The 69,721-nt window shown below is 46.4% G+C and overlaps 1 protein-coding gene and 1 non-coding gene across 4 annotated transcripts; both read left to right on the forward strand.

Annotated features, from left to right (window-relative positions):
• The first annotated feature begins 9,733 nt into the window (after positions 1-9,733).
• On the forward strand, positions 9,734-60,650 carry LOC129338333 (uncharacterized). 3 transcript variants are annotated; one of them, XM_054992465.1, is made up of 22 exons: positions 9,734-9,959; positions 16,764-16,994; positions 19,762-19,945; positions 21,990-22,102; positions 26,711-26,820; positions 28,060-28,151; positions 33,240-33,488; positions 35,892-36,140; positions 38,526-38,663; positions 41,229-41,270; positions 42,826-43,071; positions 44,801-45,043; positions 46,755-46,982; positions 48,688-48,939; positions 49,327-49,400; positions 49,899-49,960; positions 51,209-51,432; positions 54,107-54,360; positions 56,106-56,234; positions 57,171-57,309; positions 58,783-58,881; positions 59,975-60,650. In XM_054992465.1, exons 2-22 carry the CDS (start codon positions 16,803-16,805, stop codon positions 60,241-60,243), a joined length of 3,588 nt encoding a protein of 1,195 aa, XP_054848440.1. In that variant the 5' UTR covers positions 9,734-9,959; positions 16,764-16,802; the 3' UTR covers positions 60,244-60,650. The 3 variants fall into 3 exon arrangements, with proteins under 3 accessions (XP_054848440.1, XP_054848441.1, XP_054848442.1); XM_054992466.1 differs by lacking the exon at positions 58,783-58,881; XM_054992467.1 differs by lacking the exons at positions 9,734-9,959; positions 16,764-16,994; positions 21,990-22,102 and having other exon boundaries at positions 19,865-19,945.
• A 3,436-nt stretch (positions 60,651-64,086) lies between these two features.
• Positions 64,087-64,227, forward strand: LOC129340744 (U4 spliceosomal RNA). Its single transcript, XR_008598050.1, has one exon. It is a non-coding gene; the product is annotated as a U4 spliceosomal RNA (small nuclear RNA).
• Positions 64,228-69,721: the final 5,494 nt, after the last annotated feature.

The raw sequence follows: 69,721 nt of genomic DNA on the forward strand, positions 1-69,721 counted from the left end.
AAGCTCAGAAGCCCAGCCGGAGGGAGAGGATGCAGGAGGCAGAGACAGACAGCCAGTGCCACCACAAGCAGCAGACCGAGGGCAGCACAGGCGGCACCACTCCACACTCCCACACAGAGGGAGGCAGGAGAAGTTCAGCAGCACAGCAAACCAGCAGGCAGGCCAGAGGGGGTGGGAAATAGCTAGGAGAGGCGGGCAGCAGAGCGACCACAGCTGTGACTACCTAAGGCAGCCAGGGCAATGACTAGGTTGTTGGGGGTGGGAAGAAGAGCTGGAGGCTGGGAATGGTGAAGGGAAAAAAGGGAAAGCAGAGGAGGAGAGGAAGGAGTTTGGAGGAAAGTACAGAAAGAGTTCAGAGCATAGCCAAGAGAGTAGTGTGGGGCATCTGGGCAGCACGCTCTTTTCCTGAGGCCCGGGTCACCCATCCAGGGCCTGCCTGGTCAACGATGCTACAGCTGAACCTGCCAAGGCAGGGCCAGAGCAGGGTGAAGCCTCACAGAAGCTGATGGGCAACAGGCTTAGGACAGACAAAAGGAAATGCTTCTCTACTGTGTAAGTCACTGCTAGTAGACATAGTAGTAGCCGCAAGCATAGATGGCTTTAAAAGGGGATTATACAGATTCATGGATTATTTATGTAAATGAAATCTACTTTAGAGGGGGGCGGGTATCATCAGTATCACTGCTCCTGGTTCAAGAGGAACATCAGGTGTCTAACAGAGAAATCAGAGAGGAAGAAAGAGGTACTCAGAAAATATTCTAAGGGTGCGGCCTCTGTGTACAAATCCAGGCAGTGGAGATAATATACCAGGGTCTTTGAGCACTTGAAATTAAGAATAACAAACTGACCTTCTTCCTCCAATAAAAATTAATACTGTACATTCCAAAATATCATGGCACAGTGGAGCAAATAATGAAGATGCCCGTTGGCACTTGTGCAAGGACAGTGCACACTGTGTTGATAAAAATTATGTTCTCTGTGGGAGAATACTGCATGTCATTTACAAGTTATTGTAGGCTCATTTATTTACAAAATTTGCAAGCCAATTTTTCAAGGATCTAATTGGGCAGTACAACACAAGGTCTAATTTAAAATGCCTCAAGCGCCTCAAACACAGCAACCCGTCATCCCCCCGACCATTGAGCAAGCCTGCCGTTTTGTACCCTAATTCATAAGACGCTTATTATTCTCACCCTCATTTTATGAATCTGTATACAACGCAGTATACAGTTTACATATATCACATCATAAGGAAATAACAGAACCGATGATTGGATCAGACTAGTTGAGCTGGGAGAAGTCCATTTTTTAAACAGATGCTGGAGTCTCCCCATCCCAAAGCTAAATGCAGCAAGAAGGCAAAGACATCAAGAGTGCTTGCAAAAGTAAAAGCGCATGTTAAGGGCATAAAGCCGTTTGAGGAAATGCTTGAATAATGGGGGACAGCAACAACGTAAACATTCCAGAAGGGATTTTAAAGAACAGTGAAGGCGTTATGAGTGGACTAAAAGCTCACCTTATAATGAAGCAGAATGAAACAATTAACAGCACCGAGTGGATCTTACAATAGGAACAGGATAATTTAAGAAGAGTGAGGGTTGGGGCTGGGAACCAAACTCTTGGATTCTGTCCTTAGAGAACATCTGACACAAGCATACAACACACAATTTGTGATCCAAGCTGGGTAGAATCCACAGCGTATGTGATGTGGCACTTGGGTCTGTTAGTTACACAGCATTTTTACAAACCAAGAGATTATTGAGGTTATCAAGCCCTTGTTCTGCCATACACGGTAGTTGGGTTGATGCTGTTCAACTGGAAAAGTTGTGCAGGTTGCAGCCAGAAACCAGAGATAGTGGCAAGTGGAAACTGAATAGTTCCTAATTCATTTAAGTATCAGTCTGGTAAACATAAGAGGAATGTAAAAGAGCATATATCTTTGCCAAGCATATATCTTTGCCAAGCAAACACTCTTAGCTGTTCAGATCTAGGAAGAGCAGTTGCATCTCTTCTAGTGGTATAACTACCTCTACTTCTGACTGCTAAATCTGGATTATGAATTAGCTTTACTTTGTTTTTCATATTTAGATACAAGAGATCAGGAGGAGGACAGTGGTGACAACCAGAGCTTTTTTCTGGGTGGTGGAACTCAGTGGGTTGCCCTCGGAGAAAATAGTCACATGGCTGGTGGCCCCGCCCCCTGATCTCCAGACAGAGGGGAGTTTAGATTGCCCTCCTCGTGGTGTGGAGGGCAATCTAAACTCTCCTCTGTCTGGAGATCAGGGGGCGGGGCCACCAGCCATGTGACCATTTTCAAGGCATTCCGGAACTCCGTTCCACCGCGTTCCCGTGTTCCAGCTTCTCAGAGACTGTCAAACTGCAAATGGTCAGGAAGCCAGCTAACTCACTGCTAACTAGCTGTTGTGTCTCACTTCAGCTATGGAGGGTCTTGTAGCTTACTCTCATTCAACTTTTTTGGTATGGAGACCCACTCGGAAAAAAGAAAAGAAAAAACACTGAGCAGATGCAAATCGATAAACCTGCAAAAGCTTGGGACGCACGTTCACAGATTTCACTACCTCCTTTTGGGTCAGGACTTACAGGTTGGGAAACACTGGTTTACACAATTCGCTTAGCTTAGCTACCACTTTAACTGTCATGGCTTCCCTCAATGAAATCTGGAACTGTAGGGCCGATTCCAGATGGGCATAAATAGAGCGAGTGCTTTCGCTTTTTCAGCAACCTCACTTGTAAAAACCCGCAATTTCCCGTCCCGGCTTACCTGTGGTCCATGGCGCTTGGTTGCGCTCTCTAAGCGGACGGTGTGAACGTGGTATTGCGGGTTTGCACACTTCTGGACGCTTCTTCGCCGCGGATAGGCCCTCCTCTTTCCCTCCTTCCTTTGCTGGCTGGCCGGCAACAATATTCCCTTAATTTTTTTTTTTAACCGGGCGCCATTTGCGCAGTCGCACGTTTGCGCACATCGAATTGTGCAAATGTGCACAAATGCACAAAAGCGCACAAACGTCGATGCTGCGTATTCGCATACCTGCACGTTTGCGCATTTGCGCAAAACACGTAAAAATTTTTTTTAAAAAAAACGAAATGCGAACCAATGAAGGCCCCCGACGTCAACTGTGACGGGGAGGAAACAACCAATCCCGGGTACCTCAGTTGGCCGTGCGAACATCCGGAAGCGGGACGGCACGGCATGCTGCGAGACAAAGCGGATGGAGACGAAAGTGAACGCATGGCTGGTAAGCGATTATTTCCGCAGAAAAACCGCAATTTCTGGCCATCTGGAATCGGCCTAGGTTGCTGAGTTGCTAAGAAATCTGTTAGATCCCTTGGAGAATTACACTCCCTAATGCTCAGGGGATAAAGACATACCTGAAAAAGCCGTTTAAGCCTGCCGTGGCATGGATGAGTTCTTAGACTTCAGTTCTTTCTCTGGCAGGGAGGCAGGCGGCCTTCACACCGGAGCCTCATTTCATTGAGCAGCACCGGCAGCAGCTGATCCAGAGGACGGCCACAGTGGAGGGAGTTCTGGATTTGTTGTATGGAGTTGTCCTGGATGAAGAGCAATACGAAAGAATCTCTTCAAGGGGATCCAACAAAGAAAAAATGCGGGAGCTGTACAGGCTGGTGCCGAGCTGGAATCTCTCTTGTAAGGATCAGCTGTACGAGGCACTGAAGAAGAACAATCCATTCCTCATAGCAGACCTTGAAGGGCGATGAAGCTAGAAAGAAGATGGGCACAGGAAGTCCAGAATCCCATGCCTCGGGACTCCCTCAGGACCATATAATACTCTCTCTGGAGAGTATATTATGCTCCGAGTGGAACATTATGGGAGATACATTATCTCTTTTGCACTATGAGAAAGGAATGGTAGGCACATGGGCATTATGGGAACAATGCAGTGGGAGCAATAGCCACTGACGGAGGGAGTATTTTTGATATCGTATTGTCTCTATCTCCTATATATCATTCTGAGTGATGCCCTTATCAGATTGAGCAAAAAACCAACGGTGGTTCTCTTTAGGGTTGCCAGATCCCTCAACTCCACCAGTGGGAGATTGGGAGCCTGGCACTTACCCTGTGAAGGCTTGAGAGTCTTCCCTTGTGCGCACGTGCTCCCTGCGTGCATGATGATGTCACTTCCAGGAGCGATGTCATCATGCAGGGTCAAACGGCGCAGGCAGAAGGGTGCTCCACATGCGGCACTGATTTGGCCTGAAACAGGTCCGCTGCAGGGTGCTGTGGGACACAGTTCAGGCTGCAGGAGCGTGCTGTACCACCTGGAGGCACCCTGGGGAGCGCCCCCCCCCCCCGCTGGCCAAGTAAGTGGGCACAGGGGAGGGAAGGGTGGGAGCAGGGGATCGCCTGCCCCAGGCAGGGGAATGGCACCCCTAGTTCTCTTAGATCTAGCCTTGCTAATTGAAGAACAAGTTGGAGTAGTTGCTACAACTGTCTTGTATCACCTACACTTAGCTCATGAACTGTCATCCTTCATAGATGCTGCTGATCTAGCTACACTGTCCCACACATCTGTAATTTGTAGATAGGGTTATTATAATTTGCTGTACATGAGGCTGCCCTTAAAGCTGCCACAGAATCTTCAGCTTGAATGAAGATTCCCTTCTTTTGATGGGTCTGATGCAATAAGAACTTGTACTGTCAATCTTAAAGCCACTGCACTTTTTACTGATTTGTTTCTAGCTGCAATTCAAGGTGTTGGTCCTTTCCTGGAAAGCCCGTTGTGACCTCATACCTGAAGGACTGCCTCTCCATATAGCAACCCACGTGGCATTTTCAGTCTTCCCTTTGAGCCACTGGCAGTGCTCCCCTTTCACCAACTACGGTCTTCCATAATTATCTATTTAGACAGCAGTCCTAAAGAGGTCTACTCAGAATTTAACTAAATCTTTTCACTAGGGCTTACTCTCCAGAAAGTGTTCTTAAGATGGCACTGTTAGAGTTGTAGAACTTACAGAGTGTAACAGCATTCTAGCAGAGGGTCACAGAGCGCCCTCTTTACTGGCCACCTGCGAACTCTGAAAGGAGGTCTTGTTTCGAGGGGCTTTCCCTGCTTAGGTGAGATCCTGGATGTGGTAGTGCTGTTAGCCAATGCTGTGTTGGGGGCGTTGGAATGGCTGTTATCGACTCCGTTTTGGTCTTGTTTTAATTTTTGTACCGTAAGTTACTTCAAAGGGGAAAATGTAATAGACATATTTTTAAAATAAATAAAATATTACCTCAATGCCTGAGTAGACAAAATGCTAAGAGATCCATGATTGGCTCTTCCTAGCGTTTTAAGAAGCTCAATAGACCGTTCAGAGCTGCGGCACAAGGCAAGAAAGCATCTAACCCTTCTACTTACTTATGCGAATTTATTGAATGTGGCCATAGGCCTTCACAATCTCAAATCATTCATTAAAAAACAGCAACAAGATACAAGAATACAGATTTAGAGCCTCGCTACAAGTGACATCTTCCACGCGAACAGCACTTGATCATTTTCGCAAGTCTTTCTGGGTACTGAAGTCCCTCTCCCACACCCCTTTTCCTTCTGTTCCTTCCCCTCTCCATTAGCACGGCTGCCTGAAGAGACGGAGAAAGCCTACGACAGCAGCTTTTGCAAATCGTCTTGCTGGGGGGTGGGGGATGCTCTGGAGAAAGCTGACATGTCGGTGAAGTCCTCCCCTCTCTGTTAGAACTGTTAGGATCGCTGCCTTAAGAGTCAGAGAAAGCCTGCGTTTGCAAATCATTTCTCTAGTCACAAGCCTGCTCTCAATGATCTTTGGGGGCGGGCAGCTGCAACTTTCTTAGCTTTCTCTAGAGTATTCCCCCCCTCCCCAAGCTGCCCGCTGCAATTTTGCTAATCGTCTTGCTCTGGGAGGGGGGGAAATACTCTAGAGAAAGCTAAGAAAGTTGCAGCTGCCCACCCCCAAAGATCATTGAGAGCAGGCTAGAGAAACGATTTGCAAACGCAGGCTTTCTCTGACTTTTAAGGCAGCGATCCTAACAGTTCTAACAGAGAGGGGAGGACTTCACTGACATGTCAGCTTTCTCTAGAGCATCCCCCACCCCCCAGCAAGACAATTTGCAAAAGCTGCTGTCGTAGGCTTTCTCCGTCTCTTCAGGCAGCCGTGCTAACGGAGAGGGGAAGGAACAGAAGGAAAAGGGGTGTGGGAGAGGGACTTCAGTACCCAGAAAGACTTGCGAAAATGATCAAGTGCCGTTCGCGTGTAAGATGTCACTTGTAGCGAGGCTCATAGTTACATAGATATAAATAAAATTACTATAAAATGCATTTTACCTAAAATATAAACATTAAACAACATTAAAACCAAACGGTTTCTCATCTATGCCCTCCTACTCTTGGATGGTTTCACCAATTGAAACGGACTCCTTACTAGGCCTAGAAGGAGAAATAAACAGGCAAAGAAGGGATGTCTGGTCCCCCGCCCTCCCGTTCCTGAGCTAATAACAGTATTGCGTGTGTGTGTTCTGATTTCAATCATTTTAACCTTTCGGGGATGGAACGCTTAGCTCTCCTGCTCTCCCTGCGTTATGTCCTGAACAGCTACTGTTGGACTTTTAAACATTCCGGGAAAAAACACTCCATAAACTCTCAGATGGAAATTGAGGGCTTCTCTGTTCCACAGTCTCTTTCCACAGTATCCTCCCTCATAACTAACGTTGCGAGGCTCCGCCAGGCTGCAGAGCACGAGAGCTGCCTCGTCTGAGCTGGGGCTTGGCTGGGACGCCTCTCGTGCTGTGCAACCTGGCTGCGGAGCAGGAGAGCGGTCGCCCCAGCCAAGCCTCGGCTCGGAGCGTCTCAGCTGAGCTGGGGTGGATAGGAGTCTACTGTGCCTTACCCCTGGGGAGGCAACTTCTGCCTTACCCCGGGAAGAGTGGGGTGGGGTGGGGTGGGGGGTTGAAGGAGCGGCATGGGGGGAGGCTTGTCTGTCAGAAGACATAGTAATGCAGGAACGTTACTACATATTCTCAGAGTTTTTTTAAAAAGGTGCTGTGCAAATTGAGGTCCTGCCTTACCCCTATGAAAGAGTGGAGTTGGGGTGGGTGGTTGAAGGGTGGGCATGGGGTGGCCTTGTCCGTCAGAAGATGTACAAATGTTACTATGCATGCTCAAAGTTTTAAAAAACCCAGCGATGACGTGCACTGCAATGCTCCAAAAGTTCAAAACTGAACAGAGGCAGGTCTGAAAGGAACCACAAGAGGCAAAATCGAAACTGTTGGGAAGTGTGAAAGGATCGGTGCTGAGCCGAAGCCACTTCAAATGCTTAAAAATGGCACTTTAAACCGTGAGTGCGAAAGGGGCCTGCGAAGCCAATCAATCGCACAAGATCGAGACTGGGGACAGTACAAAGCTTTTATTTCATGAAACAGAGGTGCAGAGCTTAGTTATCTGAAAAATCTCTGAACCTGCCCAAACGCAGGATCTTGCTACTTTTATACAGTTGGTGGTGGAGAGTGCTCTCAAGTCAGAGTTGACTTATGGTGACCTGTGAGCCTGATCTTGTCAGATCTCAGAAGCTAAGCAGGGTTAGCCTTGGTTAGTAATTGAATGGAAGACCTCCAACAAAGACCAGGGTTGCAGAGCCAGGCAATGGCAAACCACCTCTGATAGTCTCTTGCCATGAAAATCCTAGCAGAGGTTGCACTTTTATACAGTTAAGTAAACAATATTCTTGCGCATGTCTGTTTAGCATCCTGCCTAATGGAATTTTCTGTTATGCTTATACTTTTAAAGCTTTCTGCGCATGATCTAAGCAAGCAGTTAAACTTGGTGAAAAACAAGTTCTAAACCAGCTTGTTCTGCTCTTAAAGTGAGCTCATGTGGCTAAGTTATCTATAACGACTTCACACCTATCTTTGTAAGAAACAGGATGTCTCGTACGGTTTCTGCTCTCAAGCATCACTAGCTTCTGTGTTTCTGAGAACTTAGGAAGAGAACACAGGAAGCTTGCTAAACTTTAGCACTGCTGAATCTACAACAGTCCTTTTCTGCTACCTTACAGCAATTTTTCAGTCTGAAGGAACTTATTTAAGCCATGACTTACTGATTACTTATGAATCCAGTTTTCTGATGGATCTTTCCATCACTACTACGAGAGTGTGCCTCCAGGTGACTTCTGCAAAATGACTTTGCCATACTACTACATTCACCAGAAGTACAAGACATACCTTACCTTTCTTTGACTTTTGTTTTACTGGAAATGCTCCATGTCCATGTCATTGAAATGCATTGCAATAAGGTTTCCTCAACTAACTGGCGCCAACTGCTAGATCCTCTGGTTGGAGGCATGGGCTGTTTGTCCTTGTGATACACTGTGATGGTCCATGGCATGCACTTTTGTTTGCCCCTTTGCTGCCAGGAACCCCCGTCATTGGGGGATGCCCGTGCTCACCCACTGACAAACAAGGCTGACCCGGTACAGTAACGCTGTGAAAAAGCGGGAAACCCCACCCGGGTAATAACAAGATCCTTCCAATATCTCTTCAATTCATACTATAAACTTGTATTAAAGTGACCAGTGCTCAAATACACGGAAAACGTTTCATCAGTTTCATACAATTCATATAAGTGAAATCTCATCAATTTCATACAACTTATACAAAAGATATATACAGTAATGATCATGAGAACACTCCCCCTAAGGTTTCCAAAGGAACCAGGGTAGTTGACTCTGCCCTCCCAGTCAACTAAGAGCTAAGCTACAAGTGACGCCTGACACAGGTTGGACACTTGTCAGCTTCCCTCAAGTTTTGATGGGAAATGTAGGCATCCTATTCTTGCAGCTGTAATGGAGAGCCAAGCTGTAAAACCAGGACGCCTACATTTCCCATCAAAACTTGTGGTAAACTGACAAGTGTCCAACCTGTGTAAGGCATCACTTGTAGCTTGGCTCTAAGAATCACTGAGAGAAATTAACAAAGAATAGAAGTTACATGAACTTCAAGAACTTACAGGAACTGACTCGTACTCATTTTGTGTGGTCCAGGAGCAACAACCCAGCAAAGGCTCTAAAAGTTTTTATTAAAGCACGGCTGTAAATCACTATCAGTCTCTGACACCTGCCAAACATTAAGAAATCCTAGATCAATTCAAACGGAGTCTTCTAAATGATAACATTTGAGCTGACTGAGTCTCTCTTGGGACAGTGTTCCATAATCTTACTGCTGCCGCCAAGAAAGCTCTGCCTTGCTACCCACCATAACTCCAACCATGGGGGCATTTGGAACAAGAACTCTTATCAAAACAGCGGCTGGAAAACTGTCAACATGGAAGGATCAAAGTTTAGGCCCAATTTTTTCCATGTGAAACAACTGAACATTTGGGGCATCTTCTGAGTTCATAAGCCTAGAATTCATGGCTAGCAGACATTTGTGACGGCCGCTAGCATACATAGCTTTAAAGGAAGATCAGATGCACGGAGAAGAGGTCCTTCAGTAGCTATTAGCCATGGTGATGAATGGGACCTCACACTAAGAGGCAGTCAGTGGCTGAATAGCTGCACTAGAACAGAAGGCATGTGGGGGGGGGAGGAATTGGCCTCTATGCCCTGTGATTGGCCCTCCCGAGCAACTGATTCGTATGAAACAAGCCCATGTTGTGATCCAGCTGGGCTCTTCTTATTGAGTTGAATTTGAGGAGGGGAGCTCGGAACTGGCTTTTTCCAACCTGGAAATGGCAGGGACGGGACGGGCTTAACGTTTCCTTTTCTTCCCGCAGCTTTCTGCGTTTGGTCAAGTTGGTTAGCGAGGGCTGCAAAAGCCGCCCGTCCTCTCTTGCTTACGGGCGTGCCTGGGAGCTCGGCGCGAGTTCTGAAGCAGCAGATCTCTGCCCTCGGAGCCTCGGCATCCGCTGCCGACTTGTTGCGACGGGTGGGTAGGGAGGGACGGCGCTGCCGGAAGAGTTTCTCCCTTGGAGGTAAATCGGGGGAGGACGGGTTGGAAACTCCCCCCCCCCATCTTCGGGAATGTGGGTTAGGGGTCTTGACGCCCGTGGGGGGATAAAAGGACGTTGATCCGGGATAAAGGGGGGTGGGGGGAGCAAAGGCTCCGCCTGCCACGGTTGCGAGGAGGACGCCTCGGCTCGTCTTCGGGGACGGCAGTGAGAACATTCAGGGATCTGGCCCGCAGGATCTGAGAACGGTAACCGGGAGTCCCCGCGGGGGAAAGAGGACCGCAGTTTTGACTTCCGCCGAATGCTTTTTGCAGCGGCCGAATTTGGAAGAGGGGGTTCGAGGTCTCCCTTCATGCCCAGTCGCAGAGATGGAGGGGGGCTTTATTGGAGGGGGGTTTGTTGTGCAGTTGAAACAATTCAGATGCTAGTAAAGCTGCGCAACTGTCCCTGAGCACTACTCGAAAGTAAGGCCCGCTGAGCTTAAAGAGACGGGCTCCGCTCAGCAGGCGCTCAGCGGCATTGTAAGAGAGGAGCCGAGTTTCTTTGAGCACAAATCAAAGCTGCCTTTATCAAATGCATCCCCTGATTGCAAATTGGAGTGCCTCGGATGGCACCCTGTGTAAATAAGACGAGCTTCCCTCATCTAGTTTCTTTTGTGCGGGTTAAGGCAGGTTCAGGAAAGCGGAGAATGAATCACCACCGATATTTTGCATCTATCTCGTTTTCCCTTTCTGCAAAGGGTAGAGACTACAGAGGTTGGATCTGGAAGACCGAGAGGTGCGTGACCTCGGGCCATCACTCTCTCAACCTAACCTCAAAAAGAGCCCAGTAGCACCTTTAAGACTAACCAATTTTATTGTAGCATAAGCTTTCGAGAATCACAGTTCTCTTCGTCAGATGCATGGAGGGCAAAAAGAGAAACTGGTCAGATATAGAGGAGGAGGGGGGGCGGGGTAGATGCAAACATCTCCTTCTGATATGCAGATGCAAACAGCTCCTTCTGATGTGGAGATCAGTTTGCTTCTGTAAAAGTTCAGAGGACTTAGCCGTGTTAGTCTGTAGTAGCAAAATCAAAAAGAGTCCAGCAGCACCTCCAAGACCAACCAATTCCACTGCAGCACAAGCCTTCGAGAACCACAGCTCTCCCCGCCAGATGCATCTGACAAAGAGAACTGTGATCCCCTCTGAACCTTTACAGAAGCAAACTGATCTCCACATCAGAAGGAGCTGTTTGCATCTGCATATCAGAAGATGTTTGCATCTACCCCGTCTCCCCCTCTCCTCCTCTATATCTGACCAGTGTCTCTTTTTGCCCTCCATGCATCTGACGAAGAGAACTGTGATTCTCTACAATAAAATTGGTTAGTCTTAAAGGTGCTACTGGACTCTTTTTGATTTTGCTACTACAGACTAACACGGCTAACTCCTCTGGATCTCAACCTAACCTGTCCCCCCTGTGAGAATACAGTGGAAAAGAGGGTGATCCAGGTTGCCCTGAGTTCCTTGAAAGTGTGTGTGTGGGGTGTGTGTGTGTGTGAGTAAAATGTACAGAATAAATAATCCCCAAAAGAAGTAGTTGAGGGTGGCAGTTAAGTTGGCTAAGCAGCAGGAAGGGAACGGTCATCCTCGCCCTCCTCCAGTATAGTTGGGGCTTTCAGGAAACTTTCAAAACCAAACTCAACGCATATAACTCTGTTGCCAGGCCTAAGTGTCTCTGTCTTAATAAAACGTATCTATGGGCTGTTAGCATTAGGGGTGCATAAATTGGATTTTAAATCTACCTTTCAGTTCGGAAGCTTCTACCTGTTTATAAATAATATCCTTTGCAGAAATTGTTCACCCTTCTTAACTTACTTGTTTATCCTTTCCTGTGCTTTCCCCCACCTGCATCTTTCTCATATTAGCTACCAGGAGATCTTTTCCCCCCATAATGTCACTTGAGGACAATCAAGATAATGGTGATTTTGAAAAATCCACCCTGAGCCATAGAATCTTAGGAGGGCCAAGCAGTGGAGAGAGGCATGTTAGTGGATCTTGGAACAGTATTGTTTTGGGGAACACAAACCACCATTTTCAGCCATTTAACTTTTCTATTGTGAAAACAAGCTTTCATTATTTATTTAGAAAATTGTTTCAGAAATGTCAAACATAAAAAATTCCCCCTCCAAATTGAAGGTGGGCTGAACTGAGGTTCTCGGTGGGCATTGCACCCGCTGACCTCTTCCCCAATCTTTAAAGCAACCAAAGGGAGGGGTGATCATTCCTCAGTCTCTCTTGGCTCTGTGGCCTAAAGAGATAAGGGGGAAATAGAGTAGTGCACACCATCCGGTTTCCTGTTTTGCATGCGCTCTCATTTCACACTCTTGGAGAGGTAAAATCACAATGTGGCTTCATTCAGCTGGGCTTGGGTACACAAGCCTAAAATGGGTTGCCTCTTCTCTTTTTGCAGTTCCTGGTTCATCTTTCTCCAATCCGGCTACAAATTTTTTTTTTTGAAAAAATTTTTATTGGGTTAGAATCCGTTATTTTTTCATTTACATTCAATTTTCCCCAAATTTTTCATTTCTAACCCCCTCCCTTTCCCCCCCTTTTGTTGACTTCCAACAGTTTTCCAACCCTTTGTCCCTTTTCCCTTACTTCTATTAAATTCCTCTATCTAAAACAAATATATATTCTCCATTATACTAAGCAGTACATCCTTAACTATTTTTCTTATTATATACCCAAACTGTAAGTCTTTGTTCCATCTTAGATAAACAATTTATCCCATTTTCCAATTTTAAATATTTCTATATATCATAAACCATAAAAACCTTACACATTTAAATCAAACAATTTGACTTATTCTCTATATATTACTCATTCTGTCTTTTTATAGTAATTCTATATAACTCTCATCACATAGTCAATCAATTTGACTCGTCTATACCTTCAGACATTCAGTTTGGTGCATTATACAAATCTTATCAAAGAAAGAAAATATTGTTGGTTACTCAATCCTTATATTTAATCCTTATAGTTAATTATTTTCTATCAATATTCTATTTGTTAACCTATATATATCTATATATATGTCAATCTGTTAATCTAACTGCTCATAAATTCACATTTATCTCTTCTCCCCCCGGTAAAGTCACCCCCCTCTACATTTTACTATACTTCAGTAGTTCTCAAACTGCCACAGTTTTCCTCCCACCTCCCATTTCTTCTCCAGATATTGTTTCAGCTTCTCCCAATCTGTGTTAAACTGCCCTGAGTCCAGATTTCTCAGTTTTCTTGTCATCTTGTCCATTTCAGCCATGTACAGCAATTTGTAAATCCAATCTTCGATAGTTGGCACTTCTTGTACTTTCCATTTTTGCGCATACAAAAGTCTAGCTGCTGCCGTCATGTAAAATATCAGCGTCCTGTGATGGGCTGGAATTCCCTCCATTCCCAAGTTCAGTAGCAGGAGTTCTGGGTTCTTATTAATTTGAAATTGTAAAATTTCACTCATTTCTCTTATTATTACCCCCCAGTACTGCCTGGCTACCTCACACGACCACCACATATGATAGAGGGAGCCCTCATGCTTCCTACATTTCCAGCATTTATTAGAAATGTTCAAATTCCCTAGCGCAATCTTCTTTGGTGTCATGTACCAACGATAGATCATTTTGTAGATGTTCTCTTTGATATTTGTACATGTCGTTGTCTTCATTGTAGTCTTCCACAAGTATTCCCATGCCTCCATTGTTATTTCTTTGTTAAAATTTATAGCCCATTTCACCATTTGTGTTTTAACTGTCTCATCCTCAGTATACCATTTCAACAGTACTTGGTATACCTTGGATATTCTTTTCTTATCCTCTTTAAGAAGGGTCTGCTCTAGTTCCGAATTCTCTATTCGTATACCTCCTTTTACAGAGTCCGAGTTATACAAATCTCTGCAATCCGGCTACAAATTGATGACATCTAAATAGATTTGCATGCCAAAATAAGCTTTGGGCCCTCAAGCTCATACATCCATGCAATCATGACACAGACTTCGACAAGGTGTCATGTGGTTGTACCAGTCCAAAGCCTAGGGAGTCCCCAGGAGGCCCTTTGGATTCTGTTACTAAGCGTATGAAGAAGAAGGGCATGAGGAGACTGCACCCAAAAATGTTTTTGAGCCACCTAATTCATACATCCATGGAATAAGGAGACAGTGCCCTTGCAGTATCATAGGATGGCACCCAGTCCTGTGCCTGCTTCTGTGGGGAGATGTAAATACTATCCATCTTCAACACAGCTGTGTAATTATTTGTGGTGGACACTGGACAGACGGATGCAAATAAAGTATCTGTGCATTCTATGTAGGTAATTGCATTGCTTTCAAACTGCATCTTGATAAAATTTATGTTCTCTGTAGTATTGCAGCAGCAACCTGCATCTCTATTTCACCAGCATATGCTCTAAAAGTTTTTATTAAAGCATGGCTGTAAATCACTATCAATCCCTGACACCTGCCAAACATTAAGAAATCCTAGATCAATTCAAACTGTGTCTTCTAAATGACAACATTTGAGTCTCTCTTGGGACAGCGTTCCATAATCTTACTCCTGCCATCAAGAGAGCTCTGCCTTGCTACCCAACATAAGTCTAACCATGGGGGAATTTGGAACAAGAACTCAGAAGATGGCTCAAATGTTCAGTTGGTTCACATGGGGAAAATTGGGCCTAAACTTTGATCCTTCCATGTTGACGGTTTTCCAGCAGCTGTTTTGATACAGTCATAATTTGCTCCAAATAGTTTAGCCATTGCATTTTGGGCCAGCTGCAGTTCCCAGTCACTTCCAGTCAACCCATGGAGAGCTGTAGTCTAGTCTGGAGATCATTTGGGGTGTGTATAACTGTAGACCAATCCTTACTGTGCAGGAACAGACACAACTAGCAGGCCAATCATATCTGCAAGAAAACATTCCGGTCCAGCATTGGATCTCCCAGATTACAACCAAAGTGCAGATCTAAGTCTTGGGAGTGCTAAACCACATCAAACAGACAGCATACCTGGATTAAACACCTGTGACCAACAGTACACCTGTCTTTTTATGTCTCAGCTTGTTTTTTTCCCCAATCCAGTGCCATCACTGACCCCATGTGCTGATTCAGCTCCTTCACTAGCCCTCTATATATGTATCTATACCTAACAGAATTTTCCTTGTTAAAATCTTAATGCAATGCCATGGCTTCACAGACAGGCCACTTGCCAGCAGAGATGCTAAATGAATCTGAAGTCGTTCTTGCGGGTGCGGGGGTGCCAAGTGCCACCTGCCTGCTGCACCTGCAGTTTTCTTTGCCCCTGGTGGTGGCAAGAGTGGAACTCCCCAACAAAGGCAAAATTTTTCCTGCTGCTGCTGCTAAGCAGGTGACAAGAGCAACCTGCATCGGTATTTATGCATGCTGAAGTCAATGTGCATATAGAGGGAGTGGGCATCGGCATGTTGGCTCTATACCTCGCTTACATGTGATTGCTGACTCACAAACACAGAGTCTGTGTAGGTTCCCTCCACACAGTCAGGCATGTTGGAAAAAGCAGAGTTTCTGATCACCAGGACTGTGCCTACGTGCTTAGACTCTGTGCTTATAACCAGTGATCATAATAGATGGCTTTGGGTGGGTCTAGAGCTCATACCCTCTCCCTCTCTGTGTATTGATTTTAAGACAAATAATACTGTGTGTAGAGCACTACTCTGTTCTTACAGTCAGATGATCAAAAGGAGAAATCAGGTTGGCTGTTTGCTTACCTTGCCCCAGATCTCGGAGAATTCTATGGCCTCGGTCTTGCAGTTGTCATGCATGAAGGTGGAGTTGCCAACCTTCAGGTGGGACTTGGAGTTCTCCCAGAATTTCAGCTGATTTCCAGACTTCCTTCTATGGAGAAAATGGCAGCTTTGGCAGATAGACGCTTTGCCATCACTTCCCTGCTCAGCAACCTCTCTTCCCCAGACTTCACCCTCTGTGGCCTCCACCCTCAAATCTCCAGGAATTTCCCAAGCCAGAGTTGGCAACCCTAATGAAGGCTGCAATGGAATGTTTTAAGAACAATGATGGCATAGTTCTTGCCTTACTTCTGGTGTAGTGTTTTCTGAAAATAATTATTTTAAATCCATTGATTTAACAAATACATCAATAAATACGATTTATTTTTTTAAGCAAAAAAGAAGCATTTAGCATCATTCAAGGCAGGGAATCCTGTATATTATAGGTAGGAGACCACAATAAAGGTGTATGCATTGTGTATTTGGATAATGCGTACCCATAAAGAAAACTCAGTAAGAGGTCATAAGCAGGGCTTTTTTTCTGGGAAAAGAGATGGTGGAACTCAGTGGGTTGCCAGCACAGGGGCAATTCCTGGCAGGAGGCAGTGCCCCTGGTACCACATGCGCACACGCAAAACGTGCATACGGTCCCAGGACCGCGCAATGATGTCACTTTGGGTCAGCTGGAACTAGGGGAGGAGTTTTTAAAAGTTTAAATAGCCCTCGGTGAAAATGGTCACAGGGCTGGTGGCCCCGCCCTCTGATCTCCAGACAGAGGGGACTTTAGATCGCCCTCCACGCCATGGCGCGGAAGGCAATCTAAACTCCCCTCTATCTGGAGATCAGGGGGTGCAGCCACCTACCTCATTTTCAAGTGGTGCCAGAATGGAACGCCATTCCACTGCATTCTGGCTGAAAAAAAGCCCTGATCATAAGAGTGATGCCCTAACTAAGTGCGCAGGGGAGGAGGAAGGAGGAAGATTTAACAATATACATTTCTGGTTTCAGTGGGAAACTTCTCAAATTTTTGTTTCTTTTTCCTTAGGCCTTGGATCTGGTGGTTTGATTTAAAATTCCAATTTCCATGGCAGAGCAGCACTCCCCGGAAGAGAGGAACAGGCTGGGGCCACTGATAACTGGGATTTTGCGTGTCCTGTCTTCAATTCCCCGCCGCCCTGGATCCTTCACTGGGCTTTCCACTGAAAACTTTGCTGGCGAGTACGGTTTTGAGTTGGCACTCCAGGAGTTGCAGTTAATCAGGCCCGAGACCTGCAGGGTATGGATATGGTTTGTGTGGGATTGATGCAGAGAAGGGACTGGTGGAAAGATCTAGCTTCTGAGCCAGACCTTGCATTACAACATTGTGGGAGCACCCAAAGATCATGTTTCAACTTTATCTGTTACTCTTAAGGTGGCTTCTGAATGGACTTTGTCACTGTGGAATTGTACATTCGTGATGTATAGTTTTACTCCAGACGAAATCCTAGATCCTCCTGTCCATAAGGAGTTGCATGCCACCTGAAGGAGCCGTTTCATGGCTTGTGGAAGCTACTGGATCCTGACCTACAGAGGCACAGGTCTTTCCATGGCACATAGTACTTTTATCAGCTAGGGTTGCCAACTCTGGATTATTAATTTCCTGGATATTTGGGGGGGGGGAGTCTGAGGAGGGGGGGTTGAGGAAGGGAGGGACCTCAGCTGTGTATGCTATAGAGTCCATCCTCCAAAGCAGCCACTTCCTCCCAGGGAACTGATCTCTGTCATCTGGACACCAATTGTAATTCTGGGAATCACTAGGCTCTACCTGGAGGTTGGCAACCCTATCAGTTTCAGCTGACATGCTCGCTACAGCCATTCTTTCCAAAACATGATTTGTGCCAAAAGGATCTGTACTCTGACCATATCTGGGTTTGATTACTGTAATGCATTGTAGGTGGGGATGCCTTTGAAACTGCCCAGAAACTTCAGTTGGTCCAAAATGCAGCCACCAGGTTATGGTTGAAGGATGCACCAAGAGATTGTGTCAGCCCTGTGCTTGTGATCCAGGCACAATTCAAAGTGATCATTCTTATCTTGAAGGTCATAAATGGCTTGGAGCCAGGGACTCCCCCTTCCTGTACTACCCAGTCCTCAAGTTCTCAGGTGCCCACTGCCCACTGGTGGTGGGCAAACTCCAAGGGGGTTGCCTCCTTTCCTGACAATCCACCAGTGATCATTGGGAGGTGGGAAGGTCGCAGAGGCTGCCTGCCACTGGCAGGCATCCCAGGAACGTGCACTGTGTGCGCACTCCCAAGGAGCACGATGACATCACACCCGGAAGTGACATCGTCGCACCAACAGCAGGAGCATTCTGGTGGCCAGCGCGACATCATCATTTCCGGAAGCGATGTCATTGTGCAGGTCAATTTGACCCGATTTGGGCCCCGAACGGGCTGAATTGGGCCTGCACAGAGCTCAGGAGCACTCCAGTGGCCGGAGTGACATCATCACTTCCAGAGGTGATGTCATCGCACAGGTGTAAAGCGCATGTGCAAAGAAGAACTTGCTGCCAGCACAAGGTAAGTGCCAGGTGCCCCCCTCCCAGCTGGAGTGTGTAGGGACTGGCAACCGTACTGTCCACCTGTTAAGATCTATCTCTCAGTCCCTGCAGGACTTTTTCTTCTTGAGAAATTGTAGTTGTAATTCCATAAGCACACCATGCCTGAAGATTGAGTGTTTTATTAGAACAAAAGCAGGGCCTTTCCTGGTCTCTGCCGATAGAAACAACCAGCCAACAACCAGAAGAGGAAGTGAAACTGAAACTACAGCATAGTCTTTTGGCCCTAAGGGATCGGTGGGGGGGGGGGGAAACTAAACAGTCCAATAAGAGAGCATCACCAAATTCACAACTTGCCATGATAATACAATGGTGGTTTGATTTGTGTATGTTTATCCAAGTGGAGGGGAGGAAGGAAGAGGACATGAACAACTGTGTGTGTATATTTTCTTTTAGCTAGAGCTATAGTTTTACCCTAAACAGAGGACATTGATGGGTTAAAAAAAACTATTAAAAGAAACCCCCAAATTCCTTTCACTGCTGTAACTTAGCCATCTGTAGCAGGAATCTTGGGAGCCATCTTGGATGGAGGAACGAATGGTGTGAGTAGTTCACATTGCAGGTTGTAATTTGATGAAGGCAGGACAATTTTTGAATCAGCAGCAGCGCACACAAACTTAGGGTTACCAGTCCCCTCGTGGGGGCAAGAGTTCCCATCTCCCAGCCACTGCCCCCCTGTTACCACTCACCTAGGTGGCATGGTGGAGAACAGGGAACCAGCCAGACCACATGCACTTCACCCAGGAGACATGCAACCTAAACGGGCACGCAGTCTCCCATATCACCAGAAAATATTTCCTGGTGATGCAGGAGGGGGAGGGGGAAGTAGCTGCTGGCCAGCATAATAGTAGGTGATATGGGAGAGTTAGGTCCCCCGGTGGGAGGGGGGACCTGGAGCTTACCTCCTGCTGGCACTGTGTTTGTCTTTGCATGTGTGCTCCAGCGCATGTGCAATGACGTCACTCCCAGAAGCGATGTCGTCACACCAGCCACGGGAGTGCTTCCATGCTGTGTGGGGCTGATTTGATCCATTTGGGGCCCAAATCGGCCCCAAACAAAGCACAGGAGTGCTCCCTCAGCTGGTGCGATGATGTCACTTCCACAAGTGACATTGTTGCGCCTCTTGAGAGGTGAGACCTCCCGGGGGCTTGTCACCTTCTGCTGATTGCTGACAGATCGTCGGGCAAGGGTGCAAATTCCCAGGAGTTTGCCTGCCACCGGCAGGCACCTGGGAACCCTAAGGAGAGGGCATGGAGATTTGTGAGAAAGCTCAGGTGGAGGGAGGAAGAGTAAAGGTCTGTCTAATGGGGTTCCTGAGTTCACACAGATTGGCGTGAGCGTGAGAATTGGGTTCTCTGGGAAGTCGCTAGAATTCATCCGTGAGACATGCAACAGCAGTAATGACCTTTCTCTTCCTTTTTCTCTCATTCCCTGCTCCTGAACTCAGTACTCACAGATTCTTAACAAGCTGTTTTGTGAAAAAGGCATGCCTTGCCCTGTCCTCATGAAGGTGTCCGTCCCTCCACCTCACAACTCCATCGTCCGTGCCACGGCTGTGTACAAGCTGTCTGAGTATGCAGCTGAGGTGGTGAAATGCTGCTCCCAAGAGATACCACCACACAGAAAAAGCGGTGAGCATAACAGCCGGTCGGCCTTTTCTTGTGACCAGAACGGATCAGAGCAGGATAGAGTTCTGAGAACTGTGTTCTGAGGTGTGTGTCTAGACTTAATTTCTGAACAAAGAGCAGGGGCAAGTTTGAGCCTGGAAGCCCATCCCACTCCCAATGGAGACAGAAAGGCACCTGCGTAGTCTGCATTATATTTTATAAACTAAACTGAGGTTCCCCAATGTAGTGTCTTTGGGTGCTGTGGCACCTTCCAACACCTTTCCTGGTGCCTGCCAAGTGTTTTTAAAAAGTGGAAGAGGACAGACTGGGCTTTTGGCCAGGAGGGCTTCTCATTGTTAAGCAGGTTTAAAAAAAAATGCTTTAGCAGCAGCACAGCACAAGGATCTCCACCAAGTGACTGAAGATAACCTGTGTGTAAAGACGAGAAAATGTTTTTTAAAAATATGTTAATTTAAAAAGCCATCCTGTTAAACAGATCTTCTGCCTGAAATGCTGAAGAGCCTATTAGAGTTATGCTTAACTCACTCCCTGACATTCTGTGGATAGTTCCATGTCATACAGCAGCCATTTTGTGGTTGCACCCACCAGCCTATGTCAGAATTCTAATGGGACCTGCAGACTCACGGCCAGGCTACAAGTGACGAATGACACAGGTTGGACATATTGTCAGCTTCCCTCAAGTTTTGATGGGAAATGTAGGCAGCTTGGTGGAAGGTTGGACAAGTGCAGTTGAAAAGTTCATTGCAGAGCAGTCAGAGAGCCAAGCTGTAAAACCAGGACACCTACATTTCACATCAAAACTTGAGGGACGCTGACAAGTGTCCAACCTGTGTCATTTGTCACTTGTAGCCTGGCCCTCAGAGAGGTTGGGGACTCCTGGGCCCTGATATATTAGAAGAGGGTGGAAGTTTATTCAATTCATTCCTTCCCATCCCAACCACAAGACCACCCTCTCACACCAAGTGATCTGTAGGCTGCTTTAATGTGTGCCACAAAAAGGGAGGAGCAAATTTTGATGCCCATCCCCCACAACACACACTGTCATGCCTACAGAAGATGACTGTGCCAATGACCTTCAGAAAAAAACGTATTTTATAAAGGATGGGGGTGGGGAGGGAGAGGAAGGGAAAAGAGATTGAGAGAGATTATTGTGTTCTAACCTGATGTGTATGCTGGCTGGGTTAGTTGTGGTTACTGTTAGTGAAGGGAAGGCACTCTCTGTGATCTCTGGGTCTTCTCTCTTTTAGTGTTGTATAGTGGTTAGAGGCAGGGATCATTTCGTAGAAAAAGAGCTGGAGGAACTCATTAGCATGACTTATTAGCACAACTTATTAGCACAATTTATTAGCATATGCCACGCCCTTTGACATCACCAGAAGTGTGTCATTAGCATAACTGATTTGCAAATGCCACACCCCCTGACATCACCTATCCTGGCTGTTTTGGACCCAATCCTGGCCATTCAGGGCGAAATTTGGGCCCAAAATGGCCAAAAAGGGGCCCAAAATGGTCATGATCAGGCCGCTGCTGAGTGGGAGAGTGATTCACCACCCGTCAGAGGCCCTATCTGGGCCATTTCAGGCCCAATCCAGGCCAAAACGGGCCCCAAATGGCCGAGAGTCAGGTGGGCGGGGCTACCTGTCATGTGACCTCTTTGGGGAACTGCTGGAACTGCGTTCCTGTGCGTTTCCCCTCGAAATGAGCCCTGACTAGGAGACGCAGGCTCAGATCCCCATTCTGCCATGGAAGTTTGTTGGGGGAACATGGGCTAGTCATTCTCTCTCAGCCTAACCTACCTCTCAGAGTTGTTGTGATGATAAAATGGAGGGGAAGAGAATGATGTAAGTCACTTTGGGTTTCCATTGGAGAGAAAGGTGTGGTATAAATGAAGTAAATAAATAAAATATTCCAGTGCTCATCCATAAGCCCGAAATTTGGTCCTTAAGCTGCCATCTGACTGGTCCAAAGCCCTCCAAATACCAACTCACTTCTTTAAGCGGTCTTCCTTAAAAACTCTTCTCCCCTCCCCTGTTATGTCTTTTGGCAGATGTGGCTCCCTCTGAGCCCCTGATAAAGGTGGAAGGGAATCAAAATGCCCGATACTTCTCTGACCGGGAAACAGAGCACCACAGCGTCACCGTCCCTTATGAAAGGCCTGAGGTGGGGATGACGATAGCTCTCGTTGAGGGGATTGGCATGATGGGGAATAGGGAAATTGGGGGGAAGTTTGTTCACAGTTGTTGTGTATTGATTAATTATTCCCCATTCCGCCCTGTTTTTTAGCCACTCGTTATATCTAAATTGTCATTTGACACCAAACATTCCTTCTCTCCATCTTGGCTCAGAGGCTTCCTGCACTGGCATACAAAAACCTACAACATGTTTCCCTGTCCAACAACCCTCTCCTCCCTTGGCTCCTTTGCCTCTGCACATGGCCCTCTCCTATCCTCACTTTCAAGTTTTATTGCTCTCCTGCCAGTATTACCCTGAGAGTTTACACTATCATCTCTTGGAACTGAGTTGTCCCAAAACATAGGCTCGCCAGCTCCCGTTGGTTTCCCCCCTGGAATTAGTTTAAAAGCTGCTTTGCCACTTTTTAAAATACATCATGTAGCTGTCAGTTATATTGTATTCCACTTGCACGGTGTAATCTGCCTTGGATCTCAGTGAGGAAGGTGGACTATAAGTTCATACAATAACAACAATAATAACAACAATAAAATCTGGATTGGGAAATTCCTGGAGATTTGGGGTGGAATCAGGGAAGGGCAGGGTTTAGGGAGGGACCTCAGCGGGATATAATACCATAGAATCCACCACCCAAAGCAGTCACTTTTTCTATAGGAACTAATCTTTGTAGTCTGGAGATCAGTTGTAATTCTGGGAGATCTCCAGGCCAGACCTGTAGCTTGGTAACCAATCACCATGTTCTCTGATTCTTTACTACATTTCTTCTCATCCCACCGTTCCCAGCCTCCAAAGAACCATCGACTATCTGCCCTCCTTCGTACCAAGAATTTACAAGCTCATTGCTCTCCTTTGTCTCTACATGATATTTTTCTTCAGAGCTCATGTTTTTATTATTCATTACTAGGGATGTGCGTTTCGGCATTCAGAATGCCGAAAGAATGCCGAAACAAAAGTGTTTCGGCTTCTTTCGGGGAATGCCGAAACGTTTCGGGGAATGCCGAAACGTTTCGGGTAGCCGAAAGAAAAAAGCCGAAACGTTTCGGGATTCTTTCGGCTTTCTTTCAGCTTTTCTATGGGAAAATGCCTCCGTCTTCCAGGACGTCTGGAGGAGGCATTTTCCCACCGAATAAGCCCAAAATTGGTGGGGACCTTCCTCTAACCCTTCTCTAACAACCACCCAAGTTTCAGGCAGATTGGACTTTGGGGGGCCATGTTATGGCCCCCCAAAGCAGGTCCCCCCATCCTCCCATAAGAAAGCGAAGGAGCAGCATATTGTTAGCATGCTGCTGCTGATCTTTCTTCATTATTTCCTATGGGGAAAAAATGAAGAGGCAGGCTTCCTTTGCCAGGGGTGGCATTTTGCATGCAAAATGCCCCCCAGCCCTCAGGGGCCCTTCTCCCACCCCTCCTCCCACCCCCCACCAAGGCTCAGCCTGCTTCCACTTGGGGGGGGCCATTTCATGGCCTCCCCAAGTAGGTGCTCTAATCTCTACCACTGACAGCTGGGGGAGGCTTGTGTTGCCAGGGGTGGCATTTTGCATGCAAAATGCCCCCCAACCCTCTGGGGCCCTTCTCCCACCCCTCCTCCCACCCCCCACCAAGGCTCAGCCTGCTCCCACTTGGGGGGGCATTTCATGGCCTCCCCAAGTAGATGCTCTGCTCTCATCTCTACCACTGACAGCTGGGGGAGGCTTGTGTTGCCAGGGGTGGCATTTTGCATGCAAAATGCCCCCCAGCCCTCTGGGGCCCTTCTCCCACCCTTCCTCCCACCCCCCACCAAGGCTCAGACTGCTCCCACTTGGGGGGGCCATTTCATGGCCTCCCCAAGTAGGTCCTCTCAGCCCCTAAAGTCCACCCCTTACAGCCCCACACAAACCCAATTCCCCCCCAGCTGCCACACACAGACCCAAATCCCCACATTAGCCCCTCACAGACCCAAATCCACCCCCACCTGCCCCACACCCATAACCCCAGGAACAGGCTGGCAAAGGCCAGCCCTCTCCCTTTGTTCCCTATGCTGGGAACTTCTAAACTCTCTTTCCCTGGGCAATTCTGCACAGCCCAGGGGTGCCACAATGGTGGGCACACTTCTGAGTGCCAGCTGGTCCCTGTGAAAGAGCACCTGAACCACAGACACCCTCCCTCAAATTCCCCCACCACCTACAGAGATGGCTGGCCAGCCAGCCCCATTGTTCCCTATGATGGGAACCAACTGCACAACAAAGAATAAAACAAGAACAACACAAAATAAAGTTTTAAAAAAATTATTTTCTCCCTTCCAAAGTACAAGTAGGCAAAGCATTATGACACATTACACCAGCAGTCCCCCACACAGAAAAATTAAAACAAAACTCACTTAACATCAGAGAATCACAAAGCATGATTCCTGTCAAAAACACTTTATTTCTTGAACAGCTTTAGGTTACACAGCAGGGGGGAACACCAAAGGGCATGGCAGCACTATCTTACACAAAAATAACACAACTCACTTAACATCAGAGAATCACAAAGCACAATTCCTGTTAAAAACACTTTATTTCTTGAACAGCTTTAGGTTACACAGCAGGGGGGAACACCAAAGGGCATGGCAGCACTATCTTACACAAAAATAACACAACTCACTTAACATCAGAGAATCACAAAAACACAATTCCTGGCAAAAACACTTTATTTCTTGAACAGCTTTAGGTTACACAGTAGGAGGGCACAACAGGGCATGATAGCAATGTACTGCAAAAAATAATACAACCCACTTCATCGTTTTTGACAGCAATTGTGTTTGTGTGATTCTCTGATGTGAAGTGAGTTGTGTTATTTTTGTGTAGTACACTGCTTTCCTGCTCTGTGGTGCCTTCCTAAAGCAGTTACAGAAATAAAGTGCTTTTGACAGCAATTTTTTGGGGTGATTCTTTAATGTGAAGCGAGTTGTGTTATTTTTGTGTAAGATAGTGCTGCCATGCCCTTTGGTGTTCCCCCCTGCTGTGTAACCTAAAGCTGTTCAAGAAATAAAGTGTTTTTGACAGGAATCATGCTTTGTGATTCTCTGATGTTAAGTGAGTTTTGTTTTAATTTTTCTGTGTGGGGGACTGCTGGTGTAATGTGTCATAATGCTTTGCCTACTTGTACTTTGGAAGGGAGAATATAATTTTTTTAAAACTTTATTTTGTGTTGTTCTTGTTTTATTCTTTGTTGTGCAGTTGGTTCCCATCATAGGGAACAATGGGGCTGGCTGGCCAGCCATCTCTGTAGGTGGTGGGGGAATTTGAGGGAGGGTGTCTGTGGTTCAGGTGCTCTTTCACAGGGACCAGCTGGCACTCAGAAGTGTGTCCACCATTGTGGCACCCCTGGGCTGTGCAGAATTGCCCAGGGAAAGAGAGTTTAGAAGTTCCCAGCATAGGGAACAAAGGGAGAGGGCTGGCCTTTGCCAGCCTGTTCCTGGGGTTATGGGTGTAGGGCAGGTGGGGGTGGATTTGGGTCTGTGAGGGGCTAATGTGGGGATTTGGGTCTGTGTGTGGCAGCTGGGGGGGGAATTGGGTTTGTGTGGGGCTGTAAGGGGTGGACTTTAGGGGCTGAGAGGACCTACTTGGGGAAGCCATGAAATGGCCCCCCCAAGTGGGAGCAGTCTGAGCCTTGGTGGGGGGTGGGAGGAAGGGTGGGAGAAGGGCCCCAGAGGGCTGGGGGGCATTTTGCATGCAAAATGCCACCCCTGGCAACACAAGCCTCCCCCAGCTGTCAGTGGTAGAGATGAGAGCAGAGCATCTACTTGGGGAGGCCATGAAATGCCCCCCCAAGTGGGAGCAGGCTGAGCCTTGGTGGGGGGTGGGAGGAGGGGTGGGAGAAGGGCCCCAGAGGGTTGGGGGGCATTTTGCATGCAAAATGCCACCCCTGGCAACACAAGCCTCCCCCAGCTGTCAGTGGTAGAGATTAGAGCACCTACTTGGGGAGGCCATGAAATGGCCCCCCCCAAGTGGGAGCAGGCTGAGCCTTGGTGGGGGGTGGGAGGAGGGGTGGGAGAAGGGCCCCTGAGGGCTGGGGGGCATTTTGCATGCAAAATGCCACCCCTGGCAAAGGAAGCCTGCCTCTTCATTTTTTCCCCATAGGAAATAATGAAGAAAGATCAGCAGCAGCATGCTAACAATATGCTGCTCCTTCGCTTTCTTATGGGAGGATGGGGGGACCTGCTTTGGGGGGCCATAACATGGCCCCCCAAAGTCCAATCTGTCTGAAACTTGGGTGGTTGTTAGAGAAGGGTTAGAGGAAGGTCCCCACCAATTTTGGGCTTATTAGGGGGGAAAATGCCTCCTCCAGGCGTCCTGAAAGACGGAGGCATTTTCCCAAAAAAAAAACCCGAAAGAATGCCGAAATAATGCCGAAAGAATCCCGAATCCCGAATCCCGAAAGAGATTCTTGTTTCGGCTTTCGGCTTTAACGGTAGACAATCTTGTTTCGGGTAATCCCGAAACAAGAAAGCCGAAAGTTTTTTCCTTGCACACCCCTATTCATTACCTCTACCCCTGAAGCTTTCGTGAGGGAGGAGATTGCCTTGTTTCTCTGTGTCATTCTCTCTCTGCTCTGCAGGAAGGGTCAGCATACACCACCATCTTGTACAAATTCATGTGCACAAATGACTGTATTTGGTGCATGAAGCACCGTCCCGTTTTGACTGTCATCACTCTGGAATCTCAGGCGTGAGTTACCACCTCTGTTACACTTCTGGTGTCAATGTTCTTCGGCCCTAGAGGGTGGCACATAAGGAGCACTGGGAGCCAGGCAGGGCTTTTTTTCTGGGAAAAGAGGTGGTGGAACTCAGTAGGTTGCCAGCACAGGGATCAACTCCTGGCGGGAGGTGGTACCCCTGGTACCACATGTGCATGCGCGCTCCCAGGACCGCACAATGATGTCACTTTGGGTCAGCTGGAACAAGGGGAGGGGGTTAAAGTTTAAATCGCCCTTGGCAAAAATGGTCACATGGCTGATGGACCTGCCCCCTGATCTCCAGACAGAGAGTTTAGATTGCCCTCTACGCCGCTCCAGCACACGGGGCCACCAGCCATGTGAACATTTTCAAGAGGTGCTGGAACTCCATTCCACTGCGTTTCAGCTGAAAAAAAGCCCTGGAGCCAGGACTAGAGTTCTCAGTGATGAGGAATAGGGTGTCTGCATTTGAGATCAGACTAGCTTAGGAGCTAGAAGTCCTGGTGTCTCAAGGAAGGAAGTGGGGTGTCTAGGGAATTAGCATAGAGTCCTAGTGAAAATTAATAATAACAATAATATTCGACTTATATACTGCCCTTCAGGACAATTTAATGCCCACTCAGAGCAGTTTACAAAGTATGCCATTATTAATTGTGAGAACTTTGAATTCTATTTGTCAAAGGAGATCAGAGTTCACACCAAGAGTTGTGTTTGGTTTAATGTGTTTGGTACAGTAATGCCTCCATCATTTTTCCTGAGGGGTGTGTTAGAAGTCAAGTGGGCCCAGAAGTATGGACTCTTCTTTATAAAGGAGTATACCTTGCCTATTCTTGAACAGTTTGTTCTTGTGGAAGGTATCCATGCTGGGTTTATCTGCTCCATATGTTTTTCCATTGTAGAAAGGATGGCTTACTTCCTTTCTAGAAAATGGAAGAGAACCGGGGGTGGGAGGAGGGCTCTAAGTACTTCTGCAAAAAGTGGGAACCAACATGGTAGATGCGGCATTTTCTTTCCTTTGCGTAAAAAAAAAGAAAATGAGTAAAATAACTGTGAACTGTGCAAAAGTAAGCATTGCCCTCTTAAATGGCCTTCTACAGGGACTCCTTGTTCTGTTTTGCTTGTTATTGTTTAGCATGTTATAAATCATGTAATGCTGACATTCTATATTGAATTTAAGGTTATACTTTTTAATACTCTCCTTGTTTTGTTTTGTTTTGTTTTGTTTTACACAGGGGGCGTATTCTTGGACGCTGCTGCTTTGACGTCTGGGTTTCTTTCTCACCCAAATTAGACCGAAGAACAGAAGATGAAAAAATTTTGGAAGGTGCTAGCCATGTGGAAGATTCAAAGGGGGAGAGAGGGTTACTTGGGAAATGGCTCTATGGCAGTGAGGGTCCTGGGAAAGCGTAGACCCAGGGAAAGAGATGGAGGTGGACAAGGAGGGGCCGTGGATGGAAATAAGTAACCGAGGGCCAAGCTACACATGACGAATGACACTTCAATGGCAAGTGTATTTCTCCCTGTTCACTTGCCCTCCACTCAATCCACTTGCCGTTCAAGTGTCATTCGTCATGTGTAGCTTGGCCCCAAGTCTCACCTCGTGTATAGGGGTGTGCAAGCCAAAAAATTTCGGCTAAACCCGAAAGCCGAAAGAAGAATCTCTTTCGAATAAGCCGAAAGCCGAAACGGCCAGCCGTTTCGGCTTTCGGCTTTCGGCTTTCTTTCGGCTTTCTTTCGGCTTTCGGCTTTCGGCTTTTTCAATGGGAAAATGCCTCCGTCTTCCCGGACGTCTGGGGGAGGCATTTTCCCACCGAATCAGCCCAAAATTGGTGGGGACCTTCCTCTAACCCCTCTCTAAACCCCCCCCCAAGTTTCAGACCGATTGGACTTTGGGGGGCCATGTTATGGCCCCCCAAAGCAGGTCCCCCTATCCTCCCATAAGAAAGCGAAGGAGCAGCATATTGTTAGCATGCTGCTGCTCATCTTCTTCATTATTTCCTATGGGGAAAAAATGAAGAAGCAGGCTTCCTTTGCCAGGGGTGGCATTTTGCATGCAAAATGCCCCCTTACCCTCAGGGGCCCTTCTCCCACCCTTCCTCTCACCCCCCACCAAGGCTCAGCCTGCTCCCACTTGGGGGGGGGCATTTCATGGCCTCCCCAAGTAGGTGCTCTAATCTCTACCACTGACAGCCGGGGGAGGCTTGTCTTGCCAGGGGTGGCATTTTGCATGCAAAATGCCCCCCAGCCCTCAGGGGCCCTTCTCCCACCCTTCCTCACACCCCCCACCAAGGCTTAGACTGCTCCCACTTGGGGGGGGCATTTCATGGCCTCCCCAAGTAGGTGCTCTTTTCTCTACCACTGACAGCTGGGGGAGGCTTGTCTTGCCAGGGGAGGCATTTTGCATGCAAAATGCCCCCCAGCCCTCAGGGGCCCTTCTCCCACCCCTCCTCCCACCCCCCACCACTTTAAAACACTTTATTTCTTGAACAGCTTTAGGATACACAGCAGGGGGCCGCACCAAAGGGCATGGCAGCAGTATCTTACACAAAAATAACACAACTCACTTAACATCAGAGAATCACCCCACAATATTGCTGTCAAAAGCACTTTATTTCCTTAACTGCTTTAGGTTACACAGTAGGAAGGCACAACAGGGCATGAAAGCAGTGTACTACATAAAAATAACACAACTCACTTCACATCAGAGAATCACACAAATACAACTGCTGTCAAAAACGGTGAAGTGGGTTGTATTATTTTGTGTAGTACACTTCTATCATGCCCTTTGGTGTGCTCCCCTGCTGTGTATCCTAAAGCTGTTCAAGAAATAAAGTGTTTTTGACAGGAATTGTGCTTTTGTGATTCTCTGATGTTAAGTGAGTTGTGTTATTTTTGTGTAAGATACTGCTGCCATGCCCTTTGGTGTGCCCCCCTGCTGTGTAACCTAAAGCTGTTCAAGAAATAAAGTGTTTTTGACAGGAATCGTGTTTTGTGATTCTCTGATGTTAAGTGAGTTGTGTTAATTTTTCTGTGTGGGGGACTGCTGGTGTAATGTGTCATAATGCTTTGCCTACTTGTACTTTGAAAGGGAGAAAATAATTTTTTAAAAACTTTATTTTGTGTTGTTCGTGTTTTATTCTTTGTTGTGCAGTTGGTTCCCATCATAGGGAACAATGGGGCTGGCTGGCCAGCCATCTCTGTAGGTGGTAGGGGAATTTGAGGGAGGGTGTCTGTGGTTCAGGTGCTTTCACAGGGACCAGCTGGCACTCAGAAGTGTGCCCACCATTGTGGCACCCCTGGGCTGTGCAGAATTGCCCAGGGAAAGAGAGTTTAGAAGTTCCCAGCATAGGGAACAAAGGGAGAGGGCTGGCCTTTGCCAGCCTGTTCCTGGGGTTATGGGTGTGGGGCAGGTGGGGGTGGATTTGGGTCTGTGAGGGGCTAATGTGGGAATTTGGGTCTGTGTGTGGCAGCTGGGGGGGAATTGGGTTTGTGTGGGGCTGTAAGGGGTGGACTTTAGGGGCTGAGAGGACCTACTTGGGGAGGCCATGAAATGCCCCCCCCAAGTGGAAGCAGGCTGAGCCTTGGTGGGGGGTGGGAGGAGGAGTGGGAGAAGGGCCCCTGAGGGCTGGGGGGGCATTTTGCATGCAAAATGCCACCCCTGGCAAGACAAGACTCCCCCAGCTGTCAGTGGTAGAGAAAAGAGCACCTACTTGGGGAGGCCATGAAATGCCCCCCCCAAGTGGGAGCAGTCTGAGCCTTGGTGGGGGGTGGGAGGAAGGGTGGGAGAAGGGCCCCAGAGGGTTGGGGGGCATTTTGCATGCAAAATGCCACCCCTGGCAAGACAAGCCTCCTCCAGCTGTCAGTGGTAGAGAAAAGAGCACCTACTTGGGGAGGCCATGAAATGCCCCCCCCCAAGTGGGAGCAGTCTGAGCCTTGGTGGGGGGTGGGAGGAAGGGTGGGAGAAGGGCCCCAGAGGGTTGGGGGGCATTTTGCATGCAAAATGCCACCCCTGGCAAGACAAGCCTCCCCCAGCTGTCAGTGGTAGAGATGAGAGCAGAGCACCTACTTGGGGAGGCCATGAAATGCCCCCCCCAAGTGGGAGCAGGCTGAGCCTTGGTGGGGGGTGGGAGGAAGGGTGGGAGAAGGGCCCCTGAGGGTAAGGGGGCATTTTGCATGCAAAATGCCACCCCTGGTAAAGGAAGCCTGCTTCTTCATTTTTTCCCCATAGGAAATAATGAAGAAGATGAGCAGCAGCATGCTAACAATATGCTGCTCCTTCGCTTTCTTATGGGAGGATGGGGGACCTGCTTTGGGGGGCCATAACATGGCCCCCCAAAGTCCAATCGGTCTGAAACTTGGGGGGGGGGGGGTTTAGAGAGGGGTTAGAGGAAGGTCCCCACCAATTTTGGGCTGATTCAGTGCGAAAATGCCTCCCCCAGACGTCCGGGAAGACGGAGGCATTTTCCCATTGAAAAGCCGAAAGAAGCCGAAACGTTTCAGCTTTTTTTCTTTCGGCTAAGCCGAAACGTTTCGGCTTTCTCTGAAACGTTTCGGCTAACCCGAAAGAAGCCGAAACACTTTTGTTTCGGCTTTCTTTCGGCATTCAGAAAGCCGAAACGCACATCCCTACTCGTGTATTCATGAAGAGGCAGAATGGGAAAAGTGAGGCTGTGGGTTCTATGAGAGAAAAGGCAACAATACATCTCCTTTGTTGTTTAGAAAAAAAGATAATTAATGGAGGATATCTGACCTGGATGGCCCAGGCTAGCCTGTTTGTGTCAGATCTCAGCTGCTAATCTGGTCGGTACTTAGATGGGAGACCACTAAGCAGAGGCAGGCAATGGCAAGCCACCTTCGTTCATCTCTTGCCTTGGAAATCCTATGGGGTCACCTGAGACTTGATGGCACTTTCCACCACCACAAAGGGTTATGAGATTACAGCTGGTATGGAGAGAGTAAGATTTTATTTTTGTTCCCTCTGCTGTCACTAGAATATGGGGGCACTCCGTAAAATTGATTATTTTCATACACTTATTTATTTTTCATGGCCAATTTTAACTAGGAGATCAGTGTGACCTTAATTGTGTTCAGTCAGTGTGAGTGCTTGTGGTCTTCCATCTTGGGGCAAACGAAATCCTAACCCATTTTTGCCAACTCGAGACATTGTGCTGCCTGAGGTAGAGTGGTTAATTGGTTCAGCTGCAAATCAGCACTCTGTTGGTTCAGATCCCACTACTGCCATGAACTCAGTAGGTGGCCTTGGGTAAGCCACTCCTCTAAGCCCCAGCTCCCCAGCTGTATCATGGGGATAATGATAACACTAACTTGTTCACCGCTCTGGGTGAGACACTAATCTGTCTAGAAGAGTGGTATATAAGTGCAGTTATTATTATTATTATCCTCAGCCTAATCTTGATTCCCCACATGCACAGAATACTCCATGTGGAGCAGAAAATCAGGGGAGGAAAACCTTCCCCCCCCCATGTTATTGTGACAGGGGGAAATGGCTTGGGGGAGGAGCCCCTTCTCCCTCTGTGGAGGCATTTTGAGGCTGTTTGGGCTCTCCTTTATTTTTTAACAGCTATTCCCCAAAGCTGCTGTGTAGCTGCAGGGAACTTGAGTTGGGTCCGGGGAACACAGGCCAAACTCTTTAAAAACCTGCACATGTAGCTTGACTCTTGGTTTGGCAGAGGCAGAAGGCTCTAATATCTATACCAGACCTAGCCAATCCATCTTGGGAGTAATAGCCGGGAGAGTTAGTTGGGTGTGGTTAAGAGCAGCAGGACTGTAATCTGGAGAACCGGGTTGATTTCCGACTCCTCCATTTGAAGCCAGCTGGGTGACCTTGGGTCAATCACAGCGCTCTCGGAGCTCTCTCAGCCCCACCCACCTCACAGTGTGATTATCATGAGGATAATAACAACACTTTGTAAACCGCTCTGAGTGGGCACTAAGTTGTCCTGAAGGGCAGTATATAAATCAAATGTTGTTGTTGTTGGGTATAAATGTTTTAAATAATCCAAAGGCTTTATACTGCCTGCCAAACACTGATGCTGCTATTGCACAGAAGTGTCCATGAGTTTTGCAAAGGCACTGTTTGGCAATATCCCTCCAAAGTCGTGACACTGCCATTTCCCATTCCTGGCAGACTCTGGCCCTGGGATGCCATGTGGCAACTTACAGCAGAAGGCCTCTCACTGGTGGGGCCTTCTCTCTGGCTCTTGCTCCTCTGAGTGATGAGGAGAAAGGCCCAGGAACGTACATCAGGCAACGCGTGATGTCTCATCTCCCTAAAAGCCCAGATGTGACATAGGTGTGTAGGGTGACAATCTGGCCATCCTGCAAAAGTCTGGAGGACTGTCATCCCTACACTGGGAACAAAGGCGATTAATTCTAACTTCTGTCTTTGCAGAGAAAAATGTTGTCTGTGAAAACCAGGCAGAGCTGATACGCTGCGTCTCTAAAGTTCCTGAAGTCTTGAATGAATTGGTTGGTGTTGTGTTGAACAGAACTCAGTGCGAAGATATTATGTCTGAGCCCACCGATGCGTTAAGGATGCAGAAGTTGTTTGAGGAGGTGTTGGTAGGGAATGAGCTACATCAAGCCCATTTGTACCGGGTGCTACTGAGGACAAACTGGGCCCTTATTGACAAACTACTTGGTAAGTCAATGTGAGACTGAGAAAGAGTCATTTTTTTAAAATAGATGCCATAAAATAAAGGTTTCACGCTTAGTTCAATCATCTTCTCCCCCCAAATCAACTTTCCTGGTTTTGAGAAGTCCATGAATTGTGTTATCCACTAATGGAAATGTTCCAACTTCCACTATACACACATATAAGCCACTATCTTTGATGCAATTCCATGTGGTTGAGGAGCATGAATGAATATTACAGGCAATGGGAGGAAGGGTGACAAGTGAAAGGCCTGTGCTGTGGACTCAGCCACCCCACTCACTGATTCCCAGCAGCATAGAATCACTTAGCAGAGACTGTAAGAATGTTAAAGAGCGGCTGATATGAGTTGGGTGACACTTTTGCACTTTCTGTAGCAGTATAATAGGTGGCTCCAAAATAAATAATAATCTGTTTAGGTCTACAGGCTCAGAGGGCAACCTTACTACTTGACAGATTTTAGGGCAGTGATACTCACTCAGCGGCTCAGGAGATCCACAAATGGCTCTGACATGTCATCTGTGGTTCTTTTGAAAGCTGTTCCCCAATATGGCTCCTGAAACAAGGGGCAGGTAAGTGAGCAAGGCTCTTGGTAAGTGGGGTTTCCACCTTGAAACAGCCTTTGCCAGAAGAACAGGTAAGCTGTGAGCCTTCCTGAGTTACAGGCTTCATGCCCGGGATGGATGTAAATGTGGCTTTTCTGGTTGATGGCAAATGCGAATGTCTCTCTCTGCCAGCTGTGGAGTAAGTAGTACTGTGTTAGGGCATCATTAAAAAGCATCAAACCATCAATGATTTAGATTATTATATATCTGCTATTAGGTTGGGTGCCACTTTGAGTTTTTCTTTTTAACTTGGGCACTACACTCTCAGGTCAAGCTTGTATGGCCTTGTAAGCACAGAGTGCCATTCAAGCCTTAAAATTCTTAAAATTTCACAACTTTGGTTTAGGCTGTAAGCTTTTACAGGCCCAGTTTCAGCCTGCTTTGGGAAGAAATGTGCTGGCTTGTTCATTGAACATACCTGCAAGCCTCCACCGTTCTCAAGAGAATCAACCTTGGGAAGCCTGGCGGCTACAGCTCCTAATCAGTCCTCTCCAATTTTTATCTTAGCAACGCCAATTAAGTAACTGAGCCTGATTTGCTCCTGGTTCATAGGGTGATGTAGCCAGGCCTAAAAAGATGGCTGCCTACTACACTGTGAACCTCTCTATTCACTATTCTTCACCAGTATGTGAAAGAGGACTTTGCTTCCATGCCTGCTACCCTCACAATGCTTGGAGCTGTGTGGGAAGAAATTGGGACTCTTTTGAGGCCAAAAAGGGCAGAATCCTGTCCTAGGGGTTTTGGAATAGCTGTGGATCAGTGCCCAAAGACAGGAGTAGGGGCGGGGGTGTCTCCCGTCCTTATAGTGCCTCCATTTCTTATTCTTCGAGGTCTTAACATAAAGCTTGAGTGTTGACATTGGGGACTAGTAGAACAGATTCTAACTCAATTTGTCATGGGGAGGGGCAGGCCTTATATAGATCCCCAATTTCCGCTCACCTTTGTTCTGATGCGGAGCTGGTGGAGGATGTGGAGCTGGTGGAGGATGCTACCAACCCAAGAGACTTGTCAGATTAACTCTCTCTTTTGATGCTGAACAGAATGGCCACATAAGGAGCAAAGCATATTAGATGCGGCAGTGATCTTGATCTGATATCTGTAAATAATATGTTGTTATTGGTCCATTATGCAAAGTCTGCATATAGGTACTCATGTATTTCCTAAAATCTCAATTTATGTTAGTTTTACTTTATTTTATTAATATCCCTTTCCTTTTTAAACATTTTGGTTTAATTTTTATAGTGTTTACCAGTACAGGTTGATGATATATCCCATTAATTTTATAATATAAGATGTTACATTACACTATGAGATTAAGAATTTCAACAGAAGAAAAGTTTGAAGCAACTTGATAGCACATAACACACACACAGAACTGATTTTGAAAGGTACCTTTGATCTCCCTAGAGTTATTTTTAGGTGAACTTTTGAGTAGAATGGAGCTGCCACAAAAGGCAGATTTGAAAACTAAGAAGACAAGATATACAAGGGAAGGGGAGAGGAAAGGTAGAGGAATTTGGTGACCTTTATTTATTTGGAAATTATATATACATAAGCCATCCTTATCAATGACACAACATTTTTCAAAAGGCACAAGAAAAAGCAGAGTTACCAAGTCTCTGGGATGTGCGTTGATGGCGATCCTTATCTTTATGAACAAATCATGGCTGTGAGAACAGAAAGCCAGAAAATGAATAATTTGTATGAACTGGTGATAAGCTTCACTAATAATCTTCTTCTCTAATAAGCTTCTCTTGCTTAGCTTCTCTAATATTTTTCTTCCCAGGAGGGCATTTTGTGGAACGGCATCAAAAACAACTGACTGAAAATGTCTCTGGGATGGACATTATATTATTTCGGCTAAATGGTTCTGTTTTGAATCATGATGAATTTCACCTTATTATGACTGAAGAGACAGATGTGGGCAAGATGAAGAAGCTGCTTGAACTGATGCCGGGATGGGATGGAAGACAGAAGGATCTGCTTTACCAGGAGCTTATTCAGACAAATGGGCCTCTTATCGCTGCTCTTGAGGGTAAATTAATAGTACGGGGAAACTGCCTAGTGCCAATGGGTGGACAGATTTCCTTTAAGAAGTGGTAATTTACCATGGCATGCATGTGATCACTTGGTAAGCTGGCTGTGTGGGTGGATACCAATCACTCTTTAAAAAAATATTATCAATACAAACAAAAAGGGGAAAAATAATGTTAAGTTCTTCTTTCCCTATAGCACATTGAGACAATTCCTTAAAAAAATAAATTTTATCTTAATTACAGTCTCTCACAATTAAGTATTTTAGACAACTTCTGATGACTCTGTATTAGAGATGGGCATGAACCAAAATACGAACCAAAATTAAGCATGAACCAGGCCGGTTCGTGGTTCGTGAACCATGGTTTGTCAGATCCCATTTCTGACAAAGCGCCACAAACTTTTAGGCTGGTTCATTTGGTTTGTTTTTTGGTTCATCACTGCAGACAGCCTGGTGCCAATCAATCAGTTTCCTAGGCAACAGGGGATGGACTTCCTGCAGACCTTCTGCTGAACTGCTGGCCCAGAAGTGACCTTCTGCTGGCCCGGAAGTGATGGTTTTCTGACCTGGATGTGACGTTTTCATGAACCGAACAAACTGGTTCGCAAACCGGGGGCAGGTTCGTGAAAGTTCTTGGTTCGTGAAATTTGACAAACCACATTGTTCGGGTTTTTTTCAGTTCATGCCCATCCCTACTCTATACCTTAAGTTGAGTATAATGACTGTTCCAATATTCAGCAAATAAAGCCCAAGTCTCTATAAATGATTATAGTCCCACTTTTCCTGACCTCTTAAATGTATAATTTGAGATCTTATTCATACTCCAGACAAACCAGACCTTATTAACCAAAATGTCTTAGATGTGGTTCTTTCATTCCTATACTAACACCAGCCTCGCCCCAGTGTTCATTTTGCTCCAAAAGATTTTTTTGTGGTAGCTCCATTCTACTCAAAAGTTCACCTAAAAATAACTCTAGGGAGAGAGATCAAAGGTACCTTTCAAAATCAGTTCTGTTTCTTTTTGAATTGTGTGTGTGTTATGTGCCGACAAGTTGCTTCAAACTTTTCTTCTGAAAATCAACAAATCCCACAAGACTTGCTTGTAACCATAGATCAAAATTTCCCAATGTCAGCTCCTGAAGTTCTTTAGCATACATCCATGGCATTAAGAGCCATGGTTCAGGGCTAAAAGCATCCAGCAACTTTTGGCCTAATTCAGTCCTGAGAGATAATTTGAGACACATTGAGGAGTGCCTATTATCCTATGTATAAATTGATAAAGGGGGTGATCAAAATATTCTGTAATCACCAAGATCCAAATAGCAATGCCATAGAGTAGCTGTGGGGTTATTTCTGAATTAAACACCAGAATTGTACCTGGAATATATCTCCCTCGGCCCTTGTAAAACAGAAATGAGATAACGCTCCAGCCATAACCTTGATATTATTCAGTGCAAACTTAACGCTGCGGGAGCCAAGACAAGTTTGAGGAGAAAATGATTCCAAAATAACAAAACCTCTTAACTTGCTCGATATCAAAATTTGCTACAGTTCATGTAGAGAGACCTAAGTTGCTATTTTGGAGAAAACCACGGTTTTAGATTTGTTGTAATTTATTTGCAAATCCCCATCTAGGTAATAATTTGAAAAACATCTCAAATAGTCTCCTTAGGCGAATCTTAGTTTGGGATATAAGGACTGAATTGTCAAGCATAGAGCAACAAAGCCAGTCTGGGGGCATGAAACTCTGGAAATAAAAGGAGATAAATTTAGATATAAGGTTGAAAAGAAGTAAGGCAGGCAAACACCATGTCTAATCCTCCTGTCAACGCAAAAACTTTCTGAAAGTTGCCCTTCTCCACTGCCGTGAACCTGAACAGTGGTATTAGAATATAATTTCTTGTTTAACTAGATAATCTTTTATCAATTGTTGAGCCCTCCAGTTTCTCCAATAGATTCACCCCTTGAGGTCGATAAAGGCAACGTACAGCTTTCGCCCTGAGGAGGCTTTATATTTTCCTGCTAAATGAGCAAGAATTAAACAGTGATCAGTGGTGGAAAATCCTCTCCTAAAGCCACTTTGTTCCCAACCTATAATTTTGTTGGTCTTGTTCCATTCTAGTAATTTTCGATATTAAAGTGAGAGTATAATTTCCCAACTGATGACAGAAGGCTAATTGGGTGAGAATTGGCAGGATCAAGCCTGTCGCCCGCAGGGTTAATGAAGGTGAGGAAACTTTGCTGCCCTCAGTGCCTTAAGCTGACAGATCATGGGATCCAACCCATTATTTCCAGGGTTCACGTGGTGGATGGGGTGATGATAGCCTTCTGGTTAGATGACTGTGTATGTTATGGCTTTTAAAAAGGGGGAAATGTTTTTTTCAGCCCTAAAGGATAATGCACATCCAGTAAAAGTCTACCGGCGCCTTTCTAGTGACAACTCTACAGACAGTCTTTTCCAACCTGACGAACCCAAGATGGCTGCTTGTTCATCCAAAGTTTTGCGGACATTTGAGCCAGTGCGTGAGTAGTACACACAGCCTGGGGCAACTGATGTGGACCAACATCTGTGATATAAGGCAGGTGCTGCCCTTGTATGGAATACATCAAGGGAGGGAATACAGCTTCCACCCCTGGAAGGAGCATTTTTGGGGCATCCAGGAAAAGCCCTGGAGTGAAGGTCCTCCAAGGAGCTCTGCAGCAATAGGTTGGAGCAACTGATTGCAGCCAAGTTCCCATTTCCCAGGCAAGCGGAAGGCCAACCCTGGGGCAACAACACAGGAAACATAATGGCACCATCACAAAATTCAGTCCTGTTGCTCCCCTCATAGTTCACTGGGGTAAGGCACTCACTAAGGGGGATGCCAACCAGAAGGCAAAGCTCACCTTATTTCTCTCTCTCACACACACACCAAGCAGAAGGAAAACAGAAGGGAGAGACCAGATTAGAACTTCCGCTACAGATACTTCCCAGAGATATCAGCCATATTGAGCAGGGCAGGGACACTGCACACACAGGCCTGGCACAGTGGAAAGGCACAGACATTGCCTAGCCAAGGCCCCTGGTTCAAATCCCAGATGAAGAGACCCCCAGAGCAGTCCAGGCAAAATCTAATGCACAGCTGAGATTTTGCCCCTTTAAAACATAATCATGTGGACGGGCACTCATGCTGACTGAAGGCCCCCCATACCCATCACTTTAACTGGCAAGCCCTCAAACACATTCCCCTACTGCAAACAGGAGCTCACTGCTGCCACCTGTTCCCATTGATCCCAGCCACTTTTGTGCTCCAACCCTCACTGCTGCCCACCACTCCATGCAGGCTGCTTGGCTTAGGTGCTGGCAGTGATGTGGGGGAGTGTGTAGCCAGGAGACCCTCCCCCTCCTGCAAGAGCATAACTGGGTGTCTGTATCAGACCACCTGCTCAGTCCCTCCCTTCCTGCTGTGAGCTGCGTGTTGAAGAGAGCTGAATCAGTAATGTGCAGGGAGTGAGGACTGAGCCTGATCTGCCAAAACACAGTCAAACACAGACACGGCTGTAGAGCAATCCACACATTTACTGAACACCATTAGAAAGCAAGCCAAATGAATGGGGTTGCTGTCTCAACCATGCCAGCAAGGCTCCTATGCCTTACCAAACAGTACTGAAAGGTTGCAGAGTTACAGGTAAAGTTGTCTTGCTCACTGTGTGCCTATGAGAGGGACAGTTCTGTTGGTCAAACAATTTTTGAGCAGGTTGTGATGGTTCAGCTGCTAGGCAAGATGGAGAGTTGGGAGCCTCACACCAGAGCAGTGGGATGCACACTTGTCACTGCAGCCATTAGTCATAATAATAACAACATTCAATTTATATACCACCCTCCTGGATGACTTAACTCCCACCCAGAGTGGTTTACAAAGTACGTTATTATTATCCTCCCAACAAACACCCAGTGAGGTGGGTGGGGCTAAGAGAGCTCCTAGAAGCTGTGACTGAGCCAAGGTCACCCAGCTGGCTTCAAGTGGAGGGGTGGGGAATCAAACCCGGTTCTCCAGATTAAAGTTTTGCGCTCTTAACCACTACACAAAACTGGTAGGCTTAGCAGATGGTTGTCGTACTGGGGATGAAGTCCTTCCTGGCTCTTCCTTTACTGAATGGCTGCTTGCAAAGGGTCCAAAGATGTTCAAAGTCAGCCAATCAGGCTCCAAAGATCTGCCCCTGGCAGAGTCTGCAGGTTCCCCCTTGGCCTTGGGAGGGGGTTCCCACGTACAGGGCTGCCCCGTTGGAGGAGGGTATAACCCCTGAGCCCACACTGACCCATCCCTTGTGAAGAGTTGCCTGTGCCATCTGCGGGGGCTGCTCCATGGAGGTCTGACCCTTCAAGGCAATAGGGCTCGTAGGTGCCTGCATGGCAACAGCACAATTTGAGTGACAAGCGACCCGGACTGCCGTTGTGCTTCCTGTGTTCCCCACTTGCAGGGCAAAGCGTGACGCTGGCATGGCATCATGCTGACAGGAGGGCAATATAGTGCCAGCACATCTGCCAAAGCCCACTTCACTCCACCCCACCCAACCCTTTCAGCACTCTACCTGCTGCCAGCTACACTTGTGGGAGTCAGGGTTGTTGAGGCCATGCACAGAGTGGGGGCAGGGGGACGGAGTTGCAGCATTCATTCATTCAATTTATAGCCCACCCTCCCCACAAGTGGGCTCAGGGCGGGTTGCAACAGTGTAATGATACAAAGATAAAATCATTTAAATACATTAAAATATATTTCAGTCCGAGTCATCAATTTGTACATCCAGACCCCAGATCGTAGCCTCCTCCACTCAGGGGGGAGAGGGGGTACAACTGGTGCTATCACTGTGACTTCACATATGAGGGGGCAGCTGGTTATGTACCGCCCCCAGCAGTCCACCTTTGAGACAGAGACTCCTCCTCCCTTACCTCTGTGGAGTGCATTGTCTGTGCAAGTCTCCTGTAGAGAACTGAGGTGAAGATGGAGTTCTTGTTCCATGTTGATCGCCACATTTTCTAGGCATTGCTCTCACTTCACAGTGCAAGAAGCTCTCCCCCCACTCTCTGCTCTGCTCTTCCTCCCACAGGTGCAAGTGAAGCAGCTCGCTTTGCAGCCTCTTCTAATCCTGGTGAGTTGCCCTAAAGACGTTAGTTGTGATTTCACAGAAAAGCACTGCTTCTGAACGGGGTCTTCGGTCTGCTTCGTGTGTTACACCTTTCCTGCACAGAAAGCATGTAAATTGTCATTGTGTGAAATTGTCCATATGTGAATTTTTCCATCGTAAGAATGTATATATTGGTGTATTTCCTGCATGCAGAGGCAGTTCTGCTCTGAGGCATAGGAAGGCAGCTGCCCCAGGTAGGAAATTTGGGGTATTATTAATATAACAAAGTAGGAGGCAGAGAGATCAGACTCACCTGGGAAGTGATCCTGTAAAACCCCAATGGTAATGAATGGGAGCTGCATGAAAGCATGGCGAGGGGCTGTGGCTCAGTGATAAAGCCTCTGCTTGGTGTGCAGAAGGTCGCAGGTTCAATCCCTGGCATCTCCAGTTAAAAAGGATGAGGCAGAAGGTGATGTGAGAGACCTCTGTCTGAGACCCTGGAAAGCCAGAAGTAAATCCCATGACAATTAAAAGAACTAGTCATTTAAAAGAAAAAAGAATACATATACCACCTTTTAATTCAAAATTTCATTGAATAGATATGAGTGCTTTAAGAAGTCTTAAATTGTTTCTTGGTTATTGACTATCCTGTTCTCAGATGGATTTGGTAGAGATTCCCTTTGTCCTTCAGTATAGTAGGAATATAAGAATGATCGTGTTGGATCAGGCCACAGCTTCGTTGAGTCCAGTGTTCTGTTTTCCATGGGACGGCCCCAGGTCTGTGGCAAGCCCACAAGTAGGACATGACCCTTGTTTCAAATCTGCATTGTAAATTTATGGTTTCTGTTTCGGAATCATTTATATATTTAAGACATGATTCAGCTGAAGTGGAGAGTGCCATCAAGTCATAGCTGACTTACGGTGACCCCTGGTGGAGTTTTATGGCAAGAGACTATCCAGCCAAAGCTGAGCACTTATAATGTCATTGATCAATAGGGTTAGAAAATGCTTCGATTTATTCAGCACATTTTTCCTGCAAGGCGCTCAGGGTGGCATATATAATTTTTCTTTCCTATGTTTTGTCAGTGCAACATCCTTGTGAAGTAGGTTAGATCATAGAATCATAAGGCTGGAAGGGACCTCCAGGGTCATCTTGTCCAACTCCCTGCACAGTGCAGGAAATTCACAACTACTTACCCACCCCTAGTGACCCCCAAACACTGTCAGGATCCCTAGCCAATCTGGCCTGGTGAAAATTGCTTCATGACCTCAAACTGGTGATTGGCATTGCCCAGGACATGTAAGAAGGCGCCATGTGATGAAGAATGATTGGCTCAAGATCAGACCGTGAGTTTCATGGCAAGCAGGGAGCTGAATTTGGGTTTTCACAACTTGGTCCAGCGTTTTAACTACTATACCACATCGTCTCTCTTTGAGAGAGGGTCGGCCCCTGCTTAGATAGAACAGTATCATGGAGTATGGTACCGTCATGCAAGATGTTAAAAGGGACCAGCTGGGTTGGTTTTGTTGTCTGCAATGCCTATAAACTAGTGGCTGTCATGTTATCATATCTTTTCAGAGGAACATTTTGTTGAGAAGCACCAAGAAGAACTGATTCGCCGTGTCGTAGGGGTGGATGTTGTAGTAGAATTTCTGGAGATCCACAGTGTAATAACATTTCATCAAATGCAAGCCATCAAAGGTACTGATCAAGAGCAAATGCAGAAACTGTATGAATTAATGCCAGGCTGGAGAACATCTGGAAAGGATCGGCTGCAAGAAATCTTAAAGAAAACAAACAGACGACTTATTGGGCAGCTTGCAGGTAAATATAGTGAAGTGGGAGATTCACGTGGATCTACATTCCTAGGTCATTGCATCCTCCATCCAGTTTGGAAAAGGGCATTGGACTTACCCTGTTGCCAATTCCTCACCTCCCAGTATGCAATCTGGGCTGGTCCTGGGAAGGTTCAACAGACCCCACAGCACCAGCTAACATGCAGTGAGCATGTGAGATTTGTGATTTCCCCTAGCTGCGCCTCTTAATACTTACACATACCTTGTAATGTGAAATCTTTAAAAGTGAGAGAGAAGTAGGCATTTTTCCTTCGATTCTGAGGTCCTACCCTTGTGTCTGAACCACACAAAAAATGAGGGCATGAAATCTGCATGGATACTTCCATATTTATATTATTTAAGAATTTATGTCCACTTTTCGTCCTGAAGGGAACCAGAGAGGTCCACGATAGCTAAAAGAAAATACGGTATGAAGGAAATAAGCAAAACAACAACATGCCTTGGGCTGATCAAGATTCAGTTGCTGGTTCATCCAAGGACAGTGGCTGCAAATCACAAGCTAAGAGCCAAAGGGCCAAGAGCTGCTTGTTTTACACCTAAAGGGACTTGTGCTTCTCTGCTCGTGCCTGAGCTTTATAGCACCTGCAGGAAACAAAAGGCGGATTTAGCCCAGAAGGATCTCAGCTGCTGCCAACTTACTAAACATATACCCTGTCTTTCTGTCCTGATCGGGGCCACCCCGTCTGCTAACAGATTAAAAACATAAATAATAAAAACTCATCTTAAAAGCCACTGAAACCAAACAAAAACACCTAATTAAAACTAGGCTAAAATACACATACATAAAAATAATGATTAAAACGTAACGGTGGGGATGATGGGTCACTGAGGAAACCAGACAAAACAAAATAGTCCTTACCAGGGCTTTTTTTCAGGGGGAACACGGGGGAACGGAGTTCCGGAACCTCTTGAAAATGGTCACATGCCTGGTGGCCCCGCCCCCTGATCTCCAGACAGAGGGGAGTTTAGATTGCCCTCCGCGCCGCTTGGCAGCGCGGAGGGCAATCTAAACTCCCCTCCGTCTGGAGATCAGGGGGTGGGGCCACCAGCCATGTGACCATTTTCTCTGAGGGCAACCCACTGAGTTCCACCACTTCTTTTCCCAGAAAAAAAGCCCTGGTCCTTACCTATTGGTGGAAGACAGCAACAGAAGGGGGCAGACAGTTCTCCCGGGGGGGGGGTGAGTTTCAGAGTTGTGACACCATGCCCTTTCTCAGGTTGCCCCCCCTTGCCTAAATCTCACAAGGCGAGGACACCTGAAGCAAGGCCTTGAAAGAGGACCATAGCGATTGGTTAGGTTCATAAGGGAGTCGGCAGTCCTTCAGGAATAATAATAATAATAATAATAATAATAATATCCTTCTCCCCACCCTCAATCCTTGTAGTGGTGTGAGGGGGAGGATTGATTTAGCTCAGCTGTGACCCAGTCAGCCTTAGGCAGGCCAGGAAGTGTGGCTAGGAATATGCAAGTGTACTCATACACATGTCCATGTGAATGAAAAATCCATATAAATAAGTGTATAAGTGTTATTGTTATTGCTTACACAAAGACACACAGCTTTCAAGAAAGCATTGCTTAGTCTCAGCTGGTGTCTGTGTCATGTTCCTCATTTTAACGCCTACAATTGTAAAGGTATGGGAACCCCAGGAACCTGGCAAAACATATGAATGTGGTTTTCATATATCTCTTCCCCCAGGGGGCCATTTTGTGGACAGACATCAGGAGGAGCTGATTGAACGAGTAACAAAGGTCCCCTTGAGCCTGCTTCGTGAATTTGCACTGGATGAGGAGGAGTATGAGATTCTCCTTAACTGCACCACAGTGAAGATGCAGATGTCAGCCCTGTTCCAGATGAAGCAGGAATGGGATAGGCAGCAGAAGGACTGGCTGTACCGAGCGCTGGCAGAAACCAATCCAGATGTTATTAAAGTCCTTGAAGGTAGATCTAGAGGCAGCCTTCACTGTTGTGTCTTTCTGAAGCTTAGTCACAATGGAACAGCACTTGAGTTGAACAAACACAAGTGCCTTATACTGAATCTGGGGAACAAAATATTCACCCCCAGACAATGAAAATAAAGTGAAAGATCTAATAGTAGGAAATATACAAACCTGTACAACTGACAAAACATCCTATTATATAAAAGGCAAGCCATATTGGCAATGACTCACTTTTTATCCCTGCGCAGGTGCATTTGCAGGCTCCCTCTTTGGGAATAAAAAGTAAGTCATCAGCAACACGGCTTGCCTTGGAGACCCCAAGGAGAATGCTGCAGTGGCAGGAAGGCCTGCCCCGAGGAGGCCTCCACAGCAGTGGGGAGGCCCAATGCAGCATTGTGGCCCTCCCAAGTCCCTGCAGTGGTGGCAGGAAGGCCCAGCAAAGCAGCGTAGCCTGCTCAAGGCTCTGCAACCGTTGCCCACAGAGTCCGTTTTCTAGAGCCCATTGTATCTTTCCACACAACAGTCTCTGTTGTTAGTGTGTATGTGTGTGTGTTCATGCATGTGTAATTTGAAGATAATTTGAAACATGCTTTGCTAGCAGCTGTAATGTTTAGACATGCATGTTTGCATGTGATGGTTATTCCATTTCTTCTGTGGGTGAATTTTTTGTTTTCCCTTCATGTGATTTCACACTCCTTCCCGGGCAGTTAAAGGGATACCTTTTGTTTTATTTTTTATTTATATGGAATCTAACTATTTCTCCTTTTAGCTCAGTGTTGCCTACTTTTAACAGGTAGCATTTTTCTGGATCTCAGTAGGACTAGGAAAGACTTCCTGTTGGTGGAGGACAGAATCCAGGCTGGATTGTTCCACCCAGTTTTTCTGCCAACAGGGCTTCTGCGGATTAGCAGTCTGTTTATCTTAACAAGTAAAGGAAGGAAGTTCCAGTTCTGTCCACTCAACATGTTATGAAAGTCTCTCCTGCACTTCTACGTTTTTCCATTTCTTCTTATTTCCCTTTTGAATCTCTTTTCCCGTTGTCTGATCTCATCCTCTTGACTAAAGTATATTTAATTAAACAACCACAGTGGGCTTCTACTGTCAGGTACCTCTTCATTTATAGACCTGAGTGAGTCATGCTAGTCATGTGGTATCAAGTTGGTAGGTAGTTAGTTCTGGGCTTGTTCCCAATGAGTCCAAAAGGCCAAAACAATCCTGAAGAGGGTACTTTCCCACCCCGCCCCCTTTAACTGACAGAAACTAAGCCTGGAATACTGGCTGAACTCTTCTGGTTGCCTAGCAACAGTCACTGGGTTAAAGCTTCTGGTTAAAGCTACAGGCACTCCTTTTATCATTTCGAGATTTTTTTTAATCCCTCGATTTATTTTTTTTAGATTTCAGATTTTTCTGCAAACCTGGGGCGATTTCCATGTGCGTAGGAAGATCTCTCTTGTCCATTTATGGCTCCAGTCTCTAGATAGAAGTATCCTCAGATCAGGGCCACTTGGCTATTAGTATATAATAACTGATGGTCTTATTACCTGTCCCGCGCTAAGAATGAAACTAATTTGCATAGCCCTGCCATGGAGTTTATGGGAGAATTCACCCACTGCTGGACGTACTCCAACCATTGAAGAGAATAAACTTCTGTAGTTGTCCTAAATTCTTTCCTAAAAATAAGACGACTGAAGTTCTAATGTGTTTCTTGTTAGAGGAACACTTTATCGAAAAACATCAGGAGGAAGTGATTCATCGAGCCTGCAGGGTCAACACTGTCTTGCAGTGGCTCCATGATCAGCATTCCCTGATAAGGGAGGAATCAGACCAGAAGAAAATGTTCCAGTTGTATACCCTGGTGCCAAGATGGAACAGGAAACAGAAGGACCATCTTTACACCGTGTTGAAGAAAACAAATGGACCCCTAATTGCTGAACTTGAGGGTAAAATGATCTCTTCTGACTGTTGACTGGGGAACTGACAAACTCTTGACAGGGCCAAGGCCTGATTCTTCTTATTTGTGCCTGGCTTGAAACTGTCACACTAGCAGCAGCAGGCAGGATAGGTGGTGGGTTGCATTGTAGGCCATACCTGGCAACCAACAGGAAGTTTTGGGGGATATGGGGGTCACAACGGCATGTGCACCATTATGTGACTTCTGGTGAATGAAAACAGAGAAGTAACATGGGGTGGCTCTAGGAATTGCTGGAAACTCTGTGGTAAAACAATTGTGAGAGTGAATCTACAGAAGCTTGTTTTGCAGCACAGCTACTGTTGCTGAAGCCCCCAAGCTCAGAGATAAGGCTGAGGATTCCAACTAATCCTGCTTATCTGAACCTGCTGCAATTCACACGGGAAGATTTTATATGTTCATAGTAATGATGTTTGGGCTTGACGTAATTACTTAATGCCAATATCACATTTAATTATGAGGTTTTGATTGGTTGATAGGAACTCCCCAGGTTGCTAGGCAATTGGGAATAAATAGGAAAAAACAGTTTTGCTTAAGGTCCGACTGCTAGTCCCTTATGGCCATTCTGAGTTATAGGTGCCGATTCACCCTTGGATCATTGAGTTGATGCCTTGGGCCTATGAACTTTGATACGGACTAACAATGCTGTGTTATACCTACAAGTTACCATCAAGGCGTAGAATGGCGAGAGATTCTGGCTGATATGGTGTAAGGTTGGGGTTAATTAGATCTTCATAGTTTTATACATCCTCTTACACACTTTCCAAAATATAACCTTTTAACACACATTTTTTTACTTTTAATAAAGTATTCTTTATAACTGTGGTGTTTCTTTGATTTTTGGCTTCAACCTAAACTAGTACCCAGACTGGTTTGGTCCTGCTACCTGTGTAACTTCATCAAGATTCAGCGGGGCAAGAATTTCTCCCTTTCAGGGCTGACTCTCAGTTGACGTCCAGTAAAGCTAGACGCTTGTTTCCCCCAATCTCTGAGCTAGGCTCAGGGGAAAATGGTGGCAGTACTACCAATGCTATGTTCTTCAGTGTTCTTTTAAGACTGGGGCTTTAATCCCTGATTCTACTGGCTCTCTCGGGCTAGTTGGGTTTCTTTTCTTTACACACTGGATACCCAAGAATTGCTTGTGATAAATATGGGTTTTTTTAACAAGGTGTTAACAAGGGTGATGGTTACAGAGCAAGGCAATGATAGAATTACAACATCTGTTACTTAGAAGGGTGGGGGTCCCTGGCAGCCTTCTTGAGGCATCTCTTTGTGGGGCTAATTGTGGGTCATGTGTCTATGCAGTTTCCTGTTAGTCAGCAAGATCCAAAGACCACGAGGCTTGTCTAGCTTCTTAAAATTTGCTGCAGCCTAATTGAAATCAAGCGCCATCACTTATACATGGGATAATATCTTAGCATTATATCTATGTACTGCTAGAGCTGAGGCTAATTGCCTGGGAATTGGCAGTCAAGCTTGAAGCCTGGGATAGAATGAAAGATGCAAATGGAATTTGTGGCATTCTATAAAGGTTCACCATCTCCTCACGATACACAACATCCCAGCTGCCCCAACCAATGACACAGTAGGGATTCAGCTATGGCAGTAGTCTGAAAGATTATTTTTGCCTTGAAATCCTTTCAGAGCTATGTATCTGATATTTCTCTTTTTCTCAGAGGGGCACTTTGTTGAGAGGCACAAGGAGTATTTGATGAAAAACATCATTGGAATAAGAAAAGTTGCACACTTTTTAATGGAACGCTGCACAATCAGCCATTATTCGTATGGTGACATCTTGAGGAAGGATACGAACAAAGAAATAATGGAGATGCTCTATGAAGTGGTGCCAAGCTGGAAAGTAGAACAGAAGAATTATTTCTACAGGATATTATGGAACACCAATGAAACCCTGATTGAGGAACTTGAGAGTAAGTCTAAGAACAACTACTCACAGCTATGACTAATGGACTGTTTGCTTTCTTCAATTGCACAGTCATGGAAATCATTACTTGTGTAGATGATTAAGGTAGATTTTGCCTTCCCACCCCAGTACCAGTATTGCTATCATGTTATCATGAATAATGTATATGTGCCACAGTGCCTGTGCCATAATTTATAATAGGTTGCATGTTTTCTAATAAGATTTAAAAAAGAGAGACACTAAACTACTCAGTGCACAAGCTGATATATAAAGAGAAGTTCATTATGTTTCACCTGACACCTGCCCAACAGTAACAGTGGAGACTTCTCTAGAAAGTAGGTGTAGTTGTGATGAACTTTTCCTGCTGCTGAGATGTCCTCTCCTTCTTGAACAGGTAGGAAAAGCAGAAAAGATGGTCTGATTCCCAACTGCCTTGCAGAGAAATGCTGCTTGTGTGAAAAAGAGAAGGTAAGCTCTTTGGTTCCCTGTTGAACAATGTACCGTATTAGACTAAGAAGAGGCTGCGGTAAGAGTTCCTGTTTTCTTCTTTCCAGGCAAAAACTGGGGAGTGGGAAATAGTGGATTAAAGTGGATTTAGCACAGGAGAACTAAGGGAAGAGAGGGGGCAACTTCGCTAACCATGTGACTGTTTTGGTGGGAAGAATCACTTTCGAGTGGTCTGGGGCAGAGAGGTCCCCCACTCAGTAGCCAAAAGATAGAAAAATCCTGTTCTGAGAGGCCAGCCTGTGCAAGCACAGTCCCAGCGTATACCTGCATGAGGACCTAAATGAACAACAGTTAAAGGTAAGTGCAACCGTTTTCTGTAGGAGGTCTCACTGACTCCAGTGGAATTCAGTTGTTCCCATTATGTGTACGGAAGCTGGAAATAGGATTAATATCAAGCCTGTATGCCCCAAAATCTAGCTTTACAAAGAACTAGCTATAATACAATCTCCTGTTCCCCAGGATTTTCTAGAGGTCCAGCCCGAGTTTGTTCCCGATGCTGAAGAGAAGCTGAAGACATACAGGTGAGAGTCCAGAGTAACCATCTTGGAGCAGCTGAGACTCTTAAGCCGAGAGTCTCTCTACACAAGACCTCTTACATGAGGACACTCAAGTGTAGGGAGACACAATGTTAACCGGGAAGTGTAGTACAGAAAGACAGAGCCAAATGCTCTGTCAGTTTCACCTCTCTACAGGGAGCCCGCAGAGATCACTCCTGAGAGGATTTGCTAATTTGACAGAGCCTTGGGGGAGACAAAGATAAAATTAACAATCTCTCTCGGGAGCGATCTCTGCAGGCTCCGTGTAGAGGTGAGACTGAGAGCCAAACTACAAGTGACGTCTTACACAGGTTGGACACTAGTCGGCTTCCCTCAAGTTTTGATGGGAAATGTAGGCATCCTGGTCTTGCAGCTGTAACGGAGAGCCAAGCTGTAAAACCAGGGCGCCTACATTTCCCATCAAAACTTGAGGGAAGCTGACAAGTGTCCAACCTGTGTAAGACGTCACTTGTAGTTTGGCTCTGACAGAGCTTTTAGCTCTGTCTCTCTTCCTGGCTAACACTGAGTCTCCCTACATTTGAGCGTTCTCGTATAAGATGTCTCATGTACAGAGACTATTAGTCTCTTCTCTTCTCCAATGGTAGAAAATAATCACCAAATCCAATTCAATTACATTTTTGGAATGTATATTAGCCATTAAACAATTTTGCTCAAAAACAGAGTCCTCCAGTAGTCTCCTCTGGCAACAATATATTAATAATTCATACTGTGATAGCTCAAATAAGCTCAACATTTTAATTTAATCTGTGAGGTATAAAATAAAATTCTATAAAATAATGTGCTAGTGTGTTTGCTCTGTTAGTTTAAATGATCCTGGCGAAAACTGTTGAATGAACGCCATGCAGCTGTGACAGTTTTGGGGCCTGAGTTTTATTAAGGTCTCTGATGCTGGAATTATTGAAGGATTGCAACGCCTTGTCTTGGGGCTAGACAGAAAAACAGGCTTTTAACTTTTGTGTTTAGGAGTTCGGTGAATGGTTCTTCCTTACTGCGCCTTCTTTGATGTGTGTGTCGGCAAAGCAGCCTGAATCCTTTGGACCCATTAAACCATTTTGGTCTCTTTTGAAAGAAATGTTCTGAATTATACTGTTTTCAGAGAACTCACGTAATTTGTAGAGAAACTTTCCTTTGAAGGTTTGTAAACAAAGATTAGGATTGGGCAGCCTGAGAAAAACTGAGGCCTTTCCCCCTTTTCTCTGTTGTGACATGCAGAATTCACCTCCCCAAGGCAGGCACCTTCCTGTGCTCAGTTACCGAACTCAAGTTTGAGGTGAAGGCGGCCGTGACTCTTGAATATGCATTTCGTTCCTGGGATCAGCACCTGAGCAAGGCCGTGATGCAGACATGGATGGTGGCTGGTCCGTTGTTTGACATCCGAGCAGATGCTGAAGAGAAAGTGGCAGCTGTTCACCTCCCTCATTTTTTGTGTCTCGGAGGTAGGACACTCTTGGGAACAAACATAGGTCGTAAAATGGGTTATCATAATGCATTTTTTTTAAAGACAGATTGACTGTGCAGTTCATGGCCAGATATACCTCTCAGCCCATTTTCTCTCCCTCTACTGGGGAGCAGACACTAGGTGGCAGCCCGAGGACCATAGTTGGCACACAGGAACCTATGGGAAGAGATGGTGCTTTAGATATGCCAGTCCTAGGCTTAACGGGTCAAAAACAACTCCTTGAATTGGACTTGGAAACAAAGTGGCAGCCAAGGTAACTGCTTTTAAGATAAAGGAGTTACCTTCCTATCTGTTAGTGTAAGCCTGTACTGGAAAAAGGGTTTGGGGCATAGAATCTAAGTCTGATTAATAGACTGCAGATACATAGATAGACCAGACTAGCAGATAACTGAGCTGTACCTACGGTTGTATCAATTTGCATGTTTAGCAAAGGCCCATGGGGCATGTCTATAAAAAAAAAGAGGTCACCATGACTAAGAGGAGTGGTGTTATACAGGACTAGGCTAGCTAGAAATAAAAGAGAGAAAAAGGGCTGAAGTGGCTTCTTTTTGGAGGACAAAGCTTGTTTCCAAGCTTTATTGTTAAGAAAATCATAGAGCTTAATCTGCTAGCTGGAAGAACTGAACCCTTCTGCTTGGAAGAACTGTGGTAACTGACAAGAGCTGAAGAAGCAAGGAAGAGCAAAGGACAGGAATTGCTGGCAGTTGAACTCGTTGGTGCTTTGAGACCAGCACCCTAGTACAGAGCTGCCCCACTTCATCTTGCTAGGAGAAAAGGGGAACTGCTCCTAGGGCAACAAGCAAGCTCCAGGATTCAGACAGCATCTTCACGAACAGAGTCCTGCTGTGGCAAGGCCTTTTGGATATTTCAGACGCTGTTCCAGGCCTAGCCTCTGGCCAAATCCACAGAACTGTCTTATGTACTTTGCCAAGGGATTGGGAGTAGGAATTCGTGCTGGGGTCGCTGGTTATTGATCGAGTATTGATAATTTTGGAAATGTCTCATAGTTGGGTTTAAATAAATTGCATTTATATTTTGAATTGGTAAACATTGAACCTGGTCCTCTTGACTCGGGGGGGGGGTTACATTAGTCCCTAATGATAATCAGGCTTCTGCATTCTGAACGAGCTGTTGTTTCTGGGATGCCTTCAAGGGCAGATCAACATAGAGCGTAGAACAACAATCCCGCTGCAAGGTTACAGAAGCACAGCTCAGCATGGCCCTTTTGGCTGTGTCTGAGCAAGGGCTGGCAAAACAGCTGTAGTCTTGGCTGCATCAACCTGTGTTTCAAAAACACCCCAGAGGTCTAAAGCTGTTCTGCAGGTATTAACTCCACTCTATCCACTAGATAGATGCAGTCCCTCTAAAACATCAGCTCAGACACAAGAAAATCAAAGTACCGCCATCTGCTTCATCCATGGGTCATTAAAACAGAGATAGGTGCCAGATGGGCAGAGCACCTAGGCATACCTAGATGAAGCCAACGGCACCAGTGCAGGTGCGGGGGGGAGGGGGGGAGAGGTTCAAGGCAGGCTGAGGCCAGATTGGCCATGGCAGATGGCAGCCCCTGTAGGCGCCACTATCACGCAAAGGCAGCCACCACAAGCGGAACCAGCAAAGTCCTCTTTCAAAACTCTTCCTTCTTTGTATTGGGGAACAGGTGGGAGGGGAAAGGCAGGCCAGCTGGGCAGGCACCCAGTCATGCAATACTTCTGCTCTTATGTTGCCAGGAAGAATGGAGATGACCAGGGCTTTTTTCTGGGAAAAGAGGTAGAGGAACTCAGTGGGTTGCCCTCGGAGAAAATGGTCACATGGCTAGTTGGCCCCGGCCCCTGATCTCCAGACAGAGGGCAATCTCAACTCCCCTGTCTGGAGATCAGGGGGCGGGGCCACCAGCCATGTGACCATTTTCAAGAGGTTCTGGAACTCTGTTCCACCACATTCCTGCTGAAAAAAAGCCCTGGAGATGACGCAATGAGGAAAGAGGAGCAGCAGTGATGGCAGATGACGGGATGACTCATTCAGCACTCTAGTCTCTGCGACTGCGAAGGACAGCAGCATCTGCCTGCCCACCTCACCCAGCCGCTGTTAATGATGGTTGTTCTCAAAAACCAAAGAGCAAGAAGGCTGGAGGAGGGAGGGATGGAAGCAAGCAAGCAGGCAAGTGTGAGCTTGCTTGCCCTTCCCTTTACTTCACCCTTCTTCCTGCCTCTGCTCATGGGCTCTCTTGCCTGGCCCACCATGGCTCTGCTACCCAGAGGGAGGGAGGGAGCCCAGGAGCCCAATGGCTGTATACCTACCCAGCTCCATTTGCAGCGCCTCTGCATCACTCAGCTCATGTGAGGGGGGGGGTGCTGTTTGCCTATGATGTTGAAAGCCTTTCGGCAGTCCCTGCAGGTGTGCTGTGACCCAGAATGAGAGATTGAGAAATCTAGATTCCCTTCACATAGCCCCCCTTCTATCATTATACTAGACTAGACCTCTACATCGTGTCTTCATCTGTGGGAAAGAAGTCCTGGCTTCTGACTCATCCTAAATTCACTTTCATAGACACCAGGACAGAGGGAAACTGCTCCACCATCAATTTCCAATAATAAGGTTGTTTTTAAAAAGCAGATGAGAACCTTTCTTTCTTAACCACTTGCTCCTAGGGAGAAAAACAGATGAGTCCCAGATGAAAATCGCCCATTTTACTGATGTGGGGATGACCCTGGAGAAACCAGTGCAGGTGACCCCGTTTCATGCTGTGTTGGAGAATCCCAAATTCTCTTTGCTGGGAGTGTTAATCAAACCGATCTACGATAAGCTCTTCCGTGTGCATGCCGTGGTGCTGCTTTATCAGGCCTACAAGAGGATCACGGCGCTTAACCTCTACTTGATTCCCAATGACTCTTCCTTGATACAGGTGAGAAGTGACAAGAGTGGCTGCAGCCCCCCTCCTGCAGAGTAATCGTAGGTAGAATGCAGGCTGGGGAGAGGGGCTGCTAAGATGGCTCTTGCATCACCTTGCCAGACCTCCTGGGGCTCAATTTATTTCCAAAACTTTTTTTTTTTATTTCAGACAATAAACTTAAACATATACACAGTAAATATAACTACTTCATATAATGATCTAAATGATATTTCTTTAATCATCAACTACTTCAATCATCCAAAATCATCGAGGTCATATATAGACCTAACCATAGCATCTAAATCATATATATCAAGTCAAATGGTCACTAGTTAAATCATATACCTATACTTGCCCATATATATTCCCTGCTTTCCACTTTTATTTAAATATCCTTCCGTCTTTTATCATATTTAATATTCATTGTTCTTAATTATTCTTAGTTTTCAGCTGCATGATCAAAAATACTTTCCATTTTTCCTGAAATTCTAAAATTGGCCTATAGTGTGTATAAGATGTTAATTTTGCTATTGATGCTTATTCATGTAGCTTATTCTTCCATTCTGTCAAATCTGGACATCGTTCTGACTTCCATTTTGCTGCATATACTTCTCTTGCCGCAGGCACCACATATTTAAACAATTGGCTATGTATTTTTGTAGTATTACTTGGTAAAATATTTAATAACATATTTTGGGGGTTCATCACAAACCGAACCTTTATATCGTTTGCATTTCTTCATGGTAAGCAACTGCTTTAGACAGTCAAGGGGATTATTGAACTGCATGATTTTGCTCTGAATTTTCTACCCCTGTGAAGGGGGAACCAAGCCCTTGCCTTGCAGCCACCAGCCCAGACTCTCTTTGTGTAAAACAATCCAGGTTGTCTGGTTTCACAACCTGATTAATCAAAAAACAAAACAGTGGTAATAGCCAGCAAATGGAAAGGAGAATGCCCGACCAGGGAAATCTGGAAGGACAAAATGTCAGAATATGCGGTGATGGCAAAATTGACGAATTACATCAATAGAAGAAAGAAAGAATTTGAAGAAAAATGTGGAAAATATTTTGCTTATAATGGATAAAATTTATAAGACATCTTAGTCCTCTAAATTTGAAAATTATTGCATACTGATATAATTCATAATTTGATTGTAAGACAATTAGTTATATTAAGATAATTGGAAGAATAGACTATATAACATTGAAATATTGGCAAAAAGTCAACATTGTTATTGTTAAGTATAGTATAAGTAATATAAGTAAAAGGTAATGATAAATATAGGGGAAATAAGGATTTTTTTTCATTTTTAAGATGAGTAGAAATAGGTCAGAATCTTCAATAATACTTTATCTTAATACTCTTAAAGGCTATGACAATCAGTTACATTAAGTAATAAGCAATTATTGTTAATAATTGTCTTTTTCTTAATTATTATTACTAAATAACAAGTAGAAATGGGTTTGACTTTTGTATGGGTTGTTTATACGGAAAATATACTAAATAGGCTTAATTATTATTCTAATCACTATTTTAATATCTATAAAAGTTATAATTTTATATCCTGTATTTTAACAATCCTTGTAGCACAGTTTTATATTTGCCTTCCTTGCCTCCTTTTTCTCCCCTTCTTTTCTGTGTTCCCTTTTTGTTTTAATAACATTTTAAAAATAATTTAAAGAAAACCACAATAGTATTGCATTGCACTTTTTCTCCATTTCTGTCTTGGTGAGAAATGCCCATTTCCCTCTAAACAGGCAATCAAAGATGAAGAGGAGAAGTTCCACTCAGTGCTGGTGCGGAAACCCCCTCAAACAAAGAAGTCCCTGCATTACGGCTCCTTCTATACAGTATTCAGTTCAGCAGACCTCCAGATAAGCCCACAGGTAGGCGCATCATCTTGAAAATACTTACGCACCATTGCAATGAACTGTGTTTGTAACTGTCTTCTGTTGATTGTAATCACAGTATTCCAGCTCTTACATAGAATTTAGGAAGAAACTGTGGGCTTGGAGGAGCTGATGGTTGATGAATTCTTAATGAATAGCACGATGAGTGTGATTGCACTGCAAAAGTGAGGTACAGAATCCAGCATTCTGAAAATTTCAGCATAGATCAGCTCAGAGCTAGCCTTGAAGTTAGCCTTGAAAGTTTTGGTCAATTTCCTGTGAAATGTCTGGGAGCATCACTGAAGCCAATTTGGCTGTGGGCCTTCTCAGTGACATGACAGGGGGACCATTCTGTGCCTTGGAACGCTGCTTTGCTCTTTCTAGATGTTATTACTAACATGTATTATTAAGGTAACATGCACACGGTGCTTTCCAGAGTAACATCAACCAAAATAAAACGTAGTCCCTACACTGAGAAGTATAATCCAAATTCCAACAGTGGGCGGGATGGGAGAAGCTGGGGGATAACAAGAGTTGGATGTGAATAAATGCAGTTATACATAACCACAAGAACTCCCCAAGTACTAAGAGTGGCCTCTTGATTAACAATTAGTTGGTTTATTGTCGAAGGCTTTCACGGCCGGAGAACGATGGTTGTTGGGGGTTTTCCGGGCTGTATTGCCGTGGTCTTGGCATTGTAGTTCCTGACGTTTCGCCAGCAGCTGTGGCTGGCATCTTCAGAGGTGTAGCACCAAAAGACTTTTGGTGCTACACCTCTGAAGATGCCAGCCACAGCTGCTGGCGAAACGTCAGGAACTACAATGCCAAGACCACGGCAATACAGCCCGGAAAACCCCCAACAACCAATTAGTTGGTTTGTTCTTTTGTGCTCTGTATTCCTCCCTAACTTGATGTTTTCCAACTCTGTATCAGGAACTGGAGTTTACTTACAAAAACCCTAGACAGCTGCAGTCCTTTGTGGAAGTCCGTATCAGAAACACAGAGAGAGTCCATCTCAGTATGAAAAAGAAGAAAAAAGATTTCTCTGTCTGGGATACTTTGCTAGAACCAGGTATCTCTTGTAACTTAGGGCAGCCTTGCGCATTAAGTCCACAATATTACACATTCACAAGTATATTGGCATGTATATGATAGTGATTTATTGAAGTTACTCTCCTGAACAGAAAGGTAAAGATGTTCCTGTTCAGTTACCTGATGATGAGCTATGTTCACCATGAGTAACCAAGAGAGTGGCTATTTGTAAGCTTGGGTGCAATTCCTGGTTCAGCCAGTGCTTTCTGTGTGAGATGAGGGAGATTTTTTGACACAGACTCTCTCAGGCTCCACAAAGTTTGCCCAATTTTCCCAGAACAAAGACTTTCTCTCAGCACACTGACTAAAAACTGCAGTTCACTCTACCCCCTAGGGTACAGCTACCATCCAGTCAGAGCAGACTTCATTCACCCATCCACCACCACCACCCTTTGAGGTCTACGGCAAGGTACTGCCTCAAGGCAGTGCCCGTTCCCACTCAGTGGCATGAGTAAAAGAAATTTCAAAATGGGGCACATTGGCAAAAATATTGGGAAGAAACAACGTAGTGCAAGGTCAGATCCATATATTTGCCCTATATAAAAGATATTTGTAGGGCAGCACACACCTTTCATTGCGATCTGCTCACATTTGCTCATGATCTCCAAGTAATTAGTGTTGCCCACTCCAGGTGGGGAAATTCCTGCAGATTTGGGGGCTGGAGCTTTGGGAGGGTGGGGTTTGGGGAGGGACTTCAGCTGGGTATAATGCCATACAGCCCACCTTCTAAGGCACTCATTTTCTACAGGGGAACTGATCTCTGTCACCTGAACATCAGTTTAATCCCAGGAGATCTCCAGCCATCACCTGGAGGTTGGCAACCATACATGGAATGAAGTAGCCTTCACATAGGGGCTATAACAGATTCAGTACTGATGTTCAGATTCAAACACTTCTTGGATATATTCAAGGTTAACTTAGAAAAAACAGTATTAAGAGCACTTGCTGTGATTGCATCTCATAATCATAAAACACAGGGAGGAAGGGGAAGGGTGCCATTCCTAAAAATGCCCCTTGGCCTTTGTAAGTTGGAGACATATAGAATCATAGAGTCGTAGGGTTGGAAGGGATCTCCAGGGTCATCTAGTCCAACCCGCTGCACAATGCAGGACATTCACAACTATCTCCCACACACATACACACAGACACACACACACACCCAGTGACCCTTACTCCATGCCCAGAAGATGGCAAAACACCGTTAGGAGCCCTAGCCGAACTGGCCTGGGGAAAATTCCTACCTGACCCCAAGGTGGTGATCAGCTTTACCCTGCGCATGTAAGAAGGGGCCATGAGAACTAAGCACTGATACAACCTTTCCTGCCCTCCCTCTCATGATCTGCCAATATGTAGCTGTTAGGTTACACTCCCCTGAAGGGGAGAGGCCTCAGTGTAAACAAAAATGTCTTGGAAGAAAATACTCCGGTCATTTTTCTTTTATTTTTTATCCTAGAGGACTTGTTGGTTACCACAGCCCCCACTGAATTAAAGCACAGTGAAGCGGCAATTCGGGTGGAATGGTGCTTCTCTCTCCTGGAAACTGGAGGAGAAGGTATTGACAATAACCCAGTAGTGGGGGATGGCGAGGGCTTTACATACTCCGGAAATTACCTATATATGCTGGAAATGTTATAAATTATCCAAAATAATATGGATAACCTTAAGAAGTAGCCTGATGAGAGCGGAATGTCAAACACAAAAGGGGGAATGGGGGAGATCAGGCTATCCAAAGCCCCAAAAGTTTAGTAAATTGTGGAAAGAGCAGACCATGGGGGATGTCATGGAAATTCCAAATTGGGTGCCTAGATTTATTTTCACTTTCCTGTTTACTTTCTTCCTGCCTGGCATTCATCTCCTGAAAACCCTTCCCCCTACTGCTCATGTTTTAAGGAAATCCTCTGCTAGACACACATTGCTTCCCCCTCCCGTTTAGAAATGTCCAGCTGCCCTTCGAGCCAGTGGGCCACAGCAGAAGTGACATAAAATGCATAATATTTATTCCAGAACTCCAATGAGGGTGTTTTTTCTAGAAGATTGTTTTAACTTTAAATTTAATCTTATATTAAATTTAAAATTATATTTGAACTTGAAAATGTTGGGGATTTGCACAAGGGCATCAGAAAGCCAAAAGAAAATCTGGTTCCTGACAGGATTCTGGCCTATAAATAACTCCCCTCCCTTTCCTGACAGTTGTTTTGCACATGTACCTATTAATTCTCTTTCCCTTCCAAGTGATAGTGGCTCTGTTTAGACCACTGAGCAATCCTCTCGTGGCTTCTCAGAAATAAATGGTAAACCCTCCTAATCCATCAAGAAATTGTCAACCTCTGGGATGTTTGGAAGCCAGACTGTTTGGCTATTCACTAACCATGGAGTCTCACTTCATCCGTGGCTACTTGCAACATTAATTTGAACCAGGCTGACAGTATTACAAACCTATCAGTTTTATACTATTGAAATCATCATCCATCTCCTGGGAACTGAAGTTAAGTGAGGTGATAAGAACTCTCTGTAGATAATCCCTGCCTACCTAGCCTCCCCTCACAAGTTATGATTCTTGGGGCTCCAGGAAGGACGAAATGACTGAAAATCAGTTTAAATCTTTGGCAGGGGCATTTCCCTAGATTCCTTTCTTTCTCTGATAGGGCCTCAGGAGGAGCCACACTTCATTGACAAACACCGGGCCGAGCTGATCCAGAGGACGTCCACAGTGGAGGGGGTTCTGGATCTGCTGCACGGGACCATCCTAGATGATGAGCAGTACGAAAGAATCGCTTCACGGGAGACAAACCAAGATAAAATGCGGGAGCTGTACAAGCTGGTGCCGAGCTGGGACCGTTCTTGCAAGGACCGGCTGTATGAGGCCTTGAAGGCCAAGAACAAGTTCCTTGTTCAAGATCTTGAAGGGAGATGAGGCCGCCAAGAAGAAAGAGCAACACCGTCCCAAGGCACAGGGAAATCAAATCACATGGGAAGCTCAGGGAGCCAGAGGCAGACTAGCATCCCAAAGAGCTGATGAAAGGTCAAGCCTATTTCAGTTTGAGTAGTGGCGGCCTACTGGAGGCACTAAAGGGCTGGGAGGCAGCGAGAAGCACCTCCGCAGCCACAATAGATGGGATGGCATGGTCGGGCATTTAATATCCAGCAGAATTCTTCAAGAGGTTTATCATGCACTGCTGGAAATTTCTTTCCTCTGCAGGGCTCCCTGGAGTCCAGCTTTGAATACCTGAAGACCAACACATCAGATTTTTCTTAAGCCTTTATGGGGGGGTGGGGTGATGGTCTGACGTGAAACTATATAAAAAACCACCTGACAACTGCCGCTTATTGTATTCCACACTTTTTGTTGGTTCTAATCCACTTCTGTGTTCCCTCTGTGCTTACAACATACCTGTGCTATTAAGTGATGAGGCCTAACCCGGTTCTTTTTGGTGGAGCCGTTAAAGGAAAGAATGGTGGTCTTTCTCCAGTGGTCCTAGGAGTGGGGCAGTCCTTGCTTCTGGAATATAGCTCCTCCTCTCTGAAGGCAGGATCTGTCAGCTGATTTTGATCCTGGAGGGGTCTGTCCCTGGGATCACCAGTCTTTCTGGCCCTGCCTTCTCAGCAGGATGTCTTCAGCGATGCTCTAGAGAGCGCAGCAAACCCCAATGAAGAACAGTGTTGAGCTCCCATGAGAAGAGAAGGTCTCTATCGCTCCCCCTCCCCTCCGTATCACTTTGGAGTGATGGCAAGAGATAGAACTGATAGCCCTAGGTACTCCTAGGTTCCAGGGCCACAACTGCAAACTATCGCTGACGTTCCCAACCTTTGGGCCAGGAGGAAACACACACACACACACACACTCAGATGACCAGATCCAGAGGAGTTAGCCGTGTTAGTCTGTAGTAGCGAAATCAAAAAGAGTCCAGTAGCACCTTTAAGACTAACCAATTTTATTGTAGCATAAGCTTTCGAGAATCACAGTTCTCTTCGTCAGATGCATGATACAGTCTTAAAGGTGCTACTGGACTCTTTTTGATTCAGATGACCAGAGGGTGCATTGAGTCTGTGGTAGCCTGTTATGGAGCCCAGCATTCTCAACAACTCCCACAGGCTTGGAAGGAACAGGCCCCAGCAGCAACAGCTGCTCCAATCCTGGCAGCTCTGACTGAATCGTAGCAAGACTGATCTAGCAGGGAGCAGAGGCCACAAAAGGAAAGAGGAGGGTGAGAAGAGCAGCAGAAGCCTTGGAGCCAGCTCCTCCCAAATAAAAGGGAGCCCTTTTTATTTCTCCTTCCCTCAGCCAGGATTTCTGAGGTGTACTTTCACTTCACTTTCACTCTGTCCAAAATGAAAATACATTTTCCCATGTAAGGTCCATACTAGTAATTCGTGAGGAGGGGATTTTCCTTCTTCTGTTACCAATTGATTTGTACCAGAAGTTAGCACCATATCTGATTTTTTTTTTAAAAAAAAGCAATGCTCATCAATTGCCAACTAACACACACACCAATTAGCATCACAGGGTTAGCAAAATCCGCTCTAAAAAAAGTGCAGTGCAAGCTGGCCTGCGCTCTTCCAGGAGGAGTATCGAGCCGGGCTGAAGGGAACTGGAGACGCTTGTCTGAGGGCTCCGAGCCTTGCCTCAACACCCGCGCGCAAGGCAGCCCGGGGCTGAGGGGGGTGGGATTTGGCGCCCCTCCTCCCTTCACACGTTCGAGGCGTCCCCAACTCCCTCTCTCCACAGGCGCGGGATCCATTTAGAGCCGCCCCGCCTTGGCTCCCAACCGCGCCTCTGCTCTGCGCCCCAACCTTACCAGCCTCAGCGCCCCAGCGAGGAAAGCCGAGCCCCGCCCGCCGCAAGCCGGCGCGCAGGTGCCGCGTCCCCCGGGCCTGGAGAATCCGCGGGAAGGACAAGGGGCGCTCCCGCTTCTGCTCGCTCTTCGCGGCATGGCCAGGCGCGGCTCCGCCTCCCAGGTTCGCTCCAGGACTCGCTGCTCTGGCGGCACCCCAAGGGCTGAAAGGCGCTGCCCGCTCCCGGCCACGCCTCTTTTTCATATTAATGAGGAGGAGGATCCAAAGCGGCGGCCAGGGGCGGGGTGAGTCTTGGCTCCGCAAGTCGAATGTATTCCTTTAGGACTCAATGCAAACTGGGGTTTTCTTTCCTATCGTGTTCATTTAGTATAGCGGCCTCGGGTTCGAGTCCCTTAACCTGCGAGAAAGACTGAGCGGCAAGAAATGCCATTGTCTGCTTCGAATCCGAGATTGTTGTCCGTTTTAGTCGTTGTTCTGATTTTCTTGATTTAGAAAAGAGAGAAATCTGCTCCAATTGGGCCCCTCTGCATTCCGTGTGTTTCCCTCGTGCGCTTCCCTCCTCCCTGCCGAGGGCAAACTCTTTTCATGGGACCCCCCCCCCCCCCATGAGACTGTTGGTTTTCTGTGCTTTTGGAGATGCGTCCCCCGTTCTTCTTGGTCTTCGGATTCCTTTCAGTGTCCTCAAAAGGTCTCCTGCTCAACAGTCTGAGAGCCAAGCTACAAGAGAGGAATGACGTATTCTTCCCTGTTCACTTGCCCTCCACTTGCTCTCCATTTGATCAAGTGGAGAGCAAGTGAATGGCAAGTGAACAGGGAGGAATACACGTGAGTGTTCACTTGCCAGGCAAGTGTCATTAGCCACTTGTAGCTTGGCTCTGAGTTAATGAATTTCCTGCAGCTGCTGCCGCCGTTTGGCCTTTTGAATTGCTTTTTTTCTTCTTCTAATGTTCCACGTCCCCTTTGAAATCATTCCCCGTCCACCCCCCACCCCAAATATGGTTGCTCTATAGAGGAAAGATACTCCATCGGCCACCACCGCCTCCCCTTGTGTATTCGAGCCCTGCGAAGAATCTCCTCCTCCCTCGTGCCTTAATTATCATCTTGTTAGAAGACTGCCTTGGGCATGTACAGAGTACATAAACTTTTCCCACTCCTCCTATCTGAGGAAAGGAGCGCGGAGTCTCGAAAGCTCATACCCTGGGAATCTAGTTGGTCTTTAAGATTTACAGGACCCGAATCTTGCACCTCTCTCTCCTGAGTCTCACGTTCATTTGTAATTAAAAGGGCACCGGGGAAGAGAGGAAAGACTGACACTTTTGCCATTAGCAAACTGAACTATCAGGACAGTCTGGAACCTTTTCGGAAGGAACCGTTTGGGCATGTACAGAGTGCCTTCGATCACCAGCAGCGGATGACTTAGAGGCCCCCACCGCACAGTTTACCTCCATAGCCTTCCAGTAGATTCCCCCAGACTGTGGTCAATCGTCCTGGGCTCAGCTGGACTTCTTTCCGAGCAAACCGACAAAGGGCGCTTTGGCGATGGGATGTATTCATTTATTTATATTTATGGTACGCCTTTCTCAGGGAGATCCCAGGCGAGGACCGAGGTGTGAGGGGGACCCTTTGGCCAGATTTGCGAACTTGGCCCGCCTGAAGGGCAAAGCCCGCCGTCCTATCCCCAAGCAAGCACTTTCGCCCGGGGCGTGGCCTCGCCCTTTCCGCGGCAGGCGCCGGTGGGCGGGGACGGCGCCCTGATTAGCATAAGGCGGCCCGACGCCCCTGCAGCGAGGGGGCCCTTCGGGGGAGCGGCAGGGGGCGCCTCCCCCCACTGCTTAAGGGCGGGGGCGAGGGGCGCCGCCGGGGGCGGGCGGGTGGCGCTCTCCGTCCCCTCCGGCTGGGCGCTCCCCGTATGGTCAGGGCGAGTCATCGGGCTGGGAGCCGAAATGCTGGCAAGCAGGGCGCTAACTTTGCGCAGTGGCGATATCGTAGCCTATGAGGTTAAACCGAGGTGCGGTTATTGCTGATTGAAAACTTTTCCCAATGCCCCGCCGTGGCGACTTGCAACACAGTCGGCGCTGGCAATTTTTGAGCGTCTCTCCGGAGGCTGCTTTTGACTGTTCAAAAGTAGAATTCTTATTAATTCTAGCCAGACCTAACCATGGTTGATTACCGTGCTGCAACTTGACTTGGGACACCACGCTATCACTCAACCGCACACTTTAACGCTAAGATCGATTTTTCCATGGGGAAAGAAGGATTCCAGCCCGGTGGCACCAACTAGATTTCCAGGATAGGAGCTTTCAGGAGTCAAAGCTTCCTTCATCAGATTCATGTAGAAGTGGAAGCATGCAGGGTTTTACGCAAGCCCCCCAGGGATTAATAAGGGCGTGGGATTCTTCTTGCACTACAAATGCTGGTTTTCTGCTCTTCACACCCTAACTCTATCAAACTAGTTACAGTATTTTTTATCTTACACCCTTACTTTAAATACCCCTTCCACAGTCCGGCTGGATAAAACTTTTCATACTTCCACCTCTAATGTAGCTGAAGAAGGGAGCTTTGACTCTCCAAAGCTTATACCCTGGAAATCTAGTTGGTCTTTAAGGTGCTATTGGACTTGAATCTTGCTCTTCTACTGCAGACCAACACAGCTACCCAACTGGAACTACCTGTAGGGAAGGTGCCTATCACCCCAGGGCTGCCAAGAAAGTGAGGCACGGGCATCCCTTCCAGAACCCCTGCCGCTGAGGGCCAGCTCCAGGAGGGGATGGACTATGTTGCTTGGGGAGGCAAAATATCCTGAATTGGCCCTGGGAGACCAGGGGGAATTACAGAACAGCACCCCAGGCACATTCCCTCCTGGAATCCTCCTTTCCCTGACTCTTTCACTAGATTTCCACAAATAGCACACTGCAGTACTATATAAATGACAGCTAGGACATTCACTGAGCAAAGCATAATAGGAAAGAACAGGACATTCAGGGAAACTGATACAATAGGGAATGGCAGCAGGAGATTTTTTAAACAAGCATAAATACAAGTTCTGAGATGAAATCTATCTGAAACAAAGTACAACTAACTTCCGTGGCATAACACAGGAACAATAAATAAAATAAATAAAAGCAAACTAAACAAAAATAAAAAACAAAACACTTTCTCTAGCAGTAACAATTATAATAAATTACTTCTCATGCATAAACAATACTCACTGGATAGACTCCTGGCAAAACAAGCAAAAAAAGAAAAACAACAGCTGATCAGAAGAAACGTGTCAGTTTACTATATTCCTACAGGTGAGTTCTCTCTCTCCAAGGGGAAACAACTAGACTGTAAAAAATTAAAAACATAGAATTAAACTAGAGCGTACCACCAGCAAATGCTCTGCCCGACCAACCTTAGTGATTGTAATTTTGTTATCCAGTTTTATTGCATTGTTAATTGGAGTATACTGCCTCACGTCTCAGTGATGAAGGAGGACTATAATTGAAGTAAAGACATAAAAAGATCTAGGATTCCAAAGCTGGAGATGGAGGACCCCCACCACCCCCACCCCAGTCCTATTGGGAACTGAAATGTGGGCAAGGTCCCATGTTTTGTTTCACTACCCAGATTTTCTAAGGCACATCTTTGAATTCAGTGCGAAGTGACCTCTCTCATTATCCACTTTTTTCTCTGCAGATGGAAGGAAACAGGAATGGTCTGGTATCATAGGTGAGTAGTAGACAAAGTACCTTTTGGATTGCTGTAAAGAACTGATTATATTGATTTACAGAGCAGCACAGCTACTGAAGCCTCCTGTTTTTAAAAGTGTACTTCATACATGACACATTTGCTGTGCAGAAGTGACTTCTGTGGTGGGCAGCAGTATAAGACCCATTCGTAAATATTCATGTGGGCTAATGGTACATGTATTATTTTGCTAGATATACTTGTAAATGATATGAAATGGCAAAAGCTGAACATCCTACCTACACAAACAATACACTAACAAAAGGCCTGGGCTGTAACACCAATGTCTTCTAGAAAAATGGTGGGGGGGCAGAGTTTATATAATAATTACTAAGAATTCACATTCCCACAAGCCTGTGTCCGCCTGCAAATGAGACATGCCATCTCCTGCTGATTCTCCTTGCAGCAGATGATCTAATGGTGATTTTTGGCATGTTTTGTTCCAGCAACTTTGATGTGCTGCTTCTTGCCAATTCTACCTGCCAGGGAGTCTCCATTATGCTTCTGCAATTTTTTAAATTCCTTAATACTGACTGTAAATGATAAATATATTAACAGAATACTTCTAAACATATTAAATATTCTTCTTTGGAAAACTGGGATTTTTGTTTTTATCATGGTGGGATGTAAGCTATGAAAGTTTGAGAACCACCAGACTTTCAAGATCTAAATATCTAAAAACTCGTGGCAAATATCCTCTTTCTGAGCAAAGTACTTATGTAAGAGGTATAACGGTTAGAGTGCTGGACTGGGATCTGGGAGACCCAGGTTTGTATCCCCACTCTGCCATGGAAACTTGCAGGCTGTCTTTTGACTAGCCACAATTTAACTCTCAGCCTAGCTTACTTCACAGGGTTGCTGTGAGGATAAAATGGAGGAGATATGCTTATTTGCCTAGTAGAAGGCAAGAATGTTCAGATATGCAAGGACAATACTACCGCCATGCATTACTTGAACAGACAGGGGGGCACAGTCTCCCTGGCTGTCTCTTGGAAATCCTCACAGATATTGGAATGAGCTATCCAGCACTGAGTTTTTCTCATACATATAGCAGGCAAGGACAGTGTTCTGGTCAGATGCACTAAGTCGCTCCAAAACCCAGAACTATGAATGGTCCATCTGTATGGACTTGCTTCACTTTGTTTGTGCAACGTGGGGAATATCCCACCATAGATTTGTTTGCCACAGACGTCAACAAGAGATATGCTTGGTACTGCTCATGGGCAGGAAAGGGGAAGGCCTCTCTCGGGGACGCTTTTTAGATCCCTTGATCAGGTACCTTTCTATATGCAACTTAGTGGTTATGAGCACGGGACTCTAATCTGGAGAGCTGGGTTTGATTCCCCTCTCTTCCACTTGAAGCCAGCTGGGTGACCTTGGGCCAGTCACTGCTCTCTGGAGCTCTCTCAGCCCCACCCACCTCACGGTGGGCCTAGTTCATTTCCCCCCTGGACTGAGTTTCTCCTCCCCAGTCCTGAAGGTCCTGTTGGAAGCTATGAAACCATCCACCAGGAGATTCTACCTAGCCAAATGGAAAAGTTTTCTCTTTGAGCCCCAGACAACAACTTGAACCTGTTCTTGGCCTCATTGCCATCAGTTTTGCACTGTTTGGTCCAGCTAAGGATCAAGGTTTAGCTAATCCCTCCATTAAAGTTCACCTAGTGACCATTTTGGCCTGCCATGACCAGCACTGGATCTAGGCGCGTGGACGCCCGGGGCAAACCTAGCCTGGGTGTTCTGTGCACGCACGCGCAGTGCACACACATGCTCCCAGCACTGCGTGATGATGTCACTTTCATGACATCATCACACAGTGGCAGGAGGCATGCCCGCCTGCGCGGCAAGCTGGCCACTCCAGCGCCTGGTGAGCTGTGGAACTGGCGGCGGTGCAGGTATGCGCTGGGGCGGCTGGCTGGCTTGCCGTGCACGCAGGACCTCCCAGCCCTGTGCTCAGCCACCTGTGCGGCAAGCCAGCTGCCCCAACACACGCCCTTGCTGCCACCAGTTCCACGGCTCACCAGGTGCTGGGGTGGCCAGCTTGCTGCACGGCCGGCTGAGCGCAGGGCTAGGAGGCCCTTCGCGTGGTTCGCAGGCCCCACTGCCCTGTGCCGCCTGCGCAGCAGGCCAGCCATCCCCCTGCACGGTGAGCTGCAGAGCTGGCAGTGGTGAGGGTGTGCGCTGGGGCAGCTGGCTTGGCTCGCTGGTGACTGAGCGCAGGACTGGGAGGTTCTGCACGTGTGGCAAGCCAGCCACCCCATCGGCGGGGCTGGTGAGGGTCTCCCAACCCTGCGCTCAGCCTCCTGGGTGGCTGGCAGCTGCGCCCGGTGCCCCCTCTTTGGCGGCGCCGGGGGCAGGCTACCCCCCCCCCCCGCTCCCCCTCGATCTGGCCCTGGCCATGATAACATAAATGGGAAATCTCTCTTTGCCTGGCCACAATGCAGGTCCTTTCTTAGATGCTTGGCAAACCTATATCCTCCAGCATCTAGGCCGATTTCTCTGTGGAGTCTCTCCTTGGTGCTCACTTCTGTCTTGAGCTTGTAGTTAGCTGCTCACTTAAGTTCTTGACAGCCAAAACAGCCTTTTTGGTGGCTATAACCTAGGCTAGGAGGAAGAGTGAATTGCAAGCCCGGAGACATGACCTTCCTTTCATTAAAATGTTTGCAAATAAGGTGGTCCTCCATCCAAGCCTTCCTTTTCTGCCAAAGGTCATCTCTGCTTTTTCATTTAAATGAGGACGTTGTCTTACTGATATTTTCCCCTGCTCCTACGACTGACACGGAGAGATTTCTGCACCCATTTGATGTTAAACACGCTTTATACTTTTACTTAGACAGGACAGCTCCTTTCTGGAAGGATCCAAATCTCTGTATATTGTTTAAAAGGCCCAAAAAGGGTCTGAAGGTCACCACACAGACCATTTCAAATTGGATAGTTTGGCTCATTAAACAGTGTTTATTCAATCTAAACAACCATGCCCATCAAAGCACACTTGACAAGGGCACTTTGGGCCAAGCTACAAGTGACAAATGACACTTGAACGGCAAGTGTATTTCTCCCTGTTCACTTGCCCTCCATGCGATCCACTTGCTGTTCAAGTGTCATTTGTCACTTGTAGCTTGGCCCTCTGTCAGCCTTCAGCTTGGGCATCCCTCTAGTGGACTTGTGTGAGGTGACCACCTGGTCTACACATTCCACAATTATCAGGCCCTATACCATTGATGTAGACTGTAAAAGGGAAGCAGCTATGGGCAAAGCCATCCTAAAGAGTCTCTTCCATTAAAGAGCTTCACGCTCACCTCTTGGGTAAGTTACCTCTAATTTCACATGTGGGACTGCACAGAAGACATGACAATAAAAATAGGGTTGCACTTAGCTGTAACTATTGTTCATCAAATGTTTTGTGGCACACATCCCTCCCTACTTACCCTTCGTGTGCTCTGTTTATTGCCATTTTTCTACACCGGTGGCTTAGAGAACTGAGGGAAGGAGCTGCTCACCCTGCCTTTTACAGCCACGCCTGTAAAAGGCTAGGCGAGCCTATAAAAGGCTAGGTGAGCAGCTCACACCTCGAGGAGCTTTAAACCACCTGCTGCTGCCCTGCACACGCACAGTTCCATGTGTGCCTGCAGAGAAGAATGGGAGGCCTTTTCTCTCACCAGCCAGGTGAGGGGGGGGAGGTTGGGAGTGAGGGCTCCACTGCCCCCACCTGGGGGTTGGCAACCCTATTTAACAACTATGTAGAATTAGTGATTACGAGTTTCTCATAGATTTGAATATCTTTTGGCCTCCACCAATGTAACTATCCTCAAATAATGTTGCCAACCTCTGTGAAGTTATTCTCAGATACTCTCCATGCCTGGGCGTTGGTA

Source organism: Eublepharis macularius, chromosome 12 (genome assembly GCF_028583425.1).
Source record: "Eublepharis macularius isolate TG4126 chromosome 12, MPM_Emac_v1.0, whole genome shotgun sequence".
Lineage (NCBI taxonomy): Eukaryota > Metazoa > Chordata > Lepidosauria > Squamata > Eublepharidae > Eublepharis > Eublepharis macularius.

What these genes read in the sequence shown, in the direction of transcription:
- LOC129338333 (XM_054992465.1), top strand. Translation starts at nt 16,803, where the DNA reads ATGGCAGAGCAGCACTCCCCGGAAGAGAGGAACAGGCTGGGGCCACTG. An exon ending in TGCAGCCTCTTCTAATCCTG is followed by an intron (nt 41,271 to 42,825) that starts GTGAGTTGCCCT and finishes ATATCTTTTCAG; the next exon opens with AGGAACATTTTGTTGAGAAG. An exon ending in CCTAATTGCTGAACTTGAGG is followed by an intron (nt 46,983 to 48,687) that starts GTAAAATGATCT and finishes TCTTTTTCTCAG; the next exon opens with AGGGGCACTTTGTTGAGAGG.